Genomic DNA, 72,089 nt, shown 5'->3' on the forward strand with positions numbered 1-72,089 from the left:
TTATTCAATGTGGGACACAGATGAGTGGGGCATTTACTTACCATGGCACTGCCCTTTAGAGTCACTGTTTGACATTGGTTTCCCATATGCTTCAGGAACTTTATTAAAGAGTAATCCTTGCCACTATGAACTACCTTTTTGAAACACCCTTCTGTGTAGAAGAGAAGGCTTTAGTTTTTAATGTATGTAACTATTTAGAAGTGAAGGATTGAGGATTTGACAGCAGTGTTTTCTTGTAAGCTTCAGAAGGCTTTTAGTAAAGGTATCTGTCAGGTCTAATTTCTGTTTTCCAGTTTAAGACGGAGAGCGTAAGTTGGAATTAAGGGATGTTTTCATCTAAGCACTCAAGAGGGTCTGCTAACTTATTCTTTTCTTTAATTGCTCAAGTGAGACATTAATTTTTTTTCAGAATAAAGATGGTTCTAGGAGGAAAGAAATGTGAAAAGTAGAGCAGATTTGTGGTTTCATCCCACTTTTAAAGAGGAATCTTGTTGCTCTTTGGCTTTTTGCCTTTCTTGGAACTTAAGGTCCACCAGGGATTTGGAACCCATAGATTGTTTTTCTTACAGAGTTCACAGTTCATTCTTGGTGTCTTTTTATCTGGATTCAAGGCCCTGTGGTCCTGGTGTGCAAAATACAGAGAGAGTTGAGAAAATACCCCTCTCAAATTTGGCTGGTGAAATGGCGGAGGATTCGTAAGGATTGTCAAAAAGGGTTGCATCACTGTGATTGTGCCCTTTCCCATGAGACTACAGGCAATTCAAGATGTGCATGTCCTAAAGGGAGTAAGCTTTGCCCGGAGGCTCTTCTTAAGAGATTTGAACAAACAAGTAGGTTACTCAGGCTGCATCTGGGAAAGTAACTTGATAGCCTCTGTGGTGTTTTTTTGTAAGCGAAAAATAAGGTGAAGGCTTGGAGTTCTTTTTTTACGCTCAAAATTATGTGGGTGCTAACATGGAGAAAACATGGAGGGCTTGAAGTGGACTGTGAATTCCCCAGGATCAGTAGTGAGGGAAGTTAATCTTAGGCTAAAATAAGTGTGTGCAAAATAAGAGGCAAGAGCAGCTTGCCCTCATGTATGTGACAAAACCCTCTCCATGTGCAAGTGCTAGTAGCTACATGTAGTTAATGTCTACTTTATTTTCACCATCATGGGAGATTCTACTGGACAGTGGTGCTCAGAGTTTGCTAAAACACCAGCAAAATTACCAGTAGAAACCTGGATCCTTGAGGAGTACAGGAGGAAACTGGGTGAATGGTGTCCAGCTGTTCATCGGGAATAACGATGGGAAAAATGGATTACCAGGCCCCACTCTGGATCCACAGACCAAAATCTCAAGGCATTGTTTAAAGCTGTGAATGTGCCAGGTGCATGCCTTTAATCCCAGCAATCTGGAGGCAGAAGCAGGTGAATCTCTTGCATGTGAGGCTAGTTTGGTCTATCTACTGTGTTCAGGACAGCCAGAGCTGCTGTACATAGGGAGGAACCCTGTCTCAAAACAAACAACAAAACAAAAAACCCCCAAACCAAAACCAAACCAAACCAAACAAACAAAACAGTTAACATTGTCTGATGGAGGAGGTTCAATTGGAAGCACCCAGCTGGGGGCTTCTAACTTCTTTCCCAGCTTTGATCCTACCAACTGTAAGAGACTATGTAGTACTAGATCCCAGCAAGTCTTGTCAGGGCCAGTGATGTCACTCAGTGATAACCGTTGGCGTGATGTGTAAGAGGCCCTAAGTTCCATCATCAGGATCACAGAAGAAAATAATAGAAGGTGTGCCCAGATCTTGACAAGATGGGAGATGTAGAATTCCCCACTGCATGTCATCTCAGGAATTTTGGTTACCTTTCCAGCCATAAACACTTGTGTTAAGTCCTGGCTGAACTTACTTTGCACACAATTGAACCTTTTACCATAATGTGAAGGGACAGGGACCCAAGTAGAGTGTCACATACTCTGATTCAGATCACTAAGTTTTTTGAAATGTAAGATACAGGGCTGGAAACGTACCTTAATGGGACAGTGCATGCTTAGCATGAGCCATGGCTCTGGGTTCTATTCCTAACAGCCCTCTTCCCATGTAAGTAGCACTGCAGTAAAAGGAGAGTGTGTGTAAGTCTGGACACAGATTATGAGAATTTGTTTTGTTGGGTGATGAAAAAAAAAAATTCTACTTTGGTTGGGCTATTTTTCTTGTTTGTTTTGGCTAATGATAACCGACACCACAGGTCTGGGATTATAGTGTTCTTCTGCTGGTTCTGATAAAGTAGAGGATTGCTTAGTGTCCTGTAAAGGACAAGAATATCTGGTTGGAGCCAGGCAGGTGGTGGCTTATGCCTCTAATCTCAGCACTCAGGAGGCAGAGGCAGGCTGATCTCGGGTGAAGTTCGAGGCCAGCCTGGTCTACAGAGTTAGTTCCAGCGGCTCCAAAGCCAGAGGAGAAAACCCTGTCTCAACAAATAAAAACAAACAAAAAACCAAAACAACAACAACAACCTCCCCCAAGTCTCAAAAACAAAAACAACAACAACAAAAAGAATATCCTGGTTGCACTAAAGAATGTTCCCTGGGTACTTTGAATATGTGTGTCTCTCTTTGGGACTCTTGTTTTTAAACAACAATTTTCCTATCGTTGGTACTTGTAACTAACCCAGCTGTTTTGGACAGATAACCTCTCAATTTCTATTGTAGTAAATAGCTTTAGGGCTGCTCAAGAAAATCAACTTTGTACAGTGACATGGTACCGTGGATTCTGCATAGAGAAGTCAGTGACTTTTAGTTTCTTTTCCTTTAGTGGAGACAAATCACAGAGTTTATTTAAACATCTCAATTTAGTGTTGTTTGTTTTGTAAAGTGATGAAGTTTTGTAATAATTTGCCACTGTATAAATTTAGATTTTTTGTTGTTGTTGTTGAGATGTAACTCATGTAACACACGTCTACCATTTTAATGTGTGTAACTCAGTGGATTTACAATGATTGTAGTGTTGGTCAGTTACTTTCATTATCCCATTAGGACACCTTTTATCCTGTAAGTAATCATAGTTACACTATGTGAAAGAAAACCATTTCCCCATACACATGATGTCTGTAAGTAAGTGGATGAGTAGCTAAACATATTTGGTGCTCCCTCTCTTTCTCTCTCTCTCTCTTATACCAGTAAAAACCAATAAAAGGAGTAATACTGATATTGTTTATCATGAATCATGAATGAACCTGAAAGATTGTATGCCAAGTAATAGAAGTTCTTCCTTTTTCCCTGGTGGGCAGCACAGAGGTCTCTATGGTGCCTGTTACTCTAAAAGAGATAAACCAGCAGGAGTTCATCAGACCTCTGGTAGCCTTCCTCAAAAGGTCTGGGGAGGCTGAAAGTCACTGAATGGTGGGCACAGGCATTCTGACCAAACATAAAGATCATGCCCTGAGAACTGGTTTGGCTACAGAAGGTGCCCAAGATCTGTGGAGGACTTAAGAAGAAATAGCATCAGGCTCAGCCACATCAGAAGAGGCTTCAAGAATGTGGCCTGGAGGGGCTGAAAATGGTGGGAAAGAACCAACACCCCAGCAAGAGATTTGTACAGAATTGTTGGACAAGTGGCAGCTGCTAACAAGAAATAGTAAGAAACAGAGGGTTTTGGGTTAAAGTTGCCTCATTGCAGATCCCAGGGAGAAAGGCTAGTTGCTAAAAAGTCACATGTGTGGTTACATTGAAGAGACATAGCACCATGAGCTTTTACAGTTTTTTTTTTTTTTTTGAAACCCTGAGATCTGTGGGTCCAGGCATCTTCCCTCTCTGTTAATTGGTAATGGTGAGAGCAGGCATCATGTCCTTCCAGTTCTGCTGATGTCCAGTTTGGGCGTGGGCATTGCCTGTCAGAACCCCAGAACCACTCTCCAACTCCTTCCTCACATCTGTTCTGTTAGATATGACTTCTCGCCTCCTTTTTCTTTTATGTCCACATTTGATGGACGCCAAAGGAAACTTTTCCTCTAAGGTCATGATTTTAGATTTTTAAAAAATTGTGTGTATGTAAATGTGTGAATATGAGTGTAGGCGTGTAGGCATCCATGCCACAGTGTGTTATAGTTCTCTCTTTTCTGCCATGTGGGTTCTGGGGGAATTGAACTCAACATTATCAGCCTTGCGCAGAAAATCCTTTATCCACTATATTGCCATACCTCTCATGTTAATCTTGATGTCAAGTGTTTAGTAAAATTACAATATAATGTTTATAAGCAATAATGAATCTATGAGGTCTATGTAGGAAGAGGCTAAAGAATGTCAACTTTTAAAAAGCCAGATAAGTATGATAATGTGTGTCTATCATTCCTGTCATTTGTCTGAAAGCTACCCAGATCCCAACAGTACCTCTTAGACTGGTAAAGCTTTTGGAATTTTAAGTGCAGAATCTATGTGAATTCCCTAAGAACATTTGTCAAATTCCACCAAAGGAAGAGCACAGATTTCCTTTGATTCCTAAATGAGGAGTTGTAAAGTGTTTGAGAGATTAGGGGCTCAGAGAGTTGGCAGGACTCCTTCATGAAAATATCCAATCCACACACCCCTTTGCTCATCCTCTCTGTAGATGAGTATGGGAATATGTCCATCACATCATTGCATGTCTTTCAGTCTGTCGCTTGAGTTAGAATCTTGGAATATAGTACAGGCTGGCCTTAAACTTATAATACTCCTTCATCAGACTTGTAAGTGCTAGGGCCACAGTTTGTGAGCTGCAACCTGGCTCTCCCATTACATTTTGTATTTATAAGTTGAGTTTTCCTTTGAAATTCTGTTGAAGAAAGACTATTTGGAGTATGACTGACCCAAGTATTTCACACAGCTGCAAGATTTTACACAAATAGTAGTGTCTGCCAAGATTGACAAACTGCTAAAGTTTAACCATGAATCACAAAGCCAGTGACCTTGCAGTGGGGAGACTTGGTGAGCTGAGAAACTGGGAGAGCAGTTGCACTTCAGAGTAGGCCTCCAGAGCAGACAGGTCTGTCACTGTGTGGCTGTGCTGACTGCCATTCTGTTTTATTTCTGGCAGCTCCTTTAGTGGCAGAGTTTTCCGAATGACATTCTTGATGTTGGCTGTGTCCCTTGTCATTCCACTGCTTGGAGCCATGATGCTGTTGGAGTCCCCCCATAGATCCTCAAATTCTCAGGTAAGTACACAGCAGTTTTGAGAAGGGTTCCCGCACCAAGTGAGGGAGTGTGATGGAATCGGTGTGGTCTGGAACTTGGTTATGAGTAGGGGGAGCTCTATTTCTTTAGCACATGAGTTTCATGTTGGGAGTTAGATATAACTGAATACATGTGAAATTTCCCCTGCCACTGTGGCAGAAACCAGCTATAAAAATCAGAATAAAAGTAGCTTAAGCATTAGAAATAACTGACACTAGTTCATTTGAAGTAGCAGAAACTTATGTAACTTTTGTTAAGATCTATAATCAGTATTCTGTTTTTGCTGGAGTTATAATTCACCAGTGGAGGTCTGCGAGGAATTAGTCTGTTGTAACTTGAAAACCTCTTAACATGTAGTCATTGGTGTTTGCTGATACTGAACTTGGGCTGGTTGGAGAAGGGTTGTGTGGTTTGACCTGGAGAGTAGGGGAGGAGGTAGGTTGAGATTTTTGTGAAGAAGTTGAGCTCCTTCAACTCCTTAGCCTCTAATTTCCTAATTGTTTTATCTCCTACCTTTAGAAGTCAAAGGAAATCCTAGCTCTTCTATTTGGTTGAGAAAGTTTGACAAATTCACATAGGGGATTCACACAGAGTCTGCAATAGCAAAACTCCAAGTCATCATGCTGTAGTGTGAAGTTTTACTCTTTACTCTTTGGCTTTTTTGATGGGCCCGCCACCCAACTCCCAAATAAATCACACATGGAAGCTTATTATTAGCTATGAATGCCCAGCCTTAGCTTGGCTTGTTTCTTAAATTATCCCATCTATTTTTGACCTCAGGGCCTTTATCTTTCTCTATTCCTGTATACCTTTCTTTCTTCTTACTCTGTGTCTGGCTGTGTACCTGGGTGGCTGGCCCCTGCAGTTTTTCTTCCTCTCTTGTTCCCAGATCCCCTTTCTCCTAGATTTTCTTCATCTTACTCCTCCCTGCCTGCCAGCCTTGCCTGTTCCTCTTTCTTGCCTTGGTATTGGCCATTCAATTCCTCATTGACCATCAGGTGTTTTAGACAGGCACAGTAACACCGCTTCACAGAGTTAAACAAGTACAACATAAACAAAGTCACATACCTTAAAATAATGTTTCTCAACATCATGCCAAAAGCCTTTTGAAGATTCCCTGGTTCCCTTGGAAATACTAGTGGGAGTGCAGCCATCTGAAGTTTATTTTAGACGAGTTAGTACTTACTTCATGTAAAACTTTAAGGACTTCATTGTCTAACTATGGAACAAAGATACTATATACAACTGAATAATGTGTTGCTGTTTTATGTATAAAAATTTAGATGTTATATTGGATTCCATTCACTAAGAATGTGTTCAGCAGCTAAGGTAGGTGTCTAGCAGATTTCGGAGATGAGGGAAGGCATTGTACTGATCCCTAATTGGACATGTGGGCAAGAGTCACCTTGTTTGTTGGATTTAGAATTACTAAACTTTAGTAACTAAACAGTTTGGGAGATATGAATAGAGTATTTGCCTAGCAAGTGCAGAGACCCCTCAATTTGAACCCCAATACTGTAAAAAACCCAAAACCTAAAAAATCACTGACTACAAATAAAGGTGCATAGTGCTGTGGGAAATGGGGATTAGCATGCATCTTACTGTCCACTAGGGAATGCTGGCCTAGTCAGCTTGAGGGGTTGGTTTTAATTATCCATATGACAGTGGGTATTCTTTCACACTTCCTGAGCCTCAGGCATGGGGACATCTGGTAGCTTTAGAGAGCTCCCCCTCCCCTTTTCTTCTTCTTCCTCCTCCTCCTCTCCTTCCTCCTTTTTTCTTTTGAATCAGGGTTTCTCTGTGTAACAGTCCCTAGCTGTCTTGGAACTAGTTCTGTAGACAAGGCTGACCTCAAACTCACAGAGACTCTGCCTAGCTCTGCCTCCAGAGTGCTGGGACTAAAGGCATGTGCCACCACCACCCAGCCAGAGGCCCTTCTTAAGATGTAGAAAACTGTCTCCCAGCCTTGTACTCCCCAGCAGAACTGACTTAGGCCTCCTTGAATAAGACAGGGAAGTAAACAGTGTAACATAGCTGGTGATCAGAAGCCAGGTTAGATCCAGCCTTGTCAAGGATAAAGATGTGAGGTTGGGGTTGACTGAAATCCTTTGGTCTCAGGAAGACCAGTTCTGTGTGTGGAAAAATGGTGATGAAACTTAGCTGAAAAGGGGTGTGTGACCATGGCAAACAGAAAAAACAGCTCAGTGAGGGGTTTGAAGTTGTACACAGTGAGCACTGGTTGCTATAGGGGAATCTGATTAGGCAAGAAGGATTAAGATGTGATTAAGTATATTTTTAAATGCCTAGAAACACCCACATCCTTCTATGGAAAACAGGCCCACTGAAGAGCTGACAGAGCCAACGGAAGGGGTTCTTAACATACACTTGATACCAGAGGAAAAAGAGCAAAAACATGATTCTGGCTGAAAAACTGGAACAAAAAATAATAAATGAACATAAAGGTACAGCCACAGACTTAGCAATGGTGCACTAGTGTCACTGGCTTTGACTTTAATGGGTTGTGGCCTGGGCTAGTCAGATGAGGCCCTAAGATACTGTCTGATTTGGGCTTCCTGGGTGGGCTGTCCTTTGCTGCAAACTACTGCCATGGGGACCTCGCTTGCCTGCACTTGCCTTTTTGCATACAAGTCTGCCTGTCCATGCTCCCCCTCACTTTTTGAGGCAAGGTCTCCCTTTGTAGCCAAGGTTGGCCTCAAGCTTTTGGCAGTCTTCCAGCTTTAACCTTCTGAGTGCTGCGATGATAGGGCATGAGCTGGGGACAATGCCTGGCTTTCAATTTTCTTGTTATTTCTCAACTAAGATTGTCCTCAGGCTGTTTGTGGGCAGGGATAAACACACAAAGGCTTTTTGAGAACTTCCTGAGTGGAAGGACTTAGGCCAGGTGGGGAGGGTTGAGCGTCTCTGTTCTTGACTTTATGCTCAAACATGGTTTGCCCTGCAAGCTCAGCTTGGTGGTTGGGACCTATCAGGGTCAGAACTGAACTCCTTGGCCAAAGCAGGCAGGCTACTTCCTGCCTCCCTCCTTTGGCACTGAAACTTCCCTAGTTAAGCTGGAAGGGATTGTCTTCTGTGGTTGGTGGATGGCCATGGTTGAGAGCCAGGGCAGAGGGAGGAGAGACAGTTTAACTATGGGTGTGGTGCTGACTCAGGAGTGGCAACAGAGGAGTAAAGTACAATGTTGTGAACTGAGAGGTAGGCAGAATAGAGGAGTATTTTATTCCCCACATTCTCTTAGTCCCTTCTCCCTCTCCTCCACTGGTGAGTAGGCCAGGAAAACGGCCTCGCTGAATGACAAGGTCTCATGGAGGATGGGAAATGATTTTCCTCACTCCTTACCAGTGTGTATTGGGAATTCCCTGCCTTCCAGGTTCTTGAGATGTAGTAGAGGGAAGCAGGAAGGAACTCCCTGGTCCACACAACATCCCTTCTAGTGGGACCAGAGAGGCTAACACCAGGAAAGCAAATTCAAAAGTACATGGGATGATACGTGCAGTGGAAAAATTAGAGCAAGTATGGGGCCGAGCCCAGGGAGGTGGCAAATTTTAAATTGGGTTCTAAGGGTAGGAAACTCACCAAGGAAGAAAGAGGAGTTTAGGTGAGAGTTAATGATAAGGAACAAAGATACCTGGTGCTCAAGACCCACAAAAGAAAGGGTATGGGGAACAGAAGAAGCAAGGTCACCGGTGACAGGGCCAGATCGGGCAGCATAAGAAGTCACCCCAAGGACTGGTTTCTGACTGAGATGGTGCAGTTGCAAGGATCAGCAGACAAATGTTGTGATGTGAAGTGGGCTGCTTGATTGAGAATAGACTGTAGGGATGAGGAAGCAGAGGGGAGAAGATACTGGCCAGGGAAGAGTGACAGCAGAGGACCTGGGAGGAAGGTTCAGTCATATCTCTTTAAAGGTGGCCTCAGCAGTAGCTGGGAGCTATGGCACTTTTGCTTGTGGATGGGAATGAGTTTGGAGGAAAGTTTCTGGAGTTCCTCTGGGAGGGAACATGGTCTGGGGACTCAGCAGAGTGCACCTGTGTGAGGCCATGAGCACTGGATGTTGTTCCCATGGCTGGCTGCCTCCCTTCCCTTGCACATGAAGCAGGTGGTCAGCTGTGGAAGGTCGATGGAGCTCTCCCCATGTCGGGCAGACAGTACTAGCTATGGGTACTAGCTACAGGGCTGTCTGTATCAGAGGGTGGGAGGAGGTCTAACTGTCCTGAGGTCCGGGATGATGATGAGATTCTTGGGGTGTCTGGGGTATGGAGACATGCAATATTTGTATTTTCATAATTATTTCCTACTGTGGTCTTTTCTGATATCCTTGAATTTTCCCTCTCAACCTTTATTTTTCTGGCATTCAAGGATGTATTGGGAATGTATTCTTTATGTCAGAACAGGGAAATAGACATGCTTTGGGTCCCAGGGGGAAATGTTTTCCTTCATGGATATTTTTATACACAAATCCTTGCAATTGTATTGTGTTACAGCTTCAAAGAACCCCCTTTCATGTTTGGCGTTCTGCAACCAAATACAAAGTTGCGACAAGCGGAAAGGCTATTTGAAAATCAACTTAGTGGGCCAGAGTCCATGGTAAATATCGGGGTAAGTAAACTGGGATCTCGTAGAATGCACGTGGCTGATTTCCAGGCTGCTGTTACTCAGGGTGGGTAGGTTCTGTGGGAGCAGCTGCAGTGGCACACAGCCCCCAGGTAGGGGAGCTCTGGGCTTGTGTCTCAGTTGTGGACATCTCAAGGGAGCAGCTCTCTCTTCTTTCTGCCTGGTTTGCACCCCAATTTTGAATGTTTTATTTTGTTTTCAAGACACAGTGTCTCTAAGTAGCCCTGGCTATCCTGGAACTTGTTCTGTAGACCGGGCCTCGAACTCAGAGAGCTGCCTGCCTCTGCCCTCTGAGTGCTAGGATTAAAGGTGCACACTACCGTGCTAGGCTACATGGGGTGAGTTTGAGTTAATTTCCACAGAACACTTTCTTGTGCTCTATTGTGAGGAGGCAAAAGGGAAATGCAGACACTGACATCGAGTTCATTCTCAGTATTTCCACTGAACCCATCCATTTCAGGATGGGGATTCCCCTGAAAACAAGAATTGGGCCTGATAATGAATTAGACTCTAGCAGTAGGGTTTTTTTTTTTTTTTTTTTTTTTTTTTTTTTTGGTCAGGATGAGAATTAAGCTTAGTATTGAAAGGACATAGTTAATGAGATGAGGATACTTGGTGTGAAGATTTCTGAGTAGCAGCTTTGAAATGCTTCAGCCCTGCATCCATTACATTACCTGGGCAGTGGCTATAGACCTTGTGCATGTGCATCTTTGTTTAGTTTCTAGGCTGGCCAGGGCCATTGCTGCACACGTTTGATAAACTCTTGTCCTGCCCCCTGCTTTTCCATTGAGGCCCAAAGACTGCCCATCTCTGCAGTTGTTACCTTGTTATATCACTGGTAAACTTTTTACTTTTCCTCCTTCAATAAGAGTAAATACTTCCTGGTAGAATTTAGTTTCTCTGAAAAGGTCTTGGCATTTGTTAGTAAGTTCATCAGTTCTGGTGATATGCCATACACTGTGGCTTCTTCTGGGACTTCTAAGTGTTGCTTGGTGGCCTTCGCTGCCTTAGTGAGTGTACCTGTTCTACCTTCTCCCTTTTCTTCTTTTAAGGAGCTGTGTGTACTGAGTGTCATTTCTGGTGTGGACCCAAGGGGACCTCTCTGCTTCTATTCTTGTGGATGTGAGCCACAAGTTGGCACCCAGATACCTGCTGTTGCTGCAGCAGCTCCGCCCAGAGGGTACCCTGAGGGAGACTGGCAGGTGCTGACTGCCTCAGAATAGTTGCTAGAGGAGAGCAACCACCAATTAACATTCTATGTCTGCTTTTAAATGATCCATTTTAAAAAATGTTTTTCAGCAATTATTTCACTAACATCCACCTTTGTAGCAGGAATAATGCAGAGATTCTTTCTAGACAGTGAATTTTGCATTGCTTACAAATAGGAATCCAAGGTGAACCTTGGGAGTTATTTAACCTCAAAGTTTATATTTTAAATACATTTTATCACCGCCTACAAGGCCTCATTCTAGACATAGAGTTTAGCATTTTTGCAGGCTTAACTAAATATTGAGCTAGGCACATCCTGTTCTTGCAGCACTTACGTCTTATCTCATTCTCTCTATAAAGGGCAGACTTTGATAAGGCATTCTTTTCCCCATCCCACCGTACCATTCTTCTTCTACCAGTGAAAGCTTCTGTGTATGGTGAAGGTGGAACTATCCAACCCATATTTTGCACTTCAGTTTTTCCTTTTGGAGTATACTAGATCCTACCATTGATTCTATATGCTGGGTGTTCAGGGAACTTAACCTCAACAGTTGGTAATATGTGTCTCCCTGAGACCTTCCTCCTTTTCTGCATATATATTGCCTTAATCTCTTTCCCAGAACTATGAGACATGGTTAATGTTCCAGGTGTTGTTTTCTTATATGTACCCATTATTTCCCTGCCAGTACTGTTCTATGTATGAGTCCCTTTCTCCACAAGGGGGTGTTATCTACCTTTTCCTTAGAACAATTATAACAGTATGACCCATTGATTTAACTTCCTCTATTGAGTCAGAAAAGTTCCCAGTATTAGGAATTGCAGTTAGTAATTCCAGATAAGAAATTTGAGAAGTATTAGTCCCCTGTTAAATCTTAGGGGAAAATATTTGGGAAAGAACAGAATTTCCAAAGAAAATTGCAGCTATCTAATGTGTAACTGACAAAACGAAACTAAAAGCCACCAAAAGAATCAACAACATAATGAAAGAGAAAAGAGCCCTCAATCCATGTGAATCTAGCAGTGTCCTATGCTTCTCCAGGTCCACTGGTCCTTGCAGAGTGTGAAATTATCTCCTTGGGTCTTGCCTCAGGGAAACCCAGAAGGCAAGCATTCACACACTGGTCAAGACTAGGGTGCATGGCTTCTGACATTTATAAAATCTACTTTGTTTACTCTCTGTCATAGATGTTCAAAATGGCTTCAGTTTTGTATGTTGTTATTCTTTAATAATTGCAAACACACACACACACACACACACACATCGTTTTGTTGTCTTTTTACATCTTTTTGTTTGTGTTTTTATTATTTATTTTTAAAATGGCCCAATGAGCTTAACTATGGTTGCTTGCAAAATGTTTGGGTGGGAGGTTATTTACTAAGGAGAGCATGGGCAGCATAACAGGCTTGTATCGCTGAAGAAAACTACTCCCCTCCCTCAGCAGTCACTAATTGCAGTATTTCCTCAGGGAGTTACCCATGACTACCTCCCTAGTCCATGGTGAAATGTTGACAGGCCCCATCTTGTGCAGGTAACCGTAGCTTCTAAGTTGATGAAGTAACAGTCATGCCACATGCAGAAGAAAGCATTTCACAGCATCCTTCCCCATCCTGTGGCTTTTATGTTCTTTCTGTCCCTTCTTCTGGCATGTTTCCTGAGTGTTGGATGGGGTGATATGGAAGTCTATTGAGCAGTCATGTATCCTCAGCAGTTTGATCTGTAGAGTCTGTATTAGTCATCACCCACTGCAAAGGGAAGCTCCAACCAAGGCTGAGGGCATCACTAATATATGTGTATAAATGACATTTAGAAGGCAGTTTAACAGCATTTCTGTTTAGCAAAATAACAGGAAGTTCACCTCTAGGACCTATGAATAGCTCCTCAGCCTTGGGCTTTTGACCAGAGTAAACTATTTTTAAAATCTGTTTTAGGCTTACAATAATGAAACAAAAAGTAGAGATTTTATGAGAATGGGTGTTGGGTTCAGCACATAGGTTTAGCCTTTCTACTGTTGCCATCTCCCCACCATAGTTGGGTTTTATTTCCTCTGTCTGTTTTAATTAAGGCTCACTCTTGGCATTGTGAACTCTGTGGATTTGGAACTTTCATAATGCCATCATAGAGGATATTTTCACTGTCCTAAAATTCACCTGTGTTCTCCTTCCCTTTTTAACTCTCATCTACTAGTGACTTTTAAATTTCTGCACTGTTTGCCCTTTCCAGATGTGGCATTAGAATCATACAGTCTCTTCAGGTTGCCTCTTGCAGCTGTTTGTGAGATACTGGTCTGTAGTTTCTCTTAATGTCTTCATTAGGGCAATGCAGAAATTATAATTCATAGAATGAGTTAAGAGGTGTTATTTCAGCTGTGACCTTCTGAAGCAAATTTTTGAGATTTGACTATAATTTCTTAAGGGAGAATTCACCAGTGAGCCAGCTGGTTGGGGGTGATGCTTTCTGTCTTGCAAGATTGTAATTATTTATTCGGTTTCTTTAATACACACAGGTCTGTTAATATAGCCTATGTACAGACTTTGGACAGTCTTGGACAATTGTATGCTTTGAGGAGATCCCATAGTTTTGTTACTTTATTTTCCCTCCCAAGACAGGGTTTCTCTGTGTAGCTTTGGAGCCTGCCCTGGGCCTTGCTCTGTAAACCATCCTGGCCTTGAACTCACAGAGATCCTTTTGCCTTTGCCTCTTGAATGCTGGGATCAAGGCATGTGCCACCACTCCCTGGCTTATTAGTTTAAATTTTAAGGATTTAAAAATTTACCATACATAATTCCCCCATCATCTTCAGAATTGCTGTTTCCTTTTTGGCTGTTAAAATATAACCAAACTGCTTACCTTATAGAAGAAACAGTGTGGTCATAGCTCTTAGACCAATCCTTTAATGATCTTTTCCCTTTTTGTTTTCTTAAACAGATGTGATATTTACTGGTACAGCGGATGGCAGAGTTGTAAAACTTGAAAATGGGGAAATAGAGACCATCGCCCGGTTTGGTTCAGGCCCTTGCAGTAAGTTGGTAACATCACTCAGAAAGTTGTCGCTTTCCCCTAGATGTCACTTTCACTGTTGGAGAATTGCTGATCATTTGGCAGACTGGACACACTGTGGTGTCACCTCAATTTTTTTATTGCCTTCTGGTCATTTGGCTTTGGAGTGCCCAGTAGAGCCTGTGGTAGTCACACTGATGTCCTAGTTTTCCAGTCGGGCATTGGTCATGTACCTGCTGAGTATTTCCTGGTGCTGTATCCCCTCATCTTCCCATTCAGTCTCTGGTTGCCCCATGGGAACTTCAGCTATCAATCGCTGTGGGTGTGGGTGCTGCTTTATATAAAGGCAGGGGCTTTGTGACTGTCTGGGGCTTATATGTGATTCCTTAGTAGCTCCTCAGGGATTTCAGTTGTGTTACTCAAGTCTGAGAAGCCTTAAATCATTTAGACTTTGGAAGCATGAGCAGACAATTGCACTGCTTAAAAACTAATCAACAGGATTCTTACCATTATTCTATTAACTTATTATAAATTTTATTTATTTATTTATATTTATTTATTTATTTATTGTGGTATTCTGGATGAAATCCAGGGCCTTCTGATTACCAAGCAAGTGTTCTACCACTACAATTTATGGCCTAGTTATCATTTTTATTAGCTGGGATGTTTTATAAAAAATATACATTTTTATTTCAAAATAAAAGCAGCATAAACATACAGAATCAAAATAAAAATTACTAGGGTCTTCTGAAAAGTACTGTCCAACATTTGAATGAGTCCCTGGATACCCATGCTCATACTCTGTATTTGCTTCCAGTCTGCCCTTTCTCCTCCACACATAACACCCGCACTCAGCCCCTACACTGAGCACTGGACAGTAAGCATCCCTTGTGGTGCAGTAACACTTGCAGTAAGTATCTTATAGCTCGCTCATTCTGTAAGTATATGGTGTGGTAGCATCCACAGTAAGCATCCCTGTTGATCCTCTACAGAGGGGCGGGTCTGTGATCTTCTTGCTCTGTACAGCATGGTGTCTGTTTAGGGAGGTGTGGAAGAGATACTTGGACACTGAAGAGGGCACAGGTAGACTCTTGAAGTGGCCACTCATTCCTGTTGTGTATCTTCCTATCTTCCTAGAAACCCGAGATGATGAACCTACCTGTGGGAGACCCCTGGGCATCCGGGCAGGGGCCCAATGGAACTCTCTTTGTGGTTGATGCGTACAAGGGATTATTTGAAGTAAATCCTCAGAAACGTATGTACAACTTATTTCTTTGATATTTTCAGCTCTTTCAAACAGTATACACATAAAACATATTTAATAAGATTTTTAAAATATACTCTACAGGCAACTACAGTGTCTTCTTACTAAATAACAGCACAAGTATTGCCACTCGTGTTGGCCACCAGAGAACTCCCTTTCTGAGCCGCCTTGGTCCCTGCCCAGTTTTTCTCTGCATCTGTGTTTTAGCCACTGGCTCTCAGAAGGATTGTGTTGTAAACATTTGTTCCTCATCCTCCTGTGTGAGAATCCTTTTTGTTTTTTCCCCTTAGACAGTTCTACTCCTTTCTCTCTCATCACTGAACATGATATTACCAGAACTGGTATTATAATATGTGCTGAGTGCTCTCTCCATGGAGGACATAGCATGTAAGATCTATGCGTGGGGCTTGGCCAATGGGCACTACAGCCTGTCCTCTGCTTTCTGGTGGTTATGACTAGGGAGGATATATAGCCTCTCTGTTCCTATTTTTCCACATAGTAGGGAAGATTAATAGTGAACCTTACTTGTAGATTCTTGCACAGGGGTAAATAATAATGTATCTAGAGAGCTTGGCACTCAATATATGTCCTTTCTTTTATTAGAGTTTTGAGGCTGGGGGAGGGGGAAGGTGGTGCTTCATTGTATTGCCCATTCAAGCTCTCCTCCAACCTCTACCTCTCCTACCTAGGACAGTAATGTGTTCCTCACTCCTGACTAGTTTTAAAAACTTGGTATTGTTGCTACTTAATATAAAAGCAGATGAATGGAATCTATAATTTTTTTCTCTCCAGCAACAAATAGTACTAGATTTTTATTGTGTATTGATCTTAATATTTTTTTTTTAAGTTTGTTTATTTCAATAAAAAAAAAATGTGCTCTTCACTTTTATAAATCTGCCTTTGGTAAAAGTTTAGTCTAAAAAAACAAGATTTTTGCCCAGCACTCTGGAGGCAGACGCAGGCAGATCTCTGTGAGTTGAGGCTAGCCTGGTCTACAGAGTGAGTTCTAGGATAACCTCCAAAACAATACAGAGAAACTCTATCTCAACACCCCCCCAATCCCCCGAAAAAAAAACAAAACAAAACAAAACAAAAAAAAAAAAAAAAAAACCCCAAGATTTTCACCTAATGACTGATAACTGTTCTCACAGTGGGATAGAAAAGCTTATTTAAGTTTTTTTCTCTTGATGTCGGTTGGGTTGATTAACATCGTGAAATTATCAAGAAACAAGTTCCTAAAATGACAGCAAATCTTTCATTTTGCTGACTTCAGGTGCAGTGAAACTGCTGCTGTCCTCTGAGACTCCCATTGAGGGCAAGAAAATGTCCTTCGTGAATGACCTCACTGTCACTCGGGATGGGAGGAAGATTTATTTCACTGATTCCAGCAGCAAGTGGCAGAGACGGGACTACCTGCTCCTGGTGATGGAGGGCACTGATGATGGGCGGCAAGTGTTCCTTTTAGTGTTCCCTTCAATTAGTAGATGAGCCACAGGTGACAGGTAACACCTGTTTCTGCTGGAAGCTGTAGCAGGGTCTCAGCACAGAATGCCCGTGTCTAGGAGCAAGACCTTAGTGGCTCTGGAGTCAGGTGACTGCCAATATGATCTTCCTTCTTCAGAGCAAATAAAATGAAGTCTATCCATGGGGTTCTAGACAGAGTGGGTGGGCCCCCAGCAGGCCTAGGATTCAGGTCATGTCTCTAAAGGCTGGTGTGCTAGACCTCACTCTTGACCTAGTTCTCTGGTCTGTCAGATCTGGTCTGGATCTGGTGTGGACAGGGAGGGCCCTTACTAGCCAGCCTGGAACCATGTCCATACAGATCCCTGACTGGGTTTTATCACTCCAGTGGGAGGCTGAGTCACTTTCCCTTTCCCCAAGGCCACAGGAGATCTTGGGCTCTCCCCTTTGTGACTGCTGTGTTGGGCCATCCACAGCCTGTTGGAGTATGATACTGTGACAAAAGAAGTGAGGGTTTTGTTGGACCAGATGCGGTTCCCTAATGGAGTTCAGCTGTCTCCCGAGGAAGACTTCGTTCTGGTGGCAGAGACAACCATGGCCAGGATACGAAGGTGTGTGTGTGTGTGTGTGTGCGTGTGCGTGTGCGTGTGCGTGCGTGTGTGTGTGTGTTCTTCTCCAGATCTTGTCATGGCCTATGGTAGAATAGAATTGAGGTGAATGGATGTCTGAAATGTGTCTTGATTTCATGCTATCTGTATAGCCTGCAGCCTGTTTCCTTGTAAGGTGGGCTTTGGTTCTTCCTGCCTGTGTGGTCCTTAAGATTTCTGTCAGCAGCTCACTCTGCATTCGCAACAGACACATGTATAGTATGTTCCATACATGTATTTGAACAAAGACCAGCTTTGTGCGTGGCAGAAAACTGTCACTTCACCTGTCTGACATCAGAGGCCACCCCATACCCGTTAGTCCTGCTGCTGTCTACAGTGACTGTTTTTGGCCTCCTTCTGTCCTCCTCCATACCCTGTGAGTCTCATGACTTTCCTTGGCTTTCCCCATCTTGGGAGCCCCTCTCCTCTGCAGGAGGGAATGTTTTAATTCTGAGGAAATGAACATACCCATGCCGCCATTTTCCCCTGTTCTAGAACAGGCCGTTTCTCTGGGGTGTACTTGGGCTTCTGGGCACCAAGTGTTCATTCTTAAAAATTTTCCTTAAATTGTTTTCAACTTTGCATTGCCTACTTGGGCATGTTTTTCAGAGTCTATGTGTCTGGCCTGATGAAAGGTGGGGCAGATATGTTTGTGGAGAACATGCCTGGATTTCCTGACAATATCCGGCCCAGCAGCTCTGGCGGATACTGGGTTGCTGCTGCGACAATTCGTGCTAACCCTGGGTTTTCCATGTTGGATTTCTTATCTGAGAAGCCTTTTATTAAGAGAATGATTTTTAAGGTAATTATGAAAACTGTTTCCAAAAAGCAAGATGGAGATGAGTCTAATGGTCTATTTCCGTTGGCCTGAATAGCTCTCAGACTTCAGTTCTATTTAGAATATTTGCTACCTGTCACGCCTACTTTTAAGTAAACGTGTGTGTTCACGCTTAGGTGTATGCATTTGTATGGAGGCTAGATGTCAACCGTAGGAGTCAGTCCTCTGGAACTGTCTACCTTATTTTGTGAAACAGGGTCTCATCTGGGGTTCATCAGGTAGCAAGGCTGGCCAGTCTTTGGGCCTCAGGGTTCTGCTTATTTCCATGGCCCCAGCACTGGGTATGTCACTTCTGGCTTTGCTTGAGTGGTAAGCACTTTGCTGACAAAGGGACTCCCCAGTACCATAAACAGGTTTTATTCTTTAGCCTAATGTTTTAATTCTGAGGAAATGAACACACACATTCTGCATTTTTCCCTGTTCTAGAACAGGCCGTTTCTCTGGGGCGAGTACTTGGGCTTCTGGGTGCCATATGTTCATCCCTTTGGTCAGCACTGTTCATAGTTTTCTCAGGAACAAAGCTGGAAAGTGCAAGTACATGCTTATACCTACATTTATTTACCATACTCATTTAAATTTAAAAAGCCATAGTTTATGCAAATTACCTGTAGTATAACTGAACCCTATGGATTTTATTCTAGTTTTCTTAGTTCTACTCATCTTTGTACCTTTCCCTGTCTTACAGTGAGATGCCCGGGTCCCCTTATCTTGCATGTATTTCCTTTGTTTTTGAGATAGCGTTTTACTATATGCCTAGATTTGACTAGAATCTACCAGCCTCTGCCTCTCAAGTCTGGGGTTACAAATGCTTGCCACAATACATAAATGTGTTTACTGTTTAATCAGTTCTTTCAAGTACAACTATGTTATAGCTGTTGCCCCTATTTGAGGAGACTCAGGCCTGGTTCTAAACTCTACACAGATTTCTTCTTTCAAGTGTCTTTCTCAAGTGCCAGAAATCATGTCCTTCTATGGGATTTCTCTGCTTAAACTTTTTATGAGATCCACAAGGCTACATCTGTTTGTAGCTGGGCTCAGGGTGCCCAGCTCAGCTGTGAAGGGGCATGCCTACAAGGACTTCAGACCAAGCTTCAAGGAAGATAGCAAAGCAGGCTTGTTTAGAGGTGATATCTTAGGATGGACTTGCTCACTTAAACCTCGCAGCCCTTTTAACAGTGAAAGGCTTTTAAAACACCCATCACTTTCCTCTTACACTCCTTGAGTATATAAACCCAACTAGAGGACTTGGGGTTAAGCTGGGCAAAGATGGTTCTCAGCTTGACTTCAGTGTAATGATTTCTTGGAATGTGATCTTGCATTTCTCTGTAGTTAGCTAAGCCATTGCTGTCCCTGTGAATCCTTGACCTCCTTAGTCAGATCTGCATGGGAGTGGGGTACATGATTTTGCCCTTGCCCTATGGGACCTCCTATCCCCAGGGTTCTGGGCTACTCTTATATGATGAGAAGTTGTGTGGTCAGTTTGCTTACAGTCACAAGGTAAGCTCTCTTCCCTGATATTTCCTTTCCAGCTGTTTAGTCAGGAGACGGTGATGAAGTTTGTGCCACGGTATGGCCTGGTCCTAGGAAGTCAGTGACAGCGGTGCCTTCCGGAGAAGCCTGCATGATCCTGATGGAGTGGTGGTCACCTATGTGAGTGAAGCACATGAACACGATGGACATCTGTACTTGGGTTCCTTCAGATCTCCCTTCATCTGCAGACTCAGCCTCCAGTCTATTTAGGCAGCCCAGCAGCTGTGCATGCCAGGGATCATCGCACTCAGCCACCACAGGTCCAGAGGGAGCCACGGACATAGCTATATCCCTGTGTTCCCGTGTTCCTGCTAGTCCTTGGAAGTGTGCGAGTAGCTGCTGCAACCCTGGAGAAAGTGTGGATCTCTCAGCTGGACTTGATGTCACTTTTGGAGGGAAGCAGTGTGTCTGCTGTGGGGAAGACAGTTCACAAAGAACCATTTCTCTTAAAAAAAAAAATACGCTAAGTACACAAATTCTTTAGGACTTGGAAAATTTCATACACTTGTCACAGGGCTCAGGGTTTGGTGATTAGAGTAAGGGATTAGCTATGCAGGGACCTTTCTGTCACGAGTGGCTCTGTCTGCCACGTTCAGTGTCTTCATTCTAAAGTGGGGTCATACCTTTGGGCATGGCATGGAAGTGCCAGGGCAGGTGTGTTGAGGTTGCTGGCTGGGATCATGGAAGCTGAAACTTTGTTCTCAGGGGCCATGTGAGGTGTGTGAGAATACGTGGACTCTTGCTCCACAGTAAAGGGGTGTCTTACCAACCTCTCCATGCAGTGGCCCAGCCTCTTTTCATGCTAGAGGGTTTTCAGGATTCCTATTTCAGTGGCTAAGAGGATTTCATTGGGCTTTTTTTCTGTGACTACCTCCTACACTAGAATTGTGTGACCCAGCCAGTTTATACCTGCACAGGGTACTTCAGAAATGTCCTTTTTTATGGTTTGACTCCTTACCTTAGACCTACAAATGTGAGTAGTGACCTGTTGATGTAATGTTTGTGCAATGTAATAAGCTCAGAGTTGCTTATTTCTTGGCAAGTATGTTTATACACTGGTCTTAATTTTGATAATAAATAATATAAAATAAACTTTTCTGATGGATACTGCTTTTGATGAAGTGATGTGGGAGTTTCTTCTCTATTTTAATCATTTTATATTTCTGCTTTAATTGCATAACAGTGTCAATATGAAAACTGTTTTGGTAAGGGTATTGCTTTAGGGTCAAACAGCCATCTGATTTACTTAGAAATGAAGCTAGGGTACTTTTCAGGGTACCCAGGTCCTCAAGAGGCTTCCCTTGAGGTTTGACTTATTGCAGGTAATTGATTTTGGCCTTCTCTCCTGTTTCTGTCCTCTGCTGTTGGCACTTGTTTTCTTTCTTCTTGGGTGTGACAATGCTGAAAAGATTGTGTTTCTGGAAGTGTTTGAAATCATTTGGCAGAAAAGTAGTTTGAATAGTTAATGATATAAAAATTGAAAAAGAGTCAATAGCTGTGGTAAGTGAAAACCATTGGCTAGTTCCTTCCCTCCCCACACTGCTCTTGTTCAGTTGGAGAAGTGGCTGGAGTTTAATGAGTTGTCTTTCCTAATCTTGTGTCACCTCCTTGGGACTGGCTTTGTAGAAACAAAGCAACAGTAGAATTGTGGTAAGATGGGCTTTAGACCAGTGAATGCAACTTGTGTTTCATCAGCTAAATAACTGTCAATACTGTTGATGGAACTTTTTAGGAAAGAAAATTGAACAGTCATGTACATATTTTTAATAGCAATGACGGGTCCCCTCCATCAGGTATGCATGAATAGTTGGGTGATATGAATGAAGCTATAAGAACTCTGCATGTCCTGGGCCTGTAAGTTGACTTTCATTTTGTTTGAGAAGATGGTTTTGCCTTTAGGGCTAAATTCTCCTTGGTGAAGTTATATTTTATTTTATTTTTAGCAAAGGATTCTTGATTTTGACTCAGCTGCTGCTTTCAGCTCCCAAGTGTCATTTCCTGTGTTTATATGGTTATTTGACATGGTGAGGTGCTAAAGAGGGTTGTCTTAGGCGGTTTAAATACGTGGTATGCTTTTCTTATAAACATAAAGGAAATCCTTTCTAATATGAGTTATTAATTTGCCCATAAGGTTAATTAAGTAATTAATAATTTGCCTCAATACTGTTTCAAAACTCGATTAAGAGTCAATTTTTGCCTGACATAGTAATGAAATGCCTTTTGAGATTTTTATGGTCAACATATCCTTACAGAGTGGTTCTATATAATTTTTAAAGGTTTTTTTTTTTTTTTTTACATATACCATCTTACAAGTTTTTTTTTTTTTTTTAGACATTGTCTTGATACATTGTGCAGGCCGGTCTCAGTCATGGGCTCAAACCATTTTTCTTCCTCAGCTCCTGAGTAGCTAAAACTATGCATACCATATCCACCTTGCATATGTTGAATTAGTGATGCAGGGATGGATGGTGTTGTATGGATGAGAACTGAGGCTTAAGGGTTAGTGACTGCTCAGCGTCACAGTCAGTACATGACTGAACTGGAGTCCTTGTTCTGTAAGTCTGGACAGCAGGCAAGTGGCCTTCCCAAGGCTTTTGAGGCAGTGGCTGCTGTTACAGTTTTCAGGTAATGGGCTTGGATCAGGACCTTGGTATTAGCAGAGTCTCAAAATGCCTTAGAGTGTATATGGTGGTCTGGGCAACAGTGGTGTGAGGAGTTCTCATGGGCAGGGGTGAGAGTGATATTTTATGGAGCAGTAATTGTAGGTTAGCTCACTGTGCCACCTGCAAGAGTTGCTCAACCAAGCAGAAACAGATATTTGAAGCATACAGTCATAAAAATGGCACAGTGTATCTGGGGAGGAATGTGTGGCAATGGTATGGCAGGAGAAAGCTCTAGAACATCAGAGTTGAGCTCTGTCAGGATTCTCCAGACCTTGGGATGCTGTCATTGACATTTATGAAAACCACAGCATGGAACCCTTCACTTACTGCTTTATCATGGATGTCACACAGATGCGTCCTGAGGACCCTCACTGAGTACCCTGTGACTCTCTAATTGGTTATATGTGGGTTCAAGGACCTTTCTTAAGAATCGGCTTTAGACGTTTCCACAAATTTCCCAGTGAAGTCAGTGTCTTGTGGCATTGCTGCTATCACTGTCCTGAGTTAAAATAGCCTGGAGATAGTCAGGACAAAAATAAAATGGAATTTGAAGGATACCAAGGTAGATGATTGGTGACCTCTTGTAGGTGTTACAGCAGTTACATTGCTATGCACATTGGATGCAGATTTGATTTCCTACTTGTTATCAAGTCTGTATTGCTTCCAGGTACCCACATCTTTCTGTTTTGCATTCTTAATTTGAGGAGAGCCTGGAAAAGAAGTTCAGTGAGTGGCCTCTCTCTCCACCCTGGAGCTCCTTGGTACTCAGTCAGGGTTTCCTCGGGATGAAGGCTCTGAAACCAGGTTGTCAGCCCATTCTGGGTTTACCCTCTGCTCCGTCCCTGTGCATCTTCTAGCTCAAGCTCCATTGCTGTCTTTCCCAAGTTCCCGGTGCCCTGCAGTTCTTGGTTGCCTCTTCTTTCTTCCAGGGCCCCACCCAGTCTGTCTATCCCCATGCCAGCCCTTCATCCAGGCTCCATCGGTGCTCCAGTGGATGGCTTTGAGGGTCCTATCATTTACCCTACTCTGTGCTGAGCTCTCCCAAACTATCAGCCCTCATGGCAGCAGAGAACTTGGATGGAGGTGCTATCCTGTCAGAAGCGCTTCCTCTCTATTCTGGGGATGCTATTGCCATGTTGATAACAAGGTCTGGGCTTAGGTCTTCAGCACACTGGTGCTTAGAGCTTATCACTGTATCAAGCCTCCTGAGGGTGAATTCACCAGGCTACCCACATTTTTGGGTTCCTATAAATGGTGACATACACAGTATTGCTTTGAGATGATCAGCATTTATTTATAATAACCATTCCCATCAACAGTGGTGTGATGTTAATGGTAGACAAGAGATGGATACAGAATCTGTCAGGTCAGGTATCAAGACACCTCCCACACTATTACTTTGTTGACTGTATCTGCTTTGCTCTACCCGTGCTCCAAAAATGCCATCAAAGGATTCTGTCTATGTCCACATCCTGAATCTGAGTGCAGCACCAGAATTAAGTTTTAGAAGAAATGTGAATAGTTAATCTGGCCAGGAGGGCACTGTGTTCTTCCATCCTAGTCACCTGATGACCCACGGGTACTTCCATCTCTCCCTGGGAAGAAGCCCTGAATATTTGAGATGGCCAGGCTAGGGTGGAAGGGAAGAAGTAGGGGGTCACATGTGTGCATATTTATCACAGCCCTGGTCTTGCTGAAGAGGCAGGAGTCAGTGGCAGCGGAGAACAGGTACCTCGAAACTGTGGAGCCAGGGGATGACCCAGACTTCAGAGTAGCAGTGTAGAATCTGAAACAAACCGAAAGGACTCACTTGAGAACTCCAGCTGCCACAGAGACTGCCCATCCAGGGTAGCTCTTTTGGTACCCCTTGGGCATGCCAGGCAGCTGGGAGCTGTATGTGAAAGTGTATGCATTCACATGTGTTCTGTGCTGAGGCAATTTCCTCCTTCAGTTTTTATCTCGAAAATCTTCAAGCCTATTAAAAGTTGGAGTGATTCAAGAGTGCATGTTTCTCTCACTTATAGTTATGGAATGTTAAAGTTTCCCACATAGCACTTGCTGTTCTCTGTACAGATCATATGTAGTAACATCTCACATGATATGTATACACACACACACACACACACACACACACACATATATATGTATGTATATATGTTATATATAATATATATCTTGTATATGTGATTAATATATGTATTTACATGTAATAGTCTATGTATGTAGGTATTGTGTATGATTTCTGAATTATTTGAAAACTTTACCTGCTATAATCTCCCTATCCCAAATTCAGAGTATTTGTAAAGAGGCCTCAGGAAGTGAAGTCAGGTGGTGTGGGTCGTGTGCGGGGTGGGAGGGTACTGCCCTTCAACCCTGTGTCCTATGTTCGTGGGGATGAGGTGTGGAGGTGTGTGGCCAGTGAAGGGACCGCCATCCTGAAAGGTGAGCTGGGTGAGCTCTTCTGCCTTACCCTCTTCAAGACAGGGTTGGTTTGGAAGTCACAGTTGTCCAGGCGGGGGGTGCACTGTCTTCCTGCATGTAGTTCTGCCTATTTCCACCTCCAGCATGTATTTCAGGCCTTTCACCACCTGAGGAAACCAAAGACCCAAGAACTAGATTTCTGGGCATAGGATGCAAGGGGTGGGAGTGGGAGTCACTGCCTCAACAGCTACTGAGGAGCAAGGTGAGGAGAGAGCTGGGAACGGGGGAGGCAAGGCCAGGATCTGCCAGGAGAGCTGCTGTAGATGAGCAGACCCAGACTTCAGCCATCTGTCTTCCTCTCCTGCTGCCAGTGCCTTGGAGCCCCCTGTAGGTAGCTGTTTTCTGCCTGGAACTTTGCATTCTGGAGAAACATCAGGGTGGCGTTGCCACAGCCACAGGTCACGCCTGCCAGACTCTCCCATCTCAACCTACCCAACAGCCCCCATTAACCTGCAGTGATGGTTAAATGAGTGTCAAGCCTGCTGGCTTCTGCACTCTCATGGAAATTGTTTTGAGTTTCAAAATAGCCCGCTCCACTCGGACACAACCGAGACTTAGTTCTTTTCTTGCTTGTGGTTTCTGTATAGTTGGAGGAAGTTCCTCAGCTTTCAGTCCCAGTCTTAACCAAATAGCATGTGAAATAGTCTCCAACATCACGGGAGCACAGAGGGAGAATGCTCACCCCCTTTGTGGGGGACTATGGGCACTCAGGCCCAGGGATCTGATTGTCTGAAGCTGGTCCTTGGAGTGCTGATTGATACATACCAGCCATACACCAGCCTGTCCCAAAGCATCCTTTCCAATAGAACATTACACAGTTGCTAAAAGAAGACTATAGAAACCACCCTGATGCCGTCGCCCAGAACAAACACTAATGCTGTAAAGCCATCATCCTCAGAGTAAGGTCTTTCCTGGCTTTTTCCCTGCAGGCCCCAGCACTTAGGCTAAAGGCAGCTTGACATGTCAGTAGAGTGCCGCACAGGGCCTTTGTGTTGAGAGGTTGCCAGGCATCTCCCTCCTGTCATATTAACACTTGTTTTTGGGACACAAGGATTAGCAAGGCTGGCTGTGCTCTCTAGGATATCCAGAAGGAAAGTTCTGAGTAGATATAATATAATCAACCACTAAGAAGGCTGGCTTTGGATAGTGACACTTAGGCAGATTGGATGGAGAAGTGGTTTGTAGGTCTGAGAAGGGAGTGGGCCCAGTTCTAGTAGGAAAATGAATGGATCCAGTGGGAAAATAGTACAATGGCTTTGAGGACCGTGGATGAGGGATAATGATAGGAGATGACCCAGACCCTGGTAGGGCAGCTCTGATTAGTACTGCTGTGGCCTCCCTGCTGGGCTGCCAGCCTCAGCTTGCCACTTGTAGGACCCCTTATTCCTCTGCTGCCATTTCTTGTTGTCATTGATGGACTCTGGCCAGAGGCTTGGTGGTTTTACTAAGAAAAGGTCCCCAGCTGTCATACTTAGCTCTGGGTGACACTGGTCTTAGCTGCAGTGCAGTGCAACTCTGCCTGGATGCTGTTACGTGGTCCAGCTTCTCAGAGCTGTCCTGAGGTACCGGTTATTGGTCCTAGCTCCTCACCTGTACCAGGGCTTTGCTGACCCGGGACTCCTTGAACAAGAAGATGTCGTTTGTGCAGTTGTTGAACTTTTCCACACTGTGTCTAGCTGCCTTGAGCACTTCGGGGTTAGTGGTATTTATTCTTTTGGGAAATCCTGGCTTCACACTGGAGGTCAAATCTTTGGAACAAAAATCTGAAGGAAACAAAAGAACCCAGAAAAAAAAAAACAATCAAAAAACAAAAACAAAACAAAACCAAAAACAAAACAAAACAAGAAACAAGAAACAAAACAAAACAAAACAAAATTTAAGTCAGTGGAATACTGGATCAATGAGTCATACCTTACCCCTGGTGGTACCCAGTTCTCTTGGCTCTGTGGTCTGAGCTCCTCCTCCTGTGTGTCTACCTCCTGTGTACTCCACCACCCGAATATTGTACATTCTCAGGATGTTCTTTACTTGAAGTTGAGGGCAGATGCCATGGATTGTACAACAGTATAGTTCTGTCCGCTAGTCCTTGCTTGTATGGCCTGTTTCAGAACCCAGGGTTATTCTCAACATGGAGCCCCAGGCAATGGAAATTCAGATAGGAAATGTGTTAATTTGCCCAGACTGATTTTTGAGGCTGGCTGTGCTTCCCCTAATGTCCCTCCTGCACTCCACGTTGTCAGAGTAGCCTCCGTCCATGTCTGCTCAGGCACACTTTAAACACAGCCTGTGACTCTACCTCTTGTGCCCCAGAGGCATGGGGCTAACTGATCCTGAAAAAGACTCACCTCATTGGAGACCCTGATCCAGTCCCTAACACAGCTCATTCATAGAATCCATTCCCAGGATCCCAGTGGCCAGGGTGGCTGAAATGAGGGTGGGGGCAGGGCTTGGCCAAGTGTTTGCTTTGGCCTCTTAGTTTCAGAGTCTGAACTTTGTTAATAGGAAACTAAAAGAATAGTGAGCCAGTTGGGTCCCCACAGCAGAAAGCGGCTTGTGCTTCTTAATGTCTTGAATTTGGGTTTCTCTTATTTTTAACCTTTGTTTCTTAAATGGTCAGGGATGGATTGCATATGAAAACCAAAAAGGCAGTGGTAAGAAACAAAAATATCCTAAAATTCCCAGGTAAATGGACAGAACTAGAAAAACCATCCTGAGTGAGATAACCCAAAACCAGAAAAGACAAATATAGTCACTCATAAGTGGATACCAGACAGACATAAAGCAAAAGATACCCAGCCTATAATTCACAACCCCAGAGAAGCTAGAACCCTCTTCCAGAAATAGATTGAAGCTGATGCAAAAATCCATAACTAACCAAAGGGTCAAGCTCCTGGAGTACAATCAAAGTGAGGGAAGAGTAATAATATGAACAAAGAAGTAAAGACCATGATGGGGAAACACACAGCAACAGCTGACCTGAGCTAATGAGAGGTCACTGACTCAGGTCTGACAAATGGGGAACCAGCATGAGACTGAACTAGACTCCCTTAATATAGGTGACAATGATGTGACTGGGACAATATATGAGGTCATTGGCAGTGGGTCCAAGGTCTAACTCTAATGCACAAACTGAACAGTGGAGCCCATTCTGGATGGAGAGGTACCTTGCCCAGCCTAGGCACCGGGGTGTGGTGGTCCTGACTCAATGAGATGATGAGACAGACTTAGACTCCCTAGGGGGAGGCATTACCCTCTCTGAGGGGCAGAAGGGACGTGGGGAGGAGAGTGTGTATGGGGGGAAGTGGGAGGAGAAGTGGAAGGAGGAACTGAGATTGAAATGTAAAAAATAAAAAAGAAACCACAAAATAAAAAAAAAAAAAAAGAAGAAGAAAAGAAAAAGAAAAAATAAAAAAGGGCTGATGAGATGGCTCAGTGGGAAAAGTGCTTGTTGCTGAGCCTGATGACCTAAGTTTGGTCCTGTTAGAAGGAGAGAACTGACTCTCAAGTTGTTCTCTGACCTCCATAGTTGTTCACATGTGCCCCCTACATTAATAAGTGAATAAAAATTAAAATGCATCACCCCAAGATACTTTATGTTGTTTGTGGCTATTGTAAAGGGTGTTGTTTCTCAGATTTATTTCTCAACCCCTTTATTGTCTGTATATATTAGGGCTACTGATTTTTTTTTTCAGTTTATCTTGTATCCTGCCACTTTGTTGAATGTGTTTATCAGATGTAGGAGTTCCCTGGTAGAGTTTTTTGGGTCACACATGTAAAATATCATAACATCTACAAGTAGTGACAGTTTGACTTCTTCCTTTCCAATTTGTGTCCCCTTGATCTTCTTTTTTCTCTTATTGCTTTAGCTAGAACTTTAAGTATAATATTGAGATATGGAGAGAGTGGGCAGCCTTGTCTTGTTCCTGATTTTATATGAATCGCCTAAATATCGTAGGGTAACACTTACCAAACAAGTGAAAGAACTATATAGCAAGATCTTTGGGTCTTTAACAAAAGAAATGAAAGAAGATACCAGAAAATGGAAAGATCTCCCATGCTCTTGGATAGATAGGAAAAACATAGTAAAAATGGCAATCTTGCCAAAAGCAATCTACAGATTCAATGCAATCCCCATCAAAATCACAGCACAATTCTTCATTGACCTTGAGAGGATAATACTCAACTTTATATGGAAATCAAAAGGCCCAGGATAACCAAAATAACCTTGTACAATAAAGGAACTTCAGGAGGCATCACCATCCCCGACTTCAAGCTCTATGATAGAGCTATCGTCCTGAAAACAGCTTGGTATTGGCACAAAAATAGACAGGTAGACCAATGGAATTAAATAGAAAATCCTGATATTAACCCACACACCTATGAACACCTGATTTTTGACAAAACACCTAAAAGCATACAATGATAGGAGGAAAGCATTCTCAACAAATGGTGCTGGCACAACTGGATGATGGTTTGTAGAAGACTGCAGATAGACCCATGTCTATTGCCATGGACAAAACTTAGTCCAAATGGATCAAAGATCTCAACCTAAATCCAGCCACACTGAACCTCTTAGAAGAGAAAGTGGGAGGTACCCTTGAATAAATTGGTATAGGAGACTGCTTCCTGAACATAACACCAGTAGCACAGACACTGAGATAGACAATTAATAAATGGGACCTCCTCAAACTTAGAAGCTTCTGTAAGGCGTAGGACACAGTGGACAAGACCAAACAGCATCCCACAGACTGGGAAAAGATTTTTTTCTGTAATCCTACATCTGACAGAGGGCTGATCTCCAAAATATACAAAGAACTCAAGAAACTTGTCAACAAAACACCAAATAACCCTATTAAAAATGGGGTACAGAACTGAAGAAAGAATTCTCAATAGAGGAAATCAAAAAGGCTGAAAGACACTTAAGAAAGTGCTCAATATCCTTAGCTAACAGGGAAATGCAAACCAAAACAACTTTGAGATACCATCTTACTCCTGCCAGAATGGCTAAAATTAGAAACACCAATGACAACTTATGGTGGAGAGGATGTGGAGAAAGGGGAACACTCCTCCACTGCTGGTGGGAGTGCAAACTTGTACAGCCATTTTGGAGATCAGTATGGTGGTTCCTCAGGAAAATGGGAATCAGTCTACCACAGAACCCTGCTATCCCACTCTTAGGCATATACTCAAATGATCCACATCCATGCAACAAAGACATGTGTTCAACTATGTTCATAGCAGCATTTTTTGTAATAGCAAGAACCTGGAAGCAACCTAGATGGCCCCAACTGAAGAATGGATAAGGAAGATGTGCCACATTTACACAATGGAATACTACTCAGAGGGGGGGGGGGGGAAACAATGCAATCTTGAAATTCTCAGGCAAATGGATAGAACTTGAAGAAACCATCATGAGTGAGGTAACCCAGTCACAAAAAGAGGAACATGGTATGTAGGTATGTACTCACTCATATATGGATTTTAGACATAGAGCAAAGGATCACCAGTCTATAATTCACACTGCTAGAGAAACTAGGATACAAGGAGGAACCTAAGAGATTCATACAAGGTCCCTCATAGAAGGGGAAAGGAACAAGATCTCCTGAACATAATGGGAGTGGTTGGGGGGGGGCAGTGAGTGGAGAGGGAGCTAGGAGAAAGAGAAGGGGAGGAGATGAGAACATGTGGGATTAGGAAGTTTGAGTAGAGGGATGAATAGAGGAGAGCAAAATAAATAAATAAATAAATAAATAAATAAATAAATAAATAAATAGAGATACCATAATAGAAGGAACCATTATAGGTTTGGAGAGAAAAGTGACTCTAGACAAATGTCCAGAGACCTACAAGGATGACTGCAACTAACAATCTGAGCAATAGTGGAAAGGTTATCCCTTAAATGCCTTTCCCTGATAATGAGATTGACAACGAATTTATATGCCATCAGAGAGCCCTCGTCTAGTAGCTGATGGAAACGGAAGGAGACACCCACAGCTAAACACTGAGTCCAACTCTTGGAATCCAGTTGCAGAGAGGGAGGAGTGATAAGAAAATGGGGTGAAGACCAGGCTACAGAAACTCACAGAGACAGCTGACCTGAATAAGGGGGAATCTCATGGACCCCCAGACTGATAGCTGGGAAACCAGCATTGGACCTACTCAGACTCCCTGAAAGTGAATCTCAGCTAGAAGGCCTGGGCAGTCTAAGGAACCTCTGACAGTGAAACCATGATGTAACCCTGATGCATGAAAGGACTTTGGGAGCACATTCCCTATGGAGGGATACTCCCTTAGCCTAGAGGCAGGAGAAAGGGACTAGGCCCTATTCCAAATGACTTGGCAGATTTTGATGATCCCTTCTGGAAGGCATCACCCTCCCTGTGGAGTGGAGGGTGGCAGAATGGGATGGGAAGGTGGTCGAGGGGTGTGGGAGGGATGGATGGAGGGAGAGGGAACTGGGATCAATACGTAAAATAAGAAAAAATTATATATATTAAAATGCAGTAAAACCCAAAAGCTCAAGGCTAGTGATGGATGGGATAGAGGGATTAAGATTGGCGAACTTATCTTTTTTATGACTTTGCTGAGATATTAGTGTACTGTAACTGGAGCTGGACACCAAGATGCAGCTGTTGGTTGTTGTGGCTGTGTTATTATAGCAACCATAGGTCCCAAGTTCCCTTTGAGGGCAAGATGCTTTCTCATCCCAGTGACTGAGTAGATGGTGGTTGAGGCCCAATGGAAGTGGAGGGAGAAATGACTTTTCCTTAGACTCGGGGTTAGGAATTAATATTGTAGGTAGATGACACCTCAGAATCAGAAGTCAGGAGGGTTTGAGTCCCACTGAAAGGCTTCTGTGGAGCTTTTAGGGGAAGGTTTCAGGATCTGAGGCCAGGGAAGGAGTCAGGCTTTATGCTAAACACAGTCTTTAAATCAGGCTGTCTATGTGGCTGCTAGAATCATGATGCCAAGGGTGGGGTGGTCAGGCCTGTTGGTATATCTCTGGTCACACCAGATGTGAGAGGTGGAGGTAGCTCAGGTCAGCAGGGAGGCTTCCTGGATGTCAGTGATCTGTCAGAGAACCTCAAGTGAACCATAAGGCTGTTCTCATTGCCTATTAGAACCTGAACAAGAGGAGCCAGGACAGCGCAAATGTCATCTATTATGGGAGATGTCATTCTGTAAGTATGTTTCTCATACTGGTTAATGAATAAAGCATTGTTGGCCACTAGGAAAGGAAGATAGGAGGGACTAAGAGACGAGGAGGAAAGAGAAAGTAGTAAGGAGGAGTCAGCATGGAGAGACGGGGGAAACCAGATGCCTGACCCACTCCCCGGTAAGATAAGACCACATGGAAATGCATAGAAATTGATTAATAATTAAGACAGAGCTAGCCTATAAGAAACTAGTACCTGGCCAAAAGCATTATATCAAATACCCAGTCTCTGTGTATTATTTGTGGCTGGCGTGGCGGCAGGGCAAGACCGGCGGCAGGAAAAACCTTACTCCTTACACATCTATAGTTCACTATCTGCATCTCACTACAGATCTTCTTATGTGGGCTGAGGGGAGGTAAGTAGAAAAACCATGGTCTATGAGACGCATGACTTTGGGACATCCCACTGTGTAACCAAGCAGGGTCTATCCAGACAAAAGACTCCCAAGCTGGAGACATAAGATTCAGTTATAGCTTATTGTTGTTTCCAGGCTTCTTAGGCATGGACCACTGAAGCCTTTTATCCTAAGAAAGTAGCACGACACTAGTGATCTTGTCCAGTAAGGCTTTGGGACTGGGTCTGGTCTGCTCATAGCTGAATTCTGCAGTGTCCCCTGGACTGTCCCAGCAGGCTCTCCAGCCCTGTATGATGTTCCCACAGAAGCCAAAGGAAGTCTGAAGACTGGGATGATGGAAGAGCAAAATTCCAGGCTCCGCCCTGCTGTAGATGAGTGACCCATACTTTGTACCTCTTAGGGTCCCTCATCTATTCTTTGCAAAACCCCTCAAGTCTATTCTTTGCCATGAGTTCTATGGGTCATACTTCTGATTTGAGGTCCTGAGTTGTGAGGGTGGAGTGGGCTTCTTTGAGCCAGTGTTAGAAGCTCAGCTGTTCTTACTGACTTGTGCAACCTGCTTAACCTTGAGCCTTCATGTCCCATCTGGGGATGATAACACTGACCTCTCGGGGTAAGAATAAATGGGACAGTTGGCATGAAGAAATAGTGTCAATATTATTAAGTACTGCATGTGTCAGGTGAAAGACAAAAAAGTAAAGTTAAGGACCCGCCCCCACTTGAAATAAAGGACAGTCTGACCTGGAAAGCTAACCCAGTTCCCTGGAATTTGCTAACTTCCCCTCACAAGGCCCTGAGATAGCAGGATACCAAGAATTCACACTGCCCCTCCTTTCTGCGAGTCAGCAAGTGGTAAATAGGTTCTTTAAGAAACAAAGAGATAGCTGCAACTCCAGTTTTCCCAGAAAAGATTAATTAGCACACCTGAGGCCCTAAGGTCTGTTGACCCTAACAGCGAGACCATCCAGCCTCAAAGGGTCATGTACTCAATGGACAGAGGGTCATACCCCCCTCCCTAAGCTTGTGGGTTTTGCCTTTTAAAACACCTGTGCCCAGGGAATGGGGCTTCTCTCTGGCCTGCACGCTGAGGGAGCCGGTTTGAGCAAATGATTCCTGTTCATTAAAGCCTCTTGCGTGTTGCAGCAACTGGACTGGGCATTGAGATCTTGGGGGGTACTGACTGAAAATGAGAGACTCCTCATTCTGAGGGTCTTACACAGGTACAATGTGGCCACAGTAAGGATCTCTGAGGACAAACACATTCATCTGCCCAGGCCCAGACCCAGCCTGTACCACCTTCTAGAGCCTTCTAGGAGAATTTGTCATATTCAGGCCTAGTTGTGTACCTAGCCCTTTCTATGGGAAGCAAGTGGCTGTGTGGCTGTAGGTTTCTTGCCTAAGCAAACAGACCTCCTACTGGAGAGGAGCAGGGAATGAGGAAGAGGGTGACCAGCAGCAGGGAACCTTCTTGGAAGAGGTAACACATTGAGAAAGAAGGCAACAGCAAATGAATGTAGCAATTTCCTAAATTATGAAGACTGGGGATATTTACTTCCCCGGGCCCTGCATGTGGGTATGGGCAGATTAACTCCTAGGCACAGAGTGAAGCTGTGTGTTCAGATCAGATATATTCAGCCTCCCTGTTGCCCTTGCCTTGGGCTCATGGAAGGCTCCAGAATCCCACAGGAGGTAGGGAAGGTGGCGCGCGCGCGTGTGTGTGTGTGTGTGTGTGTGTGTGTGTGTGTGTGTGTGTGTGTGTGATGACCTTCAGGGACTCAGGTTTGAGTCCCAGCTGTTTGAGTCCTGAGAGATGGGCCTGAGTGTCCCCCATGTTACAGCTGAGTCCCTTACTGGAAGCATAAGGAAGGGTGGTACCTCAGTGGGTAGAGGTGGGGTTCATTAGCACAACAGAGCAATCGCCTGACCACAGACTTGCAAGCAATGGTGGGTACTGTTGGGAGTACCCCAGGCCCTCTAGCACTTTTGAGTGTTATCACTGAACCAGTTTGACTTAAGTCAGGAGCGGTTTACTGGCCACTTCAAAGGGAAGGCTGGAAGTTCAAGAATCCTCAGTTGGTAGGCCTGTGGTGTTCTCAGGTTCCAGAGTGAGGGTGGCATTCATTTGGGTCTGGGGCAGAGAGGCCTGAAGGAGGTGACCCAGAGAAGCTGCTGTAAGCAGGAAGAATGGGGAGGACTCCGTTCAGTTTCACACACTAGTGGGAAAGTAACATGGTGGAGACAGGGAACTGACAGTTCTCCAGTATCTCCCCCCAAGGCGGTCCAGTGGTGTTAACTATCACAATGTGCATATCGCTACTCTGATCAGTTAGGTTCCAGAGGATGCAAGTACAGCATCTTCCATACACTGAGTATAAATGATGAAACTCCAGGACAGGTGAGACAGTTGGTACCATTGCCTCCCCCAGACCTCTCACGTAGGCTAAGCGGGCTTTGTAGAATGAACCCCCAGATTCTGCCCATGTCTTTCCCTGGACGACTGGGATGTAGGAACAGAAGAGAAGGCAGGAAGGGCCTCTTGGCAAGCATGAAGGCTATGGGAGCAGGACACCAGGAAGTGGGGTCTGTGGCATGACCTACACTTGGTCTGTCTCTCCTTTTCTACCAGTGCTGTTAACTACCTGTTTGCCAACCACCCATTGGGCTGCTGTGGCTTGTCCCTATCTCAGAGCAGAAGTTGCCCTCCCCTGTTCTTGTCCTATCTCCATAGTACCCAATTCACTGCTAACACATCAGGTCTTGGATTCTGAGGCTACACCCTCCACTGATGACACTACCATTGAATTCTTGGCACCTGGTTTCCTATGAAGGGGATCCCATGTCCCTGGTGTCTCCAGGGCATTCCCTTTCACTGTGGGTTCTCTGAACCCTCTGCCTGATCCCCTGTGACTAGACCCAGCCTGCTTAAAACAGGAAGAATGACAAAAGCCTTATGCCTAAGTTCTGTCCTCCTTTGGTGGGAGATGGTCAGTTATCAGCTTTCTTGTCCATTAGAGGCAGGGCCCTCAAACTTTATCTATGTGCCGAATCTGCTTGCAGAAGTAATTATCACCCAGATCTCTGTGGGCAAACAGGCATTCATGACTGGGCTAGCAAGTCAGTTAGTCTGCCTGTGTCTCAGCTTTCTCCACCCCTCACTGGCCACCAACATGCTGACTGCAAGAAGGTTGAGTGTCTTATTGGGTTCCCTATAGTAAAGGCACAGGCAGAAAAGCAAAGCTGTCAGACACGGGCTGTTTGACTGAGACCCTGTCTCTGTGGTGGGCCCTACCACAGAACGAAGCACAAGTTGCTCTCTCTACCCCTATGGCTGGTGCCATGCTTAATCTTGGTTGTAGACTCAGCTTGAAAGTAGCTGTTGCCAGGATCTAGAGCCCCTTGCCAGGGCTCCAAGTATGTCCTGGGATAGTTGCAAGACTAGCATGCCAGGTCCCCAATGCCTCCTCTACTACAAGATGATCAAGACAGCACCATGAGATAGGGCCAGATGACACTTCTCTTACCTGGGGAATATGCCCCCTGGGAGTCGGAAGTCAGGCAGCAGAGGGCAAGCAGAATGGCCAGCCACATAGTTGCCTGGGTGAAGATCAGCATGTGGTAGACCAAAGCTAACCAGTATAGATATATGCAACAAGTAGAGCTCCGGTTCCAAGGCACAGTGGGAGAGCCTTGATGGGGGCGTGGCTTCTTGTTGAATCATTTTAACCAGAAGCGCTTCATCTCCAGGACCTGGGGCCACAAGAACAACCACTTCCTTTAGAGAAGTTTCTAAGCTGTGATCATTTGCAGGGGAGGAGGAAGAGAAGTGAGACCCATGAGCACAGCACCCTCCCTCCTGCCCAGGGGGAGAGGGAGTTTTCTACCACTCACCACACACAGGAGATGCTGATGTGAAGAATCCAGGGGATTTTCAGAAGCAGAATCACTTGACTCTCTAAATTTCCAGCCTCCCTGCATGACCCCTGCATCCTGCATCCTGTCGTTCTGAGTAGCCCTGCTCGAGAAACCCTGCTGCCCTTGGTGTGAAGGATTTCACCTGCAGGAAAGCTACTCATACTTCCTAAAGTTCCTGAGGAGGAGCAATGGCATGTGGCTTCTGCACCTCTGATAAGCCCAGTGCCATGTGAGTGAGTTAGGGATCACTGCCCACTGAAGGCTCAAAGCCATTAGAGGAGAGGACGTTGTGTGGACAAAGGTCTGCTTCTGGCCATGCCTCTGCTTCCTGCCCAGCCCATGGTTTGAAGTAGGTGCCTGTAGCCAGCTGTCTAAATCTGAACCTAGGCTTTGCTTCCTAACCCCTGCTGTCATTAGACTAGGAACAACCCATGTGCTCAGTTTGCCTCCTGGGAATTGTGGTGAAGCATTGGGAGCCCCTTCAATGTCAAGGCTCAGAACAGGAGTAGAGCAAGCTCTAACTGGCCTCAGGGTGGGGAATATACTCACCTCTCAGAACTAGGCTAGAAAGACAGTGTGGAAGAATGCCTGGGTCCCGAATGCTTCCGAGGAGACCCATGGGCCTCCCAGACTGCCTGACATACAGATGTAATCAGATCTTGGAGGCTCAGGGGGACCTGTGTCCCAGATGAGTCCTCCTGGCTCCTACTGAATTCCAAACAGAGCAGCCAGGGTCTGTGGAACATGGGCAAGCTATGTAGTCTGGGGTACCAAGAGGTTTCTGGGTGCTTGGAGGTCTGTTGATTGGGTAGTTTGGCATTTAGTGCTATGCATAATGGATGGTATTCAGTGAGTGGTGGCTGTTATGATAGCCCCCATGGTCCTTTTCTGAATGGCCCTGGGACCCTCAGTTTTGGCTGCTAGGGTCTGGAACATAAGATCTTTAGCATACATGGAATTCACTGCTAGTGCTAGCTTCACTTTATAACATCTAACAAACACTGAGGGTTTGTATGTCAGAATATAGCCCCCAAAGATATGAGAGGGATGTTTTATCTCTAGTAGTAACCAGAGCATCAGTGGTCTAAGCTGGCAGTAGATCAAGCAAGGTCGGCTATTGAGGTTTAATAAAGATCAAGAGAAACAAATAGGCTGAATAAATGTTTATTCAGGGAGAAATAACCTACAACATAGACAGATGAACACCAGCAGGTTCCTGATCCCAAGGATGCCTCCGAATCTTCTCCTGTCCCTGTGCTGCAAGCAAAAGAGATCCCAGCGCCCCTTCCTCAGACTTAGTTCCCCCAGGTAACATCTGCCCCTGTCCCCACCCCCAATGGGCATGGTCTGTGCCACAGGTGCTGACAAAGTGAATATCTCACTACAATCCACTGTTTGATCCTTCCAATGCTGGGCAGTGTGGTGCAGTAAAGGACAAATTCAGAATTTTGAGTTCTCAGCTCATGTGCTACATGAAGGACCTGGAAGCTTCTGTGGAGACCTGGAAGAGAACTGTTTCTCCTGTAGCTGAAAAGCCAAGGTTACTGAAGATCAAATGCAGAATCTCATTCTCCAGTTGTCTGGAAAGCTGTTTGCAAAAGAATGGAATCCTGGAAGTTGGGATGGAGAATATGGGAAGATTCCAGCGAAGCAGGGATAGTGAACCCCTGAATTCTGATGGGTCTTCATTATCAGTGAAAGGTGGTATTCTCAGTGGGCCAACCCTGGGTACTGAGTCTGAATTAAGGTCAGCCTCTGTGGAGCCCCCAAAATACTGTGCCTGCCCTTAGGTCAGCATGTAGACAGTCTTCGGGGTACTAAACTTGTATTCTGTCCAGTATGGGTCGTCCCCTAGTTACTGTATCTACACATGCGTTGATTGCATGATGCAAGTGGCCCTGTAGATTCTGATCTTGTGCTCAGGTCAGAGTGTGGCACAGGGCCTGGAGTGACAGAAGTGTGAGGGTATCTCCCGGTTCTGGGCTTTAAGTAGACCAGCCTGTAATTATTGGATTCTGGGCCTTCTGTTGGAGGCAGTGTGCACATGGCTACCTGGGTATTAACTTTAAACTGAAAAGCATGCCATTGGCCCCACAAGTACCTGTCAGTTCTCTGATAGTCAGTTTGCAGGATACTGGGCCTAACATGAGGTTCAATGTTCTGATGACTGTCCCGAATTCAGCAAGGAGGCAGACCCTGTAGCTACTGCTGGGCTTGCCTTGAGGGCAGATGTGGATAACTCTCTTGGTACTGGGTCTGTCCTAGGAGCCATGTGAAAACAGTTCTCAGGATGCTTGTCCTGCTGTGAGGGAAGTACAGGTGCCTCCTGAGTACTGACTCTGAATTAGGAAGCAGCATGTTTATGGTCCCCTGGATACTGACATTTGTATGAACATTATGATAGACCCCCTTTGGGGAGCAGTGTTAAAGCAGTTTCCTGGAGACTGGGCCTGCCCTGGGGTCTTTGTATGTGCAACCCCCGGAGAAATGGACCCATATGGGGCATTACCGGGGATGTTCCTGAGTACTAGTGATGTCCTTGGGGGTGTCATTGTAGGCAGCTGCTTTGGTACTGTTCCTGCATTTAGGATAGCAAGAGAAATGTCACATGGGTATGACCCTGTCTGGCAACCTGAGGGGTGTCTCTATGGTGGGTTAGGAGACTAGACCCCTATGCAGCACACTCAGATTCCTCTGTGGTAGTCTAGGCACCCAGGTTACCCTCCACTACACCTTCTGTGATGAGTCACTGGACTCTTCAGGATGTGTTGCTTAGTTTCACCTATTACACATTGTTTCCCTTTTAGTTTTGATTTCTCATGTTGTCCTGAAGAGGATAGAAGTGGTGGTTATAGTGGGTGTTTTTGAGTTTGACAGAGGCGTTCTCTCTCCATTCTGGTGGATTTTAACTCAGGACTGCTGCAAGCACATGGCCATACAAAACTTTCAGTGGCTCCAAGTTCTTGTGTGAGTTTGAAATTCCTGGGCAAGAGGGGGAGTTTTAGAAAGGAATTTTATTGCTGAGTGCTTAGGAGAAAGAAGGTAGAGTTTCTGGATAGCAGGAGCAGGTTCCAGGAAGTAGTACCATCAAACACCTGCCAGTCTGGGAGCTTTTTATAACACCAATAGCAGGAACTGGGGTGAGGCATGGTGGCGAGGCCACAAGGTTGGCACACCTATAAAATGCCTGGTCCCCGAGAGGAGCGAAGATGACAGGAAACCAGGACTTCCTTCTGGTATTTCTGGCAAGGATGGAACTGATGATGAGATCACAGGCCTTCTTGGAACTGCTGCTTGTAGGGCCTCTGCCTGGCCAGTTTTCACTTCATGTTCTCGTCATCTCTCAGGCCAGCCTTCTGAAGAGGAATTTGGGTGATGGCTGACCTTACTGTTTGCTGCTTGATTGGAGTAGTTGGGTGGTGGTGGTGGCCACATTAGAGGAGCAGCAGGTGGCAACTGAGCTTTGGGAGATTGGCCCACCAGGAAGCAAAGCACTGATGAGCGAATCTTGGGTAGGCAAGGTCTGGAGGGTTTCGGCTCCAGAATGTCTTGCTACTGCTGTGCCTTTACATTTTGGCTGCTGCTAATTTTTCTCTGGTCTGGCATGGTGTGTGTGTGTGTGTGTGTGTGTGTGTGTGTGTGTGTGTGTGTGTGTGTGTGTCCCCATTGCCTTTAATGCATTGTGATTATCTCATGGAAATATCCCATTCTACTGGGTAATTTTTACCTGTGGATTATTATGAAGATGATTTCCTCTTAAGTTGTATTGTTTAATTGAAGTAATCACTTTATACAATAATAGTGTTAATTTAAATAGAATTTTGATGATTAATGGTTTTTAAGAAATGTAATAAGGGATTATTGATAGAGGTTAGTTTAATGGGAAAATTAATATAGATAAAATTAGGATATAATATTGCCCCCCCATCCCTGACAGAGCAGGGGCTACAGAGGGTAGAAATGGGACCAAGGGAGTGTCATGCAGCTAGGACTTATGAATTTCTCTTGAGGAGCTATATAGATTGTGGCTTAGGTTAATGTTTAAGGCAAAAAACTGAGTCCCAGATGATAGGCTAGCTAACTTCTTTTAATCTTAATGATGTGAGATGTGTTCACAGGTTTCAGTGTGCATCATAGCTAAAACAAAGCTTTAAATATGACTAAAGGTTAGGCTAAGATGTTTTTGTTATGGCTTTGAGGTAGAAAATGTTGGGGAACAGTTTGAAGTTTAGAAAGACACACTTTTAATAGTTGAGAGAGGTACTTTGTTGAGGTCAGGGAACAAGAACAGTGGCAGCCTGGCTATTACAGGCTGATTGATGTACCTTTCTTGTTAGGATGGGCTGGAGATCAAAGGTGATTAATTCCTTGTATCCATTTCTGCCCTCAGTTTCCTGGTATGATTTAATAAAAAACTATTGATGAGTGGGTATGCACCCTGAGGATTTACAGTAGAAATGACTGGGGTTTTTTTTTGTATATAAAAGGTTAGATTTGTGATTCTTTTAAGATTTATTTAATAAGATCATCTTTTGAGATAAGTAATAAAATCACTGGTCCCTTATTTGTAACCTCAAAATGTAGCCTGTCAATAAAGAACTGGCTGAGAAAAAAACTTGCTTGCTTTGTTAATCTAAAACAAGTTGCTTGGACATGAATATATATGGGTTTTTGGGGTAATTTGTTTTTCACCTGTAATACGTAAAATGTTTAATCATGTAAGGGTTATGAAAAACATGCTATTTTTATTTTACTTGTATTCATTATAATTATTCACTTGAAAAATAGAATGTAACCCCATTGCAATTTTTATATTGCTTGAAAGATTCTGCTGGGGTTTATAGCTGTAAGGGAAACAAATTAAGAAGTTAGAAGGAAGACATCAGGAAGTAGTGTAGAAGGAAGTCATCAGGAAATGGATGAAAGAAAACACCAGTATAGAAAAAAAAAAAAAAAAAAAAAAAAAAAGAGCAGAAAGAGAATAGAACAAATAACAAAAAAGAATAGTAAAATGAAGAACTAAGCTTTGGTCCTTAGAAAAGTCCTTGTGTGTCTGTCTGTCTGTCTGTCCAGTATTTCACCTGCTCTGCATCTCCCCTTCAGTTTCTCTGACCTGCTGAAGGCTTGCCATTCAGCACCCTGACATGTTGGAGGGGTGTGTGTGTGTTTCCCTTTTTCACTGGCCCCAGAGAATTAAGTTTTACTGCCTCAGATAAAAAAAAAAGTCAATTGTGTGATTAGTCTGCTGACTCTGTGGCTTCCCCTTCAGTTCCTGAGCTGCTGAAGGATGGTCCTCCCTCCAACATTCTCTGGGGCCAGCGAAAAAGAGAGTATTATTCCTTTTATTTAGTTCTTCGATTTCTTTTATCAAAGTTTTATAGTTTTCCTAATAAAATATCTTAGGTATATTTTCTTTCTTTCTTTTTTTAATTGATTGCTGGGAAATTTCACATTATGCGTCCTAATTCCACTCATTTCCCAGTCCATCTGCATCCTGCTATTCCTGAGTCATGGAGATCCTATGGCTATAGTTCTGCAGGACCACCCCCTTCATGTGCTCTAGCAGGTCATAGATGGGGTAAATGTTGGGGTGGGCCAACTCAAAACGCTGAATATGTGCCTGGGTGGTAGCTGAGTAGGTCAGTCCAGGCTGCTGGGACCATCCTGCTCAGGCGAGGGGTGGAGCCAGCTCTCACACACCCACAGTGGGGGCTGTAGCCAACTTTCCTAAGTGTGGGAGCAAGCTCTCCTCTGTGGGATGGGATCATTGGGGTCAGCTCTCCCAGGAAGCATGAGGGGCAGGACCAGCTCTCCCAGTGCCAGTGAGGGGTGGGACTGGCTCGGTATGACTCTCAGACTTCAACATGCTTGGTTCGCATTGGCCCTTATGTTAACACAGGCAATGGGCATCAACACTCAACTGCAGCAGGACCATGGACCCAGATGTGGTTCTCAGCAGCTGCTTGTATCTGGGTGCCACGATGGCCTTGGGTAACATTACAGGCCACTCAGCTCTTTATGGGTCTGAAGGCAGCATGGTTCCTAAACTCCAACATGGTCCCAGGTGATAGCCCAGACCCCAGGCATCTTTGGTGTTAACAGGAGCCACAGACATTGACACAGACTCTTGCTATAGAATAATCCTTCTGTATACTGTGAATATGTATTATTGTTACTGGTGAATAAAAAGCTGACAGGCCGGTAGCAGACACAGAGAGAATGCTGGGGTGAAGAGGGGTGGAGTCAGGAGAGGTGCCAGCCAGCTGCAGAGGGAGCAGGACATGTAGAAAATGAGGTAACAAGCCATGAACCATGTGGCAAAGCATAAATAGAAACATGGATTATTTTAAATGTAAGAGTTAGTTAGTAACAGGCCTGAGCTACTGGTCAAGCATTTATAATTCATATTCAGCCTCTGGGTTGGTTATTTGGAAACTGGTGGACAGTGGGCAGGAGAGAAGCATCTGACTACATATGGCGTTCCAGTATGCCTGAAATTTCCACATGAAACTTAAAAAAGCTTAAAAGAAGGTTCAAAATACACAAAAATGGAGCCAGACACAGCTTTCTTGTCTCACAGTCTCATTCCAGCCACAGCAAAGCAGCTGCCAACCACCCTGAGCTAAGTGGTGCGGCAGGTTCCTGCAGTCTCTCTCTCTCTCACATGGCTGCAGTACAGGGAGGCTTCTCCTAGCTGCTGCCTGTGGGCTTGAGAGCTCTGCTAGCATGCTGCATGGTGAGTTTATGTTTTTGCTCATGCTGACTGAAAGAATTAGAGATACACAATAAGGAGAGATTCAGATAAGGAAAAAAAAAAAAAAAGCCTTTAAACAGGTCACAATGTGTTTGTAAATGTGTGTAGGTTTGGAAGAAAGAAGAAAAAGGACACATACAGTTGTTGATTAAAATATATAGTTTAAAATAAAGTCCTTTAAAAAGGAATAGAGTAATAAAAATTAATAAGCCTTCAAAAGATGGGGAATACACAGAGTCTGGATGCTATATGTTATTGTGTTTCTTCTGATTTGTTGACTGTTAATGAGTAGATGGTAACCACTAATTCCCAGGTAAACCCATTTGATGCTAAACTGTGTCCTTCTAGCTGGTGTAGAATTTGAAGTGTATCCACTAACTACTCTATTTTGTGTTTGGGTGGGTGTGAGTCTGCTTTATGTGAGCATGAGAGCTGCATGTGCGTGTAGATACAAGGCTGTGCATAGGACCATGTATGTGTGCATGGAGACCAAAGATGGATGTTCACTGTCGTCTTCTCTCCTCTCCACATTACCATTTGAGACGGGATCTTTTACTGAGCCAAGAGATCACTGATGTGCTACCCTGGCTGGCTGATGATCCTTGGGCATTTTTCAGCCTCTGCCCCTTCCCCTCAGTGCTAGTTAAAGCTCTGCACTGACATGTATGGCTCTTTATGCAGGTGCTGGGGGATCTGAACTCAGGGCCTCATCCTTCCCTGGAAGGCAATGTGGTCACTGACCCATATCCCTAGCCTAGTATTGAGGACTAGGCTTTTATACCCATGCACAAATGCACGCACTCATGCACACACGTATGCAGGCACAAACACACACAGAGAATTTAATTATACTTTTTTCTTCTTATTGTGTCTTTATCCAGGTTTATAATAATGGAGTGAGTGGGGAGCCATCCTTCCCCTTCTACTTCATGGAGTAGCCTGGGGAGCTCAGGTCACAATTCTTTAACTTAGGGAGATTTATGGTGCTTACAAGGATCTTGGACTTCCTTTCTGAGGATATAGGTTTTGTTTTATTGATTGACGTTTGTTGGTTGTTGTTTATCTGTTTAGATGTTTTCTATCATCTTGATTCAATTTCAATAGGCCCTATGTTGACAAAACATTTACTAAGATTGTCTATCTGAGAAGACTATCAGTTATAGAAACATTGCTTAAGGAGCCTCTGGGTTAGAGTGGCATATGATGTAATATCACCCTTTCTTCTAATTTGATTGAACTTAGAGTTCACCCCATGGATGGGTTCCTTAGGTAACTGTGTCAACATGTCTTTTGCAGTAAGGACCTTCCTTTCTCTGACTCCTTGTTTTCCTATTCTCGTTCTTTTCTGTTCTGATCATTCTTTCTTCTTTCCATCCACTGTGTTTGTCTTTGACTTATTCTTTTTTGCCTGTGCCCTTGAAGTGTATCCTGACTGTTTTTGAGCTATCTCTGATTTTTTTTTTCTGAGACAAGGTTTCTCTGTATTGTTTTGGAGCCTGTCCTGGCACTAGCTCTGTAGACCAGACTGGCCTCGAACTCAGAGATTCGCCTGTCTCTGTCTCCCGAGTGCTGGGATTAAAGGCATGCACCACCAATGCCTGCCTGCATTATCTCTGACTTTTAATGCTAGAGAGTATAGCTATAAATGTTCCTAGAGGTGATTCTAATTTCTTTGCTGTCTTTATTTGCTGTTCCTACTGATCACTTCTACCAAAGAGAAGTGACATGTAATAGTGACAAGAGAGCTCAAGGCTCTTCATCATTAAATCAAGTCAGGGCAGGAGCTCTAGCAGGGAGAGCCCTTGGAGGCAGAAGTCAATTCCTAGTTCTTGGAGGAGTGCTGCTTGCTGACTTGCTCCTTATGGCTTGCTCAGACTACTTTGTTATAGAAGCCAGCACCACCATTCTGGGGTGGTCACCAGCCACAATGGGCTGGACCCTCCTTTATTTACTAAGAAGCTGCCTTAAGTCTAGTCTACAGCTTAGTCTTTTGGAATCAGCTTCTCAACTGAGAGCCCCCCTTCCCAGATGACTCCAGCTTGTGACAAGGAGAAATAAAAACAACAAAGAAAGCCACAAGGACACATGACAAGGCCAGGTTCATTGTCCACCTATTGGTGGGGACATTTCTTCATTATTGGCTCAAGTAAAGGGTCCCATTCTACAAAGTTATTCTTTTATTATTTTTTTTTCCTCCAGGCTGCTGGGGGTTGTACCAGGAAGCTTTATTTACACAGTAAAAGTAACAAGCAAATTCCTGAAACAAAGGACTGTAGTGCCAGGCGGTCATGGTCTGTGTGGGAGGGAGGGCAGGCAGGCAGCAGTGCGAGGAGGGGCTTGTGAAAAGGCCCAGCACAGGCTTCCCAAGGACTGATGCTCTGGTAGGGCCCCTGACTCACCACACCTGTCACCATACTACCTGAAATAGTACCACCGCTGCCACCTGGCTGGGACAGCACACATAGTCCTAGCACAGCCTGCCGGCCCATCTGTCTCTGACCCGGGCATCCTCCCCTCCCCCGCCACTGACAATGCAATTCATTTGCCAATGAGACTATCATAGGAGGTCAGGCTATCACCTAGGCTACAGGAGCTTCATCAGTCTGCAATTTTAAAATAACTTTCTCTTCTTCCTTAAGGGGCCTGGCACCAAGGGGAGGGGTCTGACCAGCAGCATGGTGTGCCAAGGGGCAGCATCGTGGGCTGCATGGGCAGAGGGTCCCTGAGCCCTGGCACCTGGCTTACATTTTAAGTGGCCACCATTCAAGTAACTTTAACCACATCGGTGGAAATGGGGTGCAGGATCCAGGGGTGAGTTCTGACTGCTGTGAACTTTGAATGAGCCCAAGAAAAGTATGCCGTCTGTCTGAATAGGAGACCCATCTGGGAATTGGTGGGGCATTTCCAGTTTAATATGGACCTTTCCTTTTTTCAAAAAATTTATTTTTCTTATTTTACATATCGATCCCAGTTCCCTCTCCCTCCCTCCCTTTCTCTCACCCTCCCATGCCCCCGCCTTCACCACCCATGAGTAAGGCAAGGGTGGGCAGTCATGTAAACTGTCTAGGCTGCTACCCTGAACTCAGGTCAGGTACCTGCAGAGAGCAACTCCTGTCAGTTCAGTGGCTTTTGGAGTGGGCTGGGATGCAATGTGATGGATGGCAGGCCCTCTTCCCTAGTTGGCTTTGGTGGAGCCTCACTACAGCCTTGCTCTAGACCTTTGGGCTCCCTAGGCAAGTGGGTAGCCAAGCACACACTCAGCTTCCTTGGGGGAATGACACTCTCAGGCAGGTTGAGGAAGGTAAGGCCTTTAATGTTGCCCATATTGAAGCCAGCGATTGCTGAAGCCACAGTGCTGTGTGTGTGCGTGAGAGAGAGACAGAGACACACAGAGAGAGACAGAGACACACAGAGAGAGAAAGAGACAGAGAGACAGAGAGAGAGAGAGAGAACTAGTCTGTTTGCTGCCTGTGCCACCAAGCATGTGGGAGCCAGAGGGAACCTCTCAGGGCAACCTTCCTCCAAAAAGATGCAAGACCAGAGATGTTGGGGCTAGTGAATGAGTCTGGGTAGCATAGCTGCTGAAGGACGAATGGGCACCTTCTAGGCGAGACCTACCTTGTTCAATTAAAAGAATGTCAGAAAGCAAATGAAGACAGTCTTCCCCTAAGCACAAAGGCTCCTGTCATCTTTCCTGGCTACTATGCTGAGGGCTTGGAGAGGCCTTAGTGGAACAAGGGCAGTCCAGAGGGGCCTGAGGAAGCCGGAAAGAGCCAGTCCCTACCCTAGGTTTGGAACATTTCTTCTGCCCAGGGAACTATGTCCTAGAGGAAGGAAGGATGAAGTTGCCCTTTAGCAGTCAGGCTTAAGGAAGACAGTCTAAAGACAAGTTATCCATTACAGCAGCCTTAAGATACACCTATCGCGGTAAATAAGGATCAGGATAAACAAATAGGCTGAATAGATGTTTATTCAGGGGGAAATAACTTACAACCTAGACAGATGAACACCAGGAAATTCAACCCGATCCTCTCCTGTCCGAGTCCCGCCAGAAAGAGAGCGCCTTACTTGGCCCCCTCCGACCTCCTTCCACAGGTCACTTCCGCCCATGGCTCCACCCCCCAATGAGTGTGGTCAGTGCTATAGAAGGACTATCTCACTACATACACCCTCCACCAGGAGCTTCTGGTCACAGTCCACAGGAGAGGCAGCTGGCAACTAACCTATCCTTTGGCCTTAGCAGGCTGTGTGAAATGCGCCAGGGGCCAGAGCCCAGACTCTGCATCCCTCATGAGGGGTGGCTTTATGGACTGTGAGGCTACTCCAGATCCAGAACCTCTCACTGTGGGTTTTCTGGGCACTGGTGTTTGCTTCCCACACCCTCTCAACTACCATCCTCCAGGTTTGCTCAGAGAAAGTATGGCCTCTGTGACCCACCAGGCAGGGCTCACATGCCATGCCTTCACCAGCTTTCTACTTTGGCTTGCCAGTGCCCCAAGTCCCAGTGGTGTCCCACCATCACATGTATCCACCATGCTGCCCAACCTGGGTCTGATTTTAAAGAAACATTGCCTACACATGAGAACTTGAGCCATCCTTCTGGTTGACTGAGTTTAGACAAAGGTTCCCATCAGTCTTTCTTTAGGACAAAGGTAGCCATTTGGGCTCAACCAATGGAGGATGGAACCTCAGAGGGTAGGCACAGCCGAGTGACTACAAAAATGCCTAGACCACGGCCCATGAACTCCAGAGAATGCACCAGTTATTTTTAGCCTTGTGGGAAAACAAGCCACTTGTGTAAGCCAGCCCACTTGCTATTGTCTGCAGCAGATGCCAAGTTTGCTAGAACCCAGAGTCCCAGAGTGCAGATCCCTGTAGCATGTCTGCAGGGAAGACTCTGGGAGCTGCCTGAACAGATGCACTCTGGGAACTATGCTGGGAGTAAGGAGCTGCGAGGGGTAGTGTGAGTCAAGCCACTAAGGCTCACATCAGTGGACTGGCAGGAGGTGTCTTGAAGCTGATGGTGGTACACTTTCATTAAAGCCAGCAGTGTCTGTGAACAAGCAAAAAATTGTGCTAGGAATGCTGTGGAGACTCAAAGGCCCCCAGCTTAGGTTGCTACAGAGGGATGCCTACAAAGTAGCCAGCCTGCAAAGCAGCCAGCAGACATCCCTCTGCCCAGGAATATACACAGGACCAAGACTCCTGCACCTGCTAGTAGTTCCTGAGGACACTATGAAGAGGTCATCTTGTCACTGACATCTCTACACTCAGCCGAATCCACTGAACTCAGCCCTCAGGGACTGGGGAAAGTAGGAAGGCTGCCAGTGCCAGCCTTGCCAAGGCAGGCCCTGTTCTGGCAGCAGTGTGGGTGATTCTTGGCTCCATGGGAGAGTTCATGGGCCCACTTTTCAGTCAACACAACCATCAAATGCCTAGTATGGATGGCTTCTGGTCATTCCTGAGCTATCCCAGGCCTGGAAAAATGGGACACGGATTATTCCCAGAATCCCTGCACAGTGCCCCAAATGGGCATATCATCTGGTGTCACTACAGGAAGCATCTCCTGAACCTTCCTCAGCCTGGAGCAGGGAAACCTGGGAGAGAAGGCATGGAGTAAACTAAGTAAAAGGAGGCTTTGGGCAACTCCCCAGATAGAACCTGAGTGAGGCCACAGCGGGCTCAGATACCTGGCACTCTGCTTGAGGGATGCGGCCTACTGGAGAATGACTACCCAGCACTCCATGAGTAACAAAGAAGAGGAGACCAAACCAAAAGCCTGTTCTTGGGCTACAGTAGTTCCATGGAACTGGCAGGAGGCCAGCTGTTGCCTGTGAGGTGTGGCCAAGTTGCCTTCACAAATTTGGGCACTACAGGGCGACAGCTGCTCCCTGGGAAGTGGGTGGGCTCCCCTTTGGAAGCTTTTTCCCCAGACCCAGGAGCTAGGATCTCCCTTGTGGTGATCACCTAAGGCCTGGAGGAAGGCCCATCCATGGCAGTCTCTGCCTCAGGCCTCCGTCCACAGCCACCTCAGTTGTTCTCCATCTGCTCAACATCCAGCTCGCTGTCCAGAGAGCAGAGGCTCTTCGTGCAGGCTCCAAGGTCCTGCCAGGCTGTGGCCATCTCCCCCTCCTGCAGCAACCCTCATCCAGACTGCAGCCATCCCACTCCTCACAGAATAGGTCCTCCTGACAGGGGATAGGATCATCAAAGGGATGGGGAACAGGCTCTGGAGCTGGGGTCCCTGCAGGGGTCCTGCCCCTGGGTTGAAAGCTGAGAACAATGTGGTCCAGGATTGGGTATTGCTGGAAAGGGGCTCTGGGAGCTGTGGTCTTCCACCCACATGCTCAGGCAACCAAGGCTGCTGAAGGTCTGGCAGTTCTGTGCCATCTTGGCAAGGCCTAGAGAAGGCCTTTGCTCTTGCACATCGTCAGAACGCCACCTTTTCACACTAATCTTGTCATTAAGGACGCATGGCTGGGAGCGGCTGCGGGCAAGCCCACAGGAACGTCTTGCCATCTCTGGTGTTCAGGCAGGAGTGCTGTTGGCTGAGGGTGGACAGCATTCTGGGAAGGAAAACTGCTCCTTGTGAGCAAGAGAGACCACTGCAGGTCCAGCCTCCCACAAGCATGGCCCACATGTCCACAGAGGGCTGAACCTGGTGCTCCTTGGCAGGGCTGTCCCCCAAAGCGCTGGTACAAGCTCGATTGGTGGCAGGGTGAGGATAGCCCATTGGCCCGAGCAGGGAGGTTGAAGCTGGAGCTCCGCTGCGTGGGGCTGACAGCATTGGAGTAGCGCTGGATGCTGCTCCCACTGTAGCACCTTCTCTTCTCCGCAGGAGAAGACTTTGTACCCTAAGGGCCGCCATGACGTCTGGCAGCTGGACATTTCGTCAGAGGATAGTGACCGGGACTGGCGTTTGCTGTGGGGAGCTCAGGGGTTCCCATTGTGGTCACTGATGCTGAGGTCTTTGATTAGGCTGGTCACTGCACAGGCGGTCACCACCTCCGGGTGCCACGGGGAGCTACCCTGACATTTTTCAGGCAGACACTCCCCGATGCTGGAGCTTGGTTGGTCAATCTGAAGAGGGCATTTTCTGTTGAGGTTTCTCCATCTGTCATTTTCCATATTCCCACAGTATAGAAGGGTAGGTCCTTGACTCATCTTCTTTGGCCTGTGCAGTTCAGGGATGAAGGTCCTGTGTGGTATGGAATCTGCTTCCTGGATGATGAGGCTTCTCCTTAGGATCATCACCATGGTAAGGAAGTCAGGCACTGGGCTGCATCCTAGGGTGGGCACAGGCTGTCTTCATGTAGGCAGACTTGATTAATAGTGATACCCAGGCATTCCAGGGAGTGATGCCATCAGAAACAGCTTCCCATTAATTGCTCAGTCTGGAGACAAGGTCTTCTAGGAATGGCCAAAAGTAGTCAACAAGTAAGCACTCTGCACTTCCTTCTTCTGTCTCTGGTTTACTTTGCTGTACGGTTTCTTCTAGAAAGCTAACCGACTTTGTCCAAGAAAGTCTCACTTTTTTGAAAAACTAAAGTATTTCCAGATCTACCTCCAAAGCGGAACTTGGGTGTTGGCAGCTCTTCAAAAAGTTCAAATCCTTTACTGAACACATTCTAGCAACTCTGCCTTGGTCCAGTTACATGAAGTTATTAGAAAAAAGCCTTTTACGTCCAACACCCTGGAGAGAGGCTTCACACATTGCTTCCTCTTCTCAACTGCATTGTCAAGATCAAGACATAGCATCGGAAGTCCCTTTGTCAACACAAACATGAAATCCAGACAGCTTTGTGGAAAGATTCAAAAAGTCTTCTACCTTCAAGTTAATGTTAGATAGCCCTTCTTTCTCTAAAATACTTGCAGAAAGCTTAATTGCAGAAGGAGAATAATCGATCCCAGTTATATTAGAGAAACCATGTTTCACCAAGTTCAACCAGGAAAACATCATTTCCAGTTCCAGTGTCAAGCACTGAGGCATCCGATGGGATCTTGTGTTTCTGCATCCACCTCATTAGTCAGGTCATACTCTCTTCCCCAAACCAGATTTCTCCTGTATCTCCATATTCTTGGAATGTTCTCAGTTCTCTCTCATCAACAGCATCCCAATGCTCTCATGTCCCCATTGTAGACTGGCCGAAGTCGGCTGCCACACAGGGACCGCGGTGCCGCTGTGGCCGTCAGCTTCCGCGTTCATGTTGCTCTGTCAATAAAGTTATTCTGTAGATAATAGGTACACGAACTCACAAAGAATGGAACTAGTGACATCAAATGAGCTCACACACTCCAGAAAGACTGTTCAGAGGGCCAGCCATCTGAGTAGTGAGTTCCTATAGGATGGAGAGAGTCTAGATTTCAGCCCCATGGTTGGGTGGGAGACAGGGCAGGGTCCAAATCCCTAGTACTCATCCAGTCTACAAGGTGTCGTCTGGATTCTATGCTCTTGGCTATCAAACATGCTGGGAGTGTTTCTTGCCTCTCCTTCCAAACCCTGTTTTCTCCTCTCTCCTGCTTTGGAATGTATTCAGAACTTGGTAGCCTGTTCTGGGCACCATCCCCAGTGATACCAGGAGCCCCACTAGATGACATCCTAGATTCTGAAGCCATTCTTGTGGCTATCATGGTGACCTTGGTAATAAGCTTCCAGGTAGGAAAGACATCCTGGTCATACCTGCATCTGCACAGATAGGGCCTGTGCTCAGAAATGCCACTGTTCTGCATATGTAGAACTCATGAAAGAAATAGATGGAATTTTAGCCTTAGAGAGTTAAACATCAAGTAAAACAAAATTACCAAAGCATATAGTAAACTGTGAGCATACCAGCCTGAATGACTGCCAGAGAAAATTGAGGGAGGCAAGAATGTTTTCCAGGATCCTTCCATAGGAGGGTAGAGGATTAGAAAAGGAACAGCCAGTGGGCACACAGTAGACTGTGCATATCCCCACAACCTGACCGCCAGCTCTGCTGTTGCAACATGTGTTATCTGGACTAGTCAGCTGACCTCTAACAACCATGTCTTTGTTGAGGACATGTCAAGATTATGTAAGAAATTTCATGTGATGGTCCCCCAGAGAAGGGGAAAGGGACAAGATCTCCTGAGTACATTGGGACTGTGTGTGTGTGGGGGGGGGAGAATTAGGAGAAAGAGAAGGGGAGAAGAGGAGGGGAGAGGAAGGCATGAGGGGAGCAGGAAGATTGAGACAGGGAAGAATAGAGGAGAACAAGAATAGAGATACCATAATAGAGGGAGCCATTATAGGTTTCAAGAGAAATCTGGCACTAGGGAAATGTCCAGAGATCTACAAGGATGACCCCAACTAACAATCTAAGCAATAGTAGACAGGCTACCTTAAATGCTCTTCCCTGATAACAAGATAACAAGATTGATGACTACTTTATATGCTGTCTTAGAGCCTTCATCCAGTAGCTGATGGAAGCAGAAGCAGACACCAACAGCTAAACACTAAACTGAATCCCTGGAATCCAGTTGCAGAGAGGAAGGGGTGATGAGCAAAGGGGTCAAAACCAGGCTAGAGAAACCCACAGAAAAGCTGACCTGAACAAGGGGGAGCTCATGGACCCCAGTCTGATAGCTGGAAACCAGCATAGGACTGACCCAGATTCCCTGAATGTGGGTATTAGGAGGACCGGGCAGTCTATGGGGCCCAGTGGATCAGTATATATATACCTAGTATAAGAATGGACTTTGAGAGCCAATACCACATAGATGGATACTCCTTCAGTCTAGACACCTGGGGGAGAGCCTAGGCCCTGCTCCAAATGATATCACAGACTTTGAAGATTCCCCCAGGAAGGTCTCATTCTTCTTGGGTAGCTGAATGGGGATGGGATGGGAGTTGGTGGGGGGATAGGGGGAGGAGGGAAGGGAGAGGGAACTGGGATTGACATGTAAAACAAGCTTGTTTCAAATTTAAATAAAAACCACAAAAGGAAATTTCATGTGAAATCTCACTGCATCATTCATCACATATGGTAGTGATTGCGCTCTACAAAACTCCACAGTGGTAGTTTGCTCACTTCGGAGGCAAGACTGCAAGCATCAATGTATCCAGCAGATACAGGATGCACTATTTAGAAATGTTTATTTCTAAAGTGTACGTTTTTAAAATATATATTTTAAAAATTTTATGTGTATATGTACTTGTGTAGCTGCACATGCAGGTGCCCTTGGAGGCCAGAAGAGGGTATCACTTCCTCTGGGACTGTCAGTTACAGTCAGTGTGAACTGTTTAATGGGAGTGTTGAGAACTAAGGCCATGTCCTTTGCAAGAGCAGTATGTTGTACTCTTAACCACTGAGCCATCTCTCCAGCTCACATTTATCATTTCTTTGTGTATGTGTGTGTGTGTGTGTGTGTGTGTGTGTGTGTGTGTGTGTGCTTGCATGTGTGTGTTTCATAATGAGAAAGATTTATGGAACAAGGTTTTATTTTACCACACAAGGTATAATAAATCTCATTTTCCAGCTAAATAATCTGTTCTATAGAGCACATAGAAGATATTTTACACACACACACACAACAACAACAACAACAACAACAACAACAAAACCCCTAAATTTTGGAAAGTGGTTCACATGGTGGGTGGGATTTGAATGCCAGTTTTCCCAATGACTGTCAAGGCCCTTCAGCACTCTGTGCCTCAGTTTCCTCACATATATGAGGGAGATAATGAGAGCACGCCTGTGATACTGTAGTTTATAATTACAATTGTAAACAATTATAATTACTTGTTTGACCTTCGTTAATTTTCTTTCTAAGGTTTTGACAATTGTAGTTTATGAAATAGATTGATAACATACAGATTAAAAGAGGCAAATAAGTTTTATTACTTATCAAGAAAGAAAAGAAAAATGAAGCATTTTGGGTGTTTAAAACAAGGCTGGAGTCTCTCCTTCCATCAGGCTTCAGGCATGCAAGCCGCCTTCAAGATGAGCTTGCCATTTGTTTGCTTGTTGTTGCTGCTCTTCTATCAGATTCTCAGGAAGTAGCCCAGGCTTGCCTCAAATACACAGACCTCCTTCATTTTCTCCCAAGATCTGAGATGGTGATCCAAGATTCAAGATACTCAGGCCTTGCTGAGTTAGACTTTTTTCCTGGGCTACAGGCACACCTTCAGGTGTGACCTGATGTTAGACCAGGCTGACCATAGCTGGAGTCAGTTTGTTAGGTCTCACCATCTTTGCAAAGGATCCTTTCCCCCATCACACAGAAAGTTGGCTGTACCGACCACATTCTTATAAAACAGCTTAATTTATCTAATAACAAAAATGAGCTCCTGTTTTAGAGTCTATGGAGAGCTGCCATTTTCTTTGAGACTCAAAACACAGTTGAAAGCTGCTTAAGTCAGCGTCTCCTAGTTAAAACCCTCTTTTTTTTTTTGTCTAGGCTGATATGCCTCCAGTGAGTCTCATGGATATGGAATGAGATTCAAAAGAGTGGTTTGTGGTTACAAACAAACTCAAACAAAGCTAATGCTGCTGGAGAGAGGAATTAATTAAGAAGGTGTGATGTCCATTCTTAGCTGTTAACTTGATTATATATAGAATTAACTATAATCCAAGTCACTGGGTACATCTGTTAGGAATTTATTTCTTAAGTCATTTGAAGTGGGAAGATCTACCTTTAATCCAGATCTTTTGAGGTGGGAAGATCAAACTTTAATCTGGGCCACACCCTTTGCTGGCAGCCTAATTAAAGGATATGGAAGAAAGAAGCCCTCTCTTTCCTCTTTGATCTCCCTGGCAATGCCATTCTTTCCTGACATTAGAACCTAATTCTTCAGGATCCTGGCATAATATCCTGCTTGTAAGTCATTCTAATAAATCCTATGTGTGTTCTTTATTTAAATTCTGTTACTTTAGAGAACCTGAGTAATAGAGAAGGAAAGAGGAAGACAACACAGTGAAGATCTTACTATGCAGAGAAGCTTTCCAGGGAGGCAGCCATCAGAAGGCCACCTGGGTTGTCTCTGTCTGGACAGGTGTCACATGCCCATCCCTCCTTCCTGGGACATGAGCATTCCCATGTGGATGAGAGAGCTCAGAGCACCCCATTCACACTGCTGCTCATTTCCACTGCAGATGCAAGTCCTGTACCAAAGGGGAGCTGCTTCCCTCTTTCCCAGTCTTGTCCTACAGGCAATCAAGGCCAGTGAGCCTTTGTCCTTCTGCTCCACGGGAGGGTTCTGTTCTCCCTGTCCTCCCAATTTTGAAGTCATTGGATCAGCACATTGGACTTTGGAGGTTTCCTTACTATGATCTTCTGTCCCTACTCTGCAGGGAGTCAGCCTTTCCAAAAATCTCCTCAGGAATACAGTCACACAACACACTCCTAGAGCCTTGTTCTCATCTATTAGAATTTCTCTCAAATTCTCTGAAACCTCTACACCCATTTCCTCAGGCTAGCTCTGACATCTAGTGGCTGCTGTTGTAAAGATAAAACATAGATCTTGCTCCATAAGGAGCAACCATTTATTTGAAGCCAAACATGGGTGATTATGCCAGGAAACATAGATCCATAGAGGTATTATTCCTGATGTAAAGGGATCCTGTGGTCAGACGTGGCCTCCCACTCTTACAACCTTTACATGGTAGGCTAGTTCAAATGGTACAACTAATATGAGAATAGCGACTTTTGAGAGCAGGATGCAACCTGGACCTCATACTGTTAGCTTAGGAAAGTGCTGGCTAGGGTGTGAATTGGCCAGATTGTGTTTTGACCAATCTTTTTGAAGATGGGACTTCCTTGGTCTCTCTCTCTTTTTTTTAGACTCCATATTATATTTTTTATTACTGGACAAATCATTCCCAATTTAAACATGACCAAATCTGCAGGTTAATAATCTTTATCTCCATCCATCTGGCAGATAGATCATGTTGACCATGATTCAGTACAAACTCTCAGTCTTGCCATTGTGTGACTCCTTCCTTACAGGCCCAGCTTGGTTCTCCTCCAGTGTCTTCTCTTGGAGTTGTACCTATTCCACTGAGGAATAGGACAATTTTGCTTTTGTTTCTTGGCCAGGAATCACTTGATTCTGAAAATCTTGTGAGAAGACATGCGAGAATCTGAGTTAGGCGTGTGCTGCCCAATGGCGGAGGAAAGGCGAAGAGCTTCCTTGGTCTCTTTTAACCCTTTGATGGAAAAGGCACCCATTTCATTTACATCCCCAATTCTTTTTTTATATTATTTTATTTTTATTTTACATATCCATCCCAGTCCTCCTTCCTTTCATCCCTCCCTTCAGCCCTCCATCTCTTCTTCCCTCCCTCCCTCTTTCCCTCTCTCCCACCCTCAAATGCACCCTGACCCCCCTTCCCTTCTACCCCCCCCCACTCCATAAGTAGGGTGATGCCCTCCATGAGGGGTCATGTAACTTTGCCAAGTCATTTGTAGTAGGGACTAGGACTTCTCTCCTGTCTCTAGGTTAGGGGAGTATCCCTACATGGGGGATGTGTCTGCAAAGTCCTTTTGTGCACCAGGAATACATGCTGGTTCCACTGTATGAGGGCCCTTAGACTGCCCAGGCCTTCTAACTAAGACCCATCATCAATGGGTCTGAGTCAGTCCCATGCTGGATTCCCAGCTATCAGTCTGGGGGCCCATTAGCGCCTCCTTGTTCAGGTCAACTGTCTCTATGTGTTTCTGCAGTGTGGTCTTGTCCTCCCTCTCTGCATCTGGATTCCAGTTTGGCTCAGTGTTTAGTTGTGGGTGTTTGCTTCTGTTTCCAATGGGTACTAGATGAGAGCTCCATGATGGTGGATAAGTTAGTCACTGATCTCATTATCAGGGAAGTGCATTTATGGTAGCCTTTCCACTGTTGCTCAAATTGTTAGTTGGGGTCAGACTTGTAGGTCTCTGGACATTTCTTTAGGTTGTTTTCTCTTCAATCATATAATGGCTCCCTCTTTTATGTTCTCTCTCTCTTCTCTCTTCTATTCCTCCCTGACTCAATCTTCCTAGTCCCATGTGCTTTCCTCTCCTCCCCTTCTCTTTCTCCTAGTTCCATCTCTACTCACTGCCCCCCTCACTCCTCATGTGTTCTGGGGGACTTCTCCCTTCCCCCTTCTGTAAGAGACCTTATATGGATCTCTTAGAATCCATCTTGTATCCTAGTTCTTCTGGTGGTGTGAATTATAGGCTGGTGATCATTTGCTCTATGTCTAAAATCCATATATGAGTGAGTACTTACCATGTTCCTCTTTTTGTGACTGGGTTACCTCATTCAGGATGGTTTCTCCAAGTTCCATCCATTTGCCTGCGATTTCAAGATTCCATTGGGTTTTTTTTTTTCTGTTGAGTAGTATTCCATTGTGTAGATGTGCCATGTCTTCCTTATCCATTCTTCAGTTGAGGGGCGCCTAGGTTGCTTCCAGGTTCTTGCTATTACAAATAATGCTGCTATGAGCACATGTCCTTGTTGCATGGATGTGGATCATTTGGTTATATGCTTAAGAGGGGGATTTCTGGGTCCTGTGGTAGACTGATTCCCATTTTCCTGAGGAACCACCATACTGATCTCCAAAATGGCTTTATAAGTTTGCATTCCCACCAGCAGTGGAGGAGTGTTCCCCTTTCTCCACATCCTTTCTAGCATAAGTTGTCATTGGTGTTTCTAATTTTAGCCATTCTGGCAGGAGTAAGATGGTATCTCAAAGTTGTTTTGATTTGCATTTCCTTGATAGCTAAGGATGCTGAGCACTTTCTTAAGTGTCTTTCAACCTTTTTGATTTCCTCTTCTGAGACTTCTTTCTTCAGTTGTGTACTCCATTTGTTGTTCTGTACTCTTATTTGGTGTTTTGTTGACTAGTTTCTTGAGTTCTTTGTATAATTTGGAGATCAGCCCTCTGTCAGATGTAGGATTAGTGAAAATCTTTTCCCATTCTGTGGGCTGCCGTTTGGTCTTGTCCACTGTGTCCTTTGCCTTACAGAAGCTTCTAAGTTTGAGGAGGTCTCATTTATTAATTGTCTATCTCAGTGTCTGTGCTGCTGGAGTTATGTTCAGGAAGAGGTCTCCTATACCAATTTATTCAAGGGTACCTCGTACTTTCTCTTCTAAGAGGTTCAGTGTGGCTGGATTTAGGTTGAGGTCTTTGATCCATTTGGACTAAGTTTTGTCCATGGCAATAGACATGGGTCTATCTGCAGTCTTCTACAAACCATCATCCAGTTGTGCCAGCACAATTTGTTGAGAATGCTTTCCTCTTATCATTGTATGCTTTTAGGTGTTTTGTCAAAAATCAGGTGTTTGTAGGTGTGTGGGTTAATATCAGGATTTTCTATTTAATTCCATTGGTCTACTTGTCTATTTTTGTGCCAATACCAAGCTGTTTTCAAGACTATAGTTCTGTAGTAGAGCTTAAAGTCGGGGATGGTGATGCTTCCTGAAGTCCCTTTATTGTACAGGGTTGTTTTGCCTATCCTGGGTCTTTTGTTTTTCCATATAATGATGAGTATTATCCTTTCAAGGTTAGTGAAGAATTGTGCTGGGATTTTGATGGGGATTGCGTCTAATCTATAGATTGCTTTGGGCAAGATTGTCATTTTTGCTATGTTTATCCTATATATCCAAGAGCATGGGGGATATTTCCATTTTCTGGTATCTTCTTTAATTTCTTTCTTTAAAGACACAAAGTTCTTATTTTATAGGTCTTTCACTTGTTTGGTAGCGTTACCCCAAGATACTTTATGTTATTTGTGGCTATTATAAAGGGTGGTTTCTCTGATTTCTTTCTCAGCCCCTTTGTCATTTGAATAAAGTAGGGCTACTGATTTTTTTGAGCTTATCTTGTATCCTGCCACTTTGCTGAAGGTTTTTTATCAGTTGTAGGAGTTCCCTGGTAGAGTTTTTCGAGTTGCTTATGTAAACTATAATATCATCTGCAAATAGAGAAAGTTTGACGTCTTCCTTTCCAATTTGTATCCCCATTGATCTCCGTTTGTTGTCTTATTGCTCTAGCTAGAACTTCAAGTACAATATTGAGGAGATATGGATAGAAAGGGCAGCCTTGTCTTGTTCCTGATTTTAGAGAAATCGCCTTATGCTTCTCTCCATACAGTTTGATGTTGGCTGTTGGTTTACTGTATATTGCTCTTGTTATGTTTAGGTATGTTCCTGTTATCCCTGATCTCTCCAAGACCTTTTTCCGGAAAGGGTGTTGAATTTTGTCAAAGGATTTTTCAGCATCTAGGGACATGATCATGTGGTTTTTCTTTTTCAGTTTGTTTATATTGTGGATCATGTTGATAGATTTTCATATGTTAAACCATCCCTGCTACCCAGGGATGAAGCCTACTTGGTCATGGTGGATGATATCTCTGATGTATTCTTGGATTCGGTTTGCCAGTATTTTATTATTTTTGCATCAATGTTCATGAGGGATATTGGTCTGTAATTCTCTTTCTTAGTTGTGTCTTTGTGTGGCTTGGGTACCAAGGTGATTTTGGCCTCATAAAAACAGTTTGGTAATGAACCTTCTGTTTCTATTGTGTGGAACAATTTGAGGAGTATTGGTATTATCTCTTCCTTGAATTTCTGGTAGAATTTGCACTGAAGCCGTCTGGCCCTGGCCTTTTTTAGTTGGGAGGCTTTTGATGACTGCTTCTATTTCATTAGGGGTTATAGGCCTATTTAAGTTGCTTATCTGTTCTTGATTTAATTTTGGTAAGTGATAACTATTGAGAAAATTTTTCGTTTCCTTTGGATTTTTGAAATTTGTGGAGTCCAGGTTTTCAATGTATGACCTGAAAGTTTCCTCAGTGTCCGTTGTTATGCAGCCCTTTTCATGTCTGATTTTGTTGATTTGCATGTTCTCTCTCTACTTTTTGGTTATTTTGGATAAAGGTTTGTCTATTGTTGTTGATTTTCTCGAAAAAAACAACTCTTGGTTACATCAATTCTTTGCATTGTTTTTCTAGTTCCTATTTTATTGCTTTCAGCCATCAAATTGATTATTTCCTGGCATCTACTTCTCTGGGGTAAATTTGCTTCTTTTTGTTCTAAGGCTTTCAGTTGTGCTGCTAATTTTCTAATGTGACTATACTCTGTTTTCTTCTTATGTGCACTTCACGCAATGAACTTTCCTCTTGGCACTGCTTTCAAAGTGTCCCATAAGTTCTGGTCTGTTGTGTCTTCATTCTTGTTGAATCCTAAGAAACCTTTATTTTCTTTATTTCTTCCTTGACCCAGGAATGGTGCAATTGTGCAATGTTCAGTTTCCATGAGTTTGTAGGGTTTCTGCGATTTGTGTTGTTGCTGAATTCCAACTTTAAAGCATGGTGGTCTGATAAGATACAGGGGGCTATTCCAATTTTTTTTTTTTGTTTCTGTTGAGGTTTGTTATGTAGCCTAGTATGTGATAGATTTTAGAGAAGGTTCCCTGTGGAGCAGAGAAGAAGGTATATTCTTTTGTGTTTGGATGGAATGTTCTATAGATGTCTGTTAAACCCAATTAGGACATAACTTCTGTTAGTTCTTTTGTTTCTTTGTTAAGTTTCTGACTGGTGGTCCTGTCTAGTGGTGAGAATGGTGTGTTGAAGTCTCCCAATATAAGTGTGTGAGGTTTTATGTGAGCTTTGAGTTTTAGTAGTGTTTCTTTTATGAATGTGGGTGCCTTTGTATTTGGGTCATAGATGTTCAGAATTGAGATTTTTTTGTGCTGATGGATTTCTCCTGTGAGAAATTTTGATTAATTTTGGTTTGAAGTCCAACTTGTTAGCATATTAGGATAGCCACACCTGCTTGCTTCTTGGGTTCATTTTATTGGAAGATCTTTTCCTAGCCCTTTACCCTGAGGTAATGTCTATCTTTGAAGCTTAGATGTGCTTCTTGTATGCGGAAGAAGGATGGATTCTGTTTTCGTATCCATTCTGTTAGCTTGTGTCTTTTAATAGGTGAGTTAAAACCATTAATGCCGAGGGAAAGTAAGGACCATTGATTGTTAATTCTTGTTTTTTTAGATTTGTTGTTGGCAGTGGTATTGTGAATATATTTGTCCTGCTTTACCCTTGGTTTCTGGTGAAGTGGGATTATCTGTTGCCTATGTCTTTGTGAGCGCAGTTAACTTCCTTGGGTTGGAGTTTTCCTTCTACAGCTTTCTGTAGGGCTGGATTTGTAGATACAAATTGTGAAAATCTGGCTTTGTCATTAAATATCTTATTTTTTCTGTCTCTAGTGATTGAGAGTTTTGCTGGGTATAGTAGCCTGGGCTGGCATCCTTGGACTCTTAGTACTTGTAGACCTTCTGGCCTTGAGAGTTTCCATGGAGAAGTAAGGTGTAATTTTGATAGGTCTGCCTTTATATGTTACCTGGCCTTTTTCTTTTGCTGTTCTTAATATTCTTTATTTATTTTGTATGTTAGGTGTTTTGATTATTATGTGTCAACGGGTCTTTTTTCTTTGGTTCACTCTATTTGATGTTCGGTATGCTTCTTGTACTTTCATGGGCATGTCTTTCTTCAGATTGGGAAAGTTTTCCTCAATGATTTTGTTGAATATGTTTTCTGCACCTTTGAGCTGGGCTTTTTTGCCTTCCTCTATGCCTATTATTCTTAGGTTTTGCCTTTTCATGGTGTCCCACTTTTCCTGGATGTTTTGTTTTATGGATTTGTTGGATTTATGATTTTCTTTGGTTGATGAATCTATTTCCTCTAGTTTATCTTCAGCATCTGAGATTCTCTCTTCCATCTCTTGTATTCTGTTGGTCATGCTTGTGTCTTTAGTTCCCGATCATTAGCCCAGTTTTTCTATTTCTGAAATTCCTTGTGTGTGTGTGTGTGTGTGTGTGTGTGTGTGTGTGTGTGTGTGTTTTCTTTTCAGCTTTCAAGTCTTGAACCATTTCCTTCACCTGTTTAATTGCTTTTTCTTGGCTTTCTGTACTATCTTTAAGAAATATGTTCATTTCTTCCAATTTTTTTTCATTTGTTTTTTTTTTCCATTTCTTTAAGGGATTTTCTCACATCGTGTTTGAGAGCCTCTATCATTTTTATGATGATATTTTTTTTAAGTCATTCTCTTCTGCTTCATCTGCTTTGAGGTGTTCAGGTCTAGTTGGTGTAGAGTCCCTAGATTCTGGTGGTGTTATGCTTGTCTTTCTATTGTTAGATATTTTCTTGTATTGCCATCTTCCCATCGCTTCTTTCAATAGGTGCAGGTGGGGGTCTCTCTCTCTCTCTGGTACTCCCCCTGTGGGCTTAGGTGGTCCAAGCTCACTAGGAGGTCTCTCCTCAGGCAAGGGCCCAAGATGGATGTCAAAGATCAGACTCCAGCAAAGGACTGGCGATGGGGTGTCAAAGATCCTGCAGGCTGGGACTCAGTATGTTCTGCAGCGGATAGGAGGATATAGCCAGAGCCTGGCACTCTCCAGCTGAGGCTTCTTTAGCAGAGACCAGGTGATGGGGGGTCAAGGATCCAGCCCACAAGGACTCAGGATGGCCCAAGGGAATTGGTGGATCTCTGGGAAGGGCCAGAACTTCACTTCAGTAGAGGACCAGAGGTGGTGGTCAGAGACCAGGCAGGTGGGGATACCGTGTGGTCCTGCCTGGATAGGCAGGTCTAGTGTGCTCAGAGCAGCTCCAGGAAGTTCCCTGAAGGTAGCAGGATTGTTGGCTCCACCCTCTGTCCCAGTGCTCAACCAGAGATGTGGGACAGTGGGCAGGGTAGTGCACAGGATAGGGGCAGGGTAGGCTCTTGGTGGGGGTGGGTGGGTCCCCAGGAGCACTCTTGCTTGGGGACAGAACACAGGGGAAGTGAGATCCGGGACCAATCCAGGGAGTTCCCAGGGAAGGGTGTGGGGGAGATTCAACCCGAACTGGTCCCAGACTCACCTCTAGCAGAGACCTGGGGTAGGGGTCAAAGATCCCTGCAGGCTAGGGCTCAGGATGTTCCCATGCCAATAGGCTGATCTAGCCAGGGCCTGGCACCCTCCAGCTGAGACCTCTTTAGCAGAGATTCTGTGATCACATTCCCACATTCTTAATTCAATTTTAATAGGTCACGTATGTGTAGAACTGAAGGCGGGTTTAAATGAGTCCACCAGAAACAAGATAAATGATAAATAGGTATTTATTAGGGAAGCACTTACACAGATAAGGGTAAATAACTACTGCAGTTTTCCTGCTCCAAAAGATGCAGTCTCTGCCTTTCCCTTGCTCTCTGAAACCCCTTGAGCCAGCCCCTCCTCTACCTTATAATGGGTCAGGTCTGCACCTGAAACCATGCCCAAAGGGTGTGGCCACCACTACAAGTTCACTGGCAAGGTAAGATGCCACTACATGGAACTTGGTTCATTTTTGCAGGTTTTTCTGGTTTAATGGAATGTAAATTTACAATCTATTCCCTACTGGGTCTCTGGATTTCAGTGACTCCTGTTGTAGTATCATTTCAGTATCAACTTTTGTTAAAAATCTCTTCCTGTCTCTTGTTTATGATTTTTTATTTTAGCTAAAAATGTGTCAACTTTTTTGTTACTTGTAATAAGGGACACTATGTTTCTCAGGTTCCTTGTGTTCTTTGAATTTCCATATCCTTTCTTTCATTTCTAATCCTTATCTCTTCTTTCTACCTACTTCCTTGTATCTTATTTCCTTTTGTTTATCTCTGAACTTAAAGTCTATGATTACATGTTTCTTTGAGATAATTATTTTTTATCCTTTGCTGTTCTCGTCCACAAGTATTATTACTTTCTTACTAATTAAATTTTATTGTAACTTGCAAAACAAAAACATATCACAGGGAAATTAGTCATACCCTAAAAGTTTATTCATCTCAATGAGCTTCTAGAAATACTATGAGAACAGCCAATCCCTGTTACAAACACTTTCCGGCCAGCCTGGTCCCACAGTCTCATCAGCTCCAAATAACACACAGAGATACTGTATTAGATATAAAGCAGTTGGCCTGTTACTAGTGTTTGTTATTGGCTAGCTCTGTCTTAAATATTAACCCATTTCTATCAGTCTGTTTCCACATAGTCTTATCTTACTGGAGGAAGGGTCCTGATCTCATACTTCTCTCATGTCCTACATCCTGACTTCTCCCTAGTGCATCTGCCAGAATTCTCCTTGTCCTAGTCCCACCTATCTTGCTTTCCTATTGGCCAATGGGGCTTTACTCATTAACCAATAAGAGAAAAATATTTACAAAATGACATCTCCCATCAAATTCCAAGCTGTCTAGCTCCACTTTATGTTTTACCCTCTGGTTATCAAATACATTTCTATGCATTTACCTACTGTGGTGGTTTGAAAGAAAATGGTCCCCCAAGGGAGTGGTATTTTTAGAATGTAGCTTGTTGAAGTAGGCGTTGCCTTGCTGGAGGAAGTATGTCAATTGGGGGAGGGATCTGAGGTTTCATTTGCTCAAGTTTTTCTAAGTGTGACTGTCAGTTGACTTCCTGTTGCCTCTGAGGCAAGATGCATAGATTCTCAGCTCAAGCATCACATCTGCCTTGCTTGCCTCCATGATCTCTGTCATGATAATAATGGCCTGAACCTGTGAAATTCTAAGAGAGCCTCTCTAATTAAATGTTTTCTTTATAATAGTTTCTGTGGTCATGGTGTCTCTTCCTAGCTATAAAAACCCAAATTAAGATACCTACCACACGCACACACACACACACACACACACACACACACACACACACACAGAGAGAGAGAGAGAGAGAGAGAGAGAGAGAGAGAGAGAGAGGGAGGGAGGGAGAGACTCCATGTCATAGTTGAAACAATAAAAGTGGTTATCTTTATAACATCTTTTATAGTTTAAGTGTTTGTTATCTGAATTCAGACCTTTATTATTATCTAACATTTGCTCTTTCTTGTTATCCTTTCAACATGTTATATTCTTTCCATTTATATGTTTGCTTATGTGTGTGTATACATATATACATGCGTATAGGTCACACACAAGCTAGGAACCACATCTGAGTAAGAATATACAGGATTATTCTTTTTGAGATTGTGTGACCTCTCTTAATGCATAAGGGCATTCTAAGTACATCATTTTTTTTCTGTAAATTTTGTGATTGTTTTCTTTAGAGCTGACTAGTATCCAGTTTCATACATGAGACAGATAATATGTATTCAAGTGTGCCAGACAACTAGGTTGATTGTATGACATATTGTAGGAAGGAATAATAAATATGGGAGTGCAGATACCTCTGGTAGGTTATGGACTTCCTTGGATATATTCCTAGAAGTGGAACTTATTTTTCACAGATGTTCCCAAAATTAAATCCAAAAATTCATATGGGTCTACAAAAGTCCACATATAGTCAAAGTAATACTAAGTAGTAAGAACATCACTGAAGTATTACAATACCCAATCTCAAATTATATGACAGACTTAATGGTAGACACAGCCTGGCACTGGCATAAAAATAAACAACTATGTTAATGAAATAAGAGAGAGGACCCTGAAACCAAACAGCAAAAGATTGCCCACTTAATTTGTGACAAAGTAGGCAAAAACATACATTGGAAGAAAGGCTAATAGTTCTGGCATAACACCATTCTAAATACAGAAGGATGAAGTTAGAGTCATACCTTTCACTTTATATAAAATCAGTTCTAAATTGATCAAGGACCTTAATTCAAGCCTGAAATGGTGAGCCACTGAGAGGGAAACAAAAGGTATACTATTCAAGACACCAGAGTAGGCAATAACTTTTAAAATAGAACACTAATAGCATAGGAACTAGCCCCAAATATCAGCATATGGTATAACATGAAGTTTAAATTTTCTGCACAGCAAAGAAACTATCAGCAGAACAAACAGATGGCACATAGCATGGGGGAAATCTTTACCATTTATACTTTAGACAAGGAGCTAATATCAGAAAGTCATGAAAATTGTAACAATTAAATACCAAGACAAGAAAACTACCAATTATCAAGTGGTATAATGACTAGACAGCTTAGGAAAAAAGAAAGAAAGGGAGAAAGGAAGGAAAGAAGGAAGAAAGAAAGAAAGAAAAGCAAATGGTTACTTACTATTTGAAAGACTGTCAATATCCCTAGACTTCAGGGAAGTGCAAATTAAAACTGCTTCAAGATGCCACCTCACCCCAGATGGAAGGCAATCATCCATCTGAAGCCTGGTAACAAATGAAATCCTGGACAGAATGTGCAGAGACAGAAGCCTTAATTATTGAATGTGGGTGTGCTAATTAATATATAAAAATCAAATGGGAGATTCATCTTTTATTAATGCAGATATATATATATATATATATTCTTCTAAAATTGATTCACAACTGTTTATCTATTGTCTTTATCTTGTGAATTTACTGGTCATTTCTGGCCAAAATGAGGAACTGATAATGAAGAGAGATCTCAAAGCTAATCCCTTCAGTGAAGAGACCCTTGAGCAAATTATGAGATTATCATGAAGACTCCTTGGGTGATGTCAAGGTAGGTAGGTACAATCCTGCTACTTCCTCACAGAGTTCCAAGGGGCAGTGAAACTTCTGAGAATATGGTGACCAACTCCCTTCTATGCCTGAGTTGGGATCATGTAATTGTTTGAACACTCAAATATTATGCACTGCTTGCAGACATTGGTGTCGTCATGGATTAACCCTCTAAGGAAGAGATAATGAGTATGTCACAGATTGAGTATCTGCAGCGGGACCAGTTAACTGTAGCCATAAAATATACCCACAACCAGAGCACTGCCCGTGAAGCTTCCACACCAGAAAATGTTATAGGTAAATGTGAAAGGGAACATGAAACAGACTTTGACTTGGGCTCCTGACTAAATACTAGGAAAGAGTGGAAGGTCTTCACTATTACTATACTATATTGTATCCCAGAGCTCTTTAGGCATGAACAATACCACAGGCCTGCCGTGGACATCTAGAACCTAGGAAGGTTGCTGTGTTCAGTTGTAAGCAGGTGACTCCATTTCAAAGGGACAGCTTATTTACAGATAAAAAGGGATGCAATATCAGGGAACTATTCTATTCTTTTCAACTTTGTTCAGAACTTCAAGATAACTTTAACAATTGTGTATAAATAAGCCTGTTAAGAGGTCAAACAATCCCTGTAATAGGGCTTCCGTGACTGAGTCATGTTAGTGAATTCTTAAAATTTTAATCAGTATTCTGTTCAGAAGAAATCACCAATGAACTGGACCCTATATAATGTTGCCCATGTTTTCCATCCCACATGAAATAAAATAATTATGGGAGGAGAGAAAATACAGCAATATGATAGCATCCTATTAAATGCTGCAGCAGTGGTCCTACAATTGATGGTACAATTTTGACAGCTGCATTAAGCTTGGGCATCAGGGTGGTACAGTGACCCTTGCACATCCTCCCATGAGGATCTTAGCAGTGGATGATGTTTCCACATCTAGAAATCAAGGGCATAAAGTGTCATTAGAGAAATCAATTAGAGAAGTTCTTAGTAGAAGAAGCCTATTTCAAAGGCTTCCCCTTGTCCCATATGAGGCTACATAAGCTCCCCCTCCCCAAACTGAGTGCTTTTTCCAGGTTCAAAACCTAGGCAGAAAGAATATATTCCGCTAGCCTTTACCACTCCCTCACTTCTTTCCAGTTAAAAGCAAGGTGACTCACATTATCATTGCTATGGGGAGAAGACCAACCCTAACACACACACCATGGGATGAGCAGCATTTGAGGGTAGACAATGAACAACATCACCTCCCATGATACATTATGGACCAGATCATCTTTGCACTGTATTCCATCAGAATCCCCCACATTGATATTGGGCTGGTCCCTATGGGTATCTTTCTCAGTTTCCATATGCACACAGAGTTGATAATTGTATTGCCTTCTTGTCACCAGTAATGAATCCATACAATGCTCACAGAAGAAATCAGGGGTCCCAATGGGTAGAGGAGAAGGGATAGCATGGAGAGGAAATGGGTTCCACTTAATACTTCTCTTAACTTTTATGAATTGTCTCCTAAAAGTTACATCTGTAGCGCTGCTCTCCTCTTGGTATGCAGGGCATCAGTGTATGTGAAGCCCATCCTGTAGAACTGCCACCTTGGCCTCCTGTCCAAGTCAGGACCATCTTTCTTTGTTATTTCTTTGTGGTCACAAGAAAAGAAACAGCATTGAAAGCAAACCTACCACAGCTATCAATCTTCTTGCCTCACAGATCTTAGCCACTAATTTGCTACAAAAGAGGAAAAAATACTTCTGAAGAAATACTAATAGTTCCAGAACAACACCATTCTACATGCAGAAGGTTGAAATTATATTCATGCCTTTCACCTTTTACAAAACTAAGTCTAAGTAGATCAAAGGCCTTAATTCAAACCTGAAATGCTGAGACACCGAGAAGGAAGCAAAAGGTATACTCTTCAAGACACTGGGGTAGGCAATAATTTTTTAAAAAATGGAATACCAGTAACACAGGAAGTAGCCCCCAAATTCAGCAGATGAGATGGCATGAAGATTAAAATTTCTACACAGCAAAGGAAACTATCAGCAGAGCAAACAGACAGCACCCAGTGTGGGAGAAAAATCCAAACCACCTAAAACTACAGACAAGGAGCTAATGACTGAAATTCATGAAAAAACTGAAGCAATTAAATCCAAAGACAAGAAAACTACCAGTCAACAAGTGGGATAATGACTTGAATAGACAGCTTAAAAAAAGAAACACAAACGGTTACTTACTATTTTAAAGAGAGTTCTGTAACCCTAGCTTTCAGGATAATGCAAATCAAAACTACTTTGAGATGCCACCTCATCCCAGTTGGCCAATCATTAAGAAGTCTTATAACCAAGGTTAAAAGGCAGGAACCCTTAATTACTGTGGGGCATGTCAAATTAATATAGCCATTATGGAAATCAGATTGTAGATTTCTCCTTTTTAACTGTAGGAATTTATGCCTATGAGCACTCCTCCAATTACTTTAAAAATATATACTATCTTTTTTTCATGAACTTAATGGTCATTGCCAACAGAAAAGGAGTAATAATGGAGAGCTCAAAGCCAATTCCCTACAACAAAGAAACTCTTGAACAAATTAAATGTTCATCAAGACCATTGGTTGGTGAAGGCTCATTTGTTCAAGTTTACATAGCAACAAGCCTTCTACCTCCCCTCAGAATCCCAAGTGGGAGTGGGAATTCTGAGAGGTGATGAACACCATCCTTATTATATCTGAGTTGGGATCATGAAGCCATGGGCAGACACAAATATTACACAGTTCTTCCACCTAGCATGACATATATGTCATCATGGAGTATACCACTGAAGAAGAGCTGATGGGAAGTGTCATGAAGTTTGAGTATCTGCAGAAGGAGAGGTTCATACACTTTTCAAGGAAGCAATTCTTGCCAACACTTTCTCATGCCGTGAACATTGCTCATGGAGACTTACTCTAAAAAACATAATAACAGATGTGTAGGTGAAACTGGCTTTGACTAGGGCAATAGACTGAACTCTGAGGAAAATCAGAAGATCTCCTGTGGTACTATACAACATTATGGCCCCAGAGCTCCTTGGACAGTCCAGATATGAATCTGCTGGTCCAATACTAGTACTAACAAACACTGTTTTCTGGCTGAAAGCCTTGGGGTTCCTGTCTAAGTGAAATGATCTCACTAAATTTTGGGGCCTTCTTGTCTAAGATTCGGAGATAGTAATTTCACCTTTCCTGTTGCCAGATGGTCAGTCAAATGTAAGGCGTATTGTTTTTCCACCCGCCGCCAGTCTTGTCCCACAGCCGCGCCGCCAGCCCCAAATAATACACAGAGACTTTGTATTTGATACAATACTGTTGGCCCAGTTACTTGTTTCTTATCGGCTAGCTCTGCCATAATTATTAACCCATTTCTGCTGATCTATGTATTTCTCTTACCGGGGAGCTGGCAGCATACTGCTTTCTTCAGACTCTCCATCTTGACTCCTCCTTACTACTTCCTATTTCTTCCTTGTCTCCTAGTCCCTCTATCTTCCTTTCCTATTGGCCAACAGTGCTTTATTATTAACCAGTATGAGAAACATATATACATAATGGCATCTCCCATCAGTCAAATACCCAGACTCCAGGATGCCAAGAGTGGTGACTTCATATGTTGCCAGGAGACCCATTGATCTATAGGGTTTTTGCCCTCCCATCATGCCAGGATAAGGAGGTCAGGAGCACAAAGGAACCTGGTGAGGCCTAGGAACCAGCCATTGGAGTGCAGAATGACAAAAACCTAGGCACATTTTGGCAACATGGTTTTAAGAGATAGAAAACCCACACCATATCATCTCCCAGAGTTGTCTGAATAGTCTTGCAGGAAATAGAAGAAAACTAGAAGGCACTGTGCAGCAAATTGGAGTTCTCCTGTGAATGGATGTACTCAGACAGTCAATTGGACAGTTCTAAATCAACCAAAGGCTAAAAGCTAGAATGAAGTGCCCTTTAGGGCATTGTTGGTGATCCTCATACAGTTTATCCTGGTTCAGTTTTGGAGGATCTGATATTGGGCAATATAGTTCCAGTAATGCTAAACATCTCCTGAAATGTCTCTGTGAGGAGAAACTCTGGACATGCATGGAATGGTTTCTCACACCTTCATGTTTCCCTTCACATGGGTGATTCTCTTGTGGGACTCCTAACAGTGGGGACAGGGCTGTCTCTAACTCTTTTACTGACTTTTGGGACCCCACTCCTCATACTGGGTCACCTTGCCCAGCCTCAATAAATTAGAGGTGCTTAGTCTTACTTCGACTTGATATGCCATGTTTTGTTGATACTCAGGGAAACCTGCCCTTTCCCGGACAGAGATGGAGGGGGAGTAGATTGGGGGATGGGAACAAGGTGGGATAAGGATGAGGGACTGGGAGGAAAGGAGGGAGGGGAAACAGCAGGGCTATAACATAAATAAATACATACATACATAAATTTAAAAATCTTGTGATCAATTCAGTGATCACAAGAGAAATTTTGAAGTATTTTGTTTCATCCAAGAACTACATAACTGATTTAGCTTTTCAATGAGACACTGTTTATTTGAAAAAGCAAGTTGTACTTGTTCAATCTGGTTATGTCTACTCTAGACTTCCCCAGGTGTCCCTACCTCTGGCTATGCATTCCCACAAATATCTATAATAAACTTTTTCCTACACCATACATGGGAGAAGTCATGTTCTTTTTCCTTTTTATTTCTAGTTTTCATTCAACAACACCCTGATTTTAGACTCTAAGATGCTAGTCTGTAAGACAATAAACTTTTGTTTCAAACTACTGTTTTCCAAGACAATAAATTTTTATTTCAAGCTACTGTTTTCTTCACTATACAGTGGCAGACCTAGGACACACACACACACACACACACACACACACACACACACACACACACACACGTATTCTGTAAACCAATAGGACTGTGGTAATATTCTTCAATAAACATGATGTATAAAACATGGGTAACCTGTTTCAAATAGGTCCAAAATATTTATGGTAGGAAGCGGGAATGCAAACATGGGGGCTTCTTCAAGAAGCAAGTAAGTACAGGAGGCAACACCACTTCACTGGGTTAAGAAGAATATGCCCTGGTGCAGTTGGAGGCAGGAGAGACAAATGAACCTAATCTAACTACAGTGTGTACATGAGGGAAATTACCAAAGATGGGTTATTTTTAAGCCAATGTAACATAAGCATGAAATTGAAAGCCCCAATGAGTCCTTGTATTAATAAAGACACAGTTCAACATTTTTAACATTTACTGTTCTTAATCACCTCTCACCTCTGCAGCAAAAATGCTGCTTCAGAGCCGAACTCTGAGATCCACCCAGAGGCCTTTATGAAGCTGCAGAAATGCTCACCAACTGCTTTACTCAGAGGCCTTTGCTCCCTGGTGCTCTGCCCAGATAACTGCTTCACCCAGAGTCTTGCATCCGGGTTAGCATGGACAGAAGGGCACATGGT

General features: G+C 43.8%; 1 protein-coding gene and 3 pseudogenes across 1 annotated transcript; 1 reads left to right on the forward strand and 3 right to left on the reverse strand.

Moving 5' to 3' along the window:
* Positions 1 to 4,973: 4,973 nt before the first annotated feature.
* On the forward strand, positions 4,974 to 20,105 carry LOC127221318 (adipocyte plasma membrane-associated protein-like; annotated as a pseudogene).
* A 3,598-nt stretch (positions 20,106 to 23,703) lies between these two features.
* On the reverse strand, positions 23,704 to 36,147 carry LOC127221309 (cystatin-F-like). Its single transcript, XM_051183204.1, is given in 5 exon segments — positions 23,704 to 24,220; positions 24,905 to 24,952; positions 24,954 to 25,022; positions 26,506 to 26,678; positions 36,009 to 36,147. Coding segments are annotated over 5 exon segments (459 nt in total). The 5' UTR covers positions 36,100 to 36,147; the 3' UTR covers positions 23,704 to 24,142.
* A 13,036-nt stretch (positions 36,148 to 49,183) lies between these two features.
* LOC127221302 (protein FAM53B-like) lies at positions 49,184 to 50,410 on the reverse strand (annotated as a pseudogene).
* Positions 50,411 to 50,655: 245 nt separating this feature from the next.
* Positions 50,656 to 51,359, reverse strand: LOC127221245 (EEF1A lysine methyltransferase 2-like; annotated as a pseudogene).
* Positions 51,360 to 72,089: the final 20,730 nt, after the last annotated feature.

The sequence above is a fragment of the Phodopus roborovskii genome, unplaced genomic scaffold, assembly GCF_943737965.1.
Source record: "Phodopus roborovskii unplaced genomic scaffold, PHOROB, whole genome shotgun sequence".
In the NCBI taxonomy this organism is placed as follows: Eukaryota; Metazoa; Chordata; class Mammalia; order Rodentia; family Cricetidae; genus Phodopus; species Phodopus roborovskii.